General features: G+C 46.9%; 1 long non-coding RNA gene across 1 annotated transcript; it reads right to left on the bottom strand.

Annotated features, from left to right (window-relative positions):
- Positions 1–7,454: 7,454 nt before the first annotated feature.
- LOC134970085 (uncharacterized) lies at positions 7,455–15,791 on the bottom strand. Its single transcript, XR_010189649.1, has 4 exons — positions 15,640–15,791; positions 15,475–15,564; positions 14,116–14,237; positions 7,455–8,196 (listed from the first exon to the last, which is right to left on the bottom strand). It is a non-coding gene; the product is annotated as an uncharacterized LOC134970085 (long non-coding RNA).
- Positions 15,792–72,089: the final 56,298 nt, after the last annotated feature.

A 72,089-nucleotide genomic window follows, 5' to 3' on the forward strand; every position in this document is an offset into this window, starting at 1 on the left:
CGGCAATTGCTCCGCCTCCAGACCAACATCGTCCTCATACATGTCGACACACACGTACCGACACACAGCAGACACACAGGGAATGCTCTTATCGAAGACAGGACCCCACTAGCCCTTTGGGGAGACAGAGGGAGAATTTGCCAGCACACACCCAAGCGCTATAAATATATAGGAACAACCCTATAGAAGTGTTGTCTCCCTTATAGCAGCTTAATATATATCAAAAAACGCCAAAAAAAGTGCCCCCCCCCTCTCTTTTTTACCCTGTTTCTGTAGTGCAGTGCAGGGGAGAGTCCTGGGAGCCTTCCTCGCAGCGGAGCTGAGCAGGAAAATGGCGCTGTGTGCTGAGGAGATAGGCCCCGCCCCCTATTTCGGCGGGCTCTTCTCCGGAGTTTGTGAGACCTGGCAGGGGTTAAATACATCCATATAGCCCCAAGGGCTATATGTGATGTATTTTTTAGCCAGAACAAGGTATTCTCATTGCTGCCCAGGGCGCCCCCTGCAGCGCCCTGCACCCTCCGTGACCGCTGGTGTGAAGTGTGTGACAACAATGGCGCACAACTGCAGTGCTGTGCGCTACCTCATGAAGACTGAAAAGACTTCTGCCGCCGGTTTCTGGACCTCTTCGCTTTTCGGCATCTGTAAGGGGGTCGGCGGCGCGGCTCCGGACTCCATGGCTGGGCCTGTGTTCGATCCCTCTGGAGCTAATGGTGTCCAGTAGCCTAAGAAGCCAATCCATCCTGCACGCAGGTGAGTTCACTTCTTCTCCCCTAAGTCCCTCGTTGCAGTGAGCCTGTTGCCAGCAGGACTCACTGAAAATAAAAAACCTAAAAACTTTTTCTAAGCAGCTCTTTAGGAGAGCCACCTAGATTGCACCCTGCTCGGACGGGCACAAAAACCTAACTGAGGCTTGGAGGAGGGTCATAGGGGGAGGAGCCAGTGCACACCACCTGATCCTAAAGCTTTATTTTTGTGCCCTGTCTCCTGCGGAGCCGCTAATCCCCATGGTCCTGACGGAGTCCCCAGCATCCACTAGGACGTTAGAGAAATATATTTTGAGGGCCCTGACTACGTCCAGTAACTTGGAGTCCTCCAAGTCCCTAGTAGCCGCAGGCACCACAATAGGCTGGTTCACGTGAAACGCTGAAACCACCTTTGGGAGAAATTGAGGACGAGTCCTCAATTCTGCCCTATCAGTGTGAAAAATCAGGTAAGGGCTTTTATAAGATAAAGCCGCCAATTCTGAGACACGCCTGGCTGAAGCCAGGGCTAACAGCATTACCACCTTCCATGTGAGATATTTTAATTCCACAGTGGTGAGTGGTTCAAACCAATGTGATTTTAGGAACCCCATGTCACAACTGAGGGCCTGAGCTGACGGGAGGCAGCCTCAGTTGTAGGGGCTGAGATGTACCGGAACCTGGGAGGTTGTATCAGACCCCTGGACATGTAAGTAACATGAAGAAGAACCGCCCGAAGGCGTGACCACGACAACTTGAATAAAAGTCAATGATGTTTATTTATGACAAACTCCATGCATCACAGTAGCAGTAAAAGAAACATAAAATCAGCAGAGAAATAATACAGTTCCTGGGTACTACAGGGTGGCAGGGGCCACAGAGCTCTGGTAGTATGAGACAGTTCTTATTATCTGCGAGTTGGAAAGTCCTTACCAGGCCTGACTGTAGCAATGAAGAAAGCCCAGGATCGTACCAGCTGGTGTTCCAGGGAAAGCTGGACTGCTGTAAATAAAATAGCTGCTGTGGGTTCTGGTTGGAACCAGACAGATGTTGGCACGGAGTGGATACTGGCTGGAACCAGTTAAATAATAAATGAAGCTTGAGAGCGATGCAATATGAATGAAATGTAGAACTTGAGAGCGGAGAAATAATAATACCGGCGGAGAGTGGTAAACTGTAGAAAGGACACCGGCCCTTTAAGAGAAGCTGTACTCTGCTGGAAGCTGGGCTGGAAGCAGGTAATGTTGTAGCTGGAAACAGATGAATCCACAATGGATCGGAGAGTCAGGCTACACCGCAGGTGGAATGCTGGTGCGGGTCTCTATGGTGGAAGTCTTGAGACAGGAGCTGGAACCTGGAAGACAATCACAGGAGAGAGACAAACAGGAACTAGGTTTGACAACCAAAGCACTGACGCCTTCCTTGCTCAGGCACAGTGTATTTATACCTGCAGCAAGGAAGGGATTGGCTAGGCAATTATGCAGATTATCAATACTGAGAACAGATTGGTGGAAATGATCAGCTGACAGAATCCAAGATGGCTGCGCCCATGCAGACACTTGGAGGGAAGTTTGGTTTGTAATCCATGTGGTAATGAAAACAGTAATGGCGGCGCCGGCCACCGGAGACAGGAGGCGCCAAGCTGACAGGTGCACATCCAACCACGCGGACACAGCGGAGGCCGCGGCTGACGTAATCGCCACTCAGACACTCTGCATGCAGAAGCTCAGGGACGGCGGCGGAGGCCGCGGGAGACGCCATGCCAGGTGTAATATGGCGTTTACTGTGACAGCGTCTCAGAGTGACAGGAGAGGATACAGGAATGTAAACATCAGGATAACAGATGGGATCCGGTCCTGGAGCGCTGAGCCAGCCTTAGGAGGCATCTGATGGGTAAGAAATGGCGTCCAGATACCCGGATCGTGACACCCCAAAACCACATTGAGATCCCAAGGTGCCACCGGGGGCACAAAAGGAGGCTGTATATGCAGTACCCCTTTGACAAACGTCTGGACTTCAGGCACTGAAGCCAGTTCTTTTTGGAAGAAAATCGACAGGGCCGAAATTTGAACTTTAATGGACCCTAATTTTAGGCCCATAGACAGTCCTGTTTGCAGGAAATGTAGGAAGCGACCCAGTTGAAATTCCTCTGTAGGGGCCTCTTTGGCCTCACACCACGCAACATATTTTCGCCAAATGCGGTGATAATGTTTTGCGGTTACATCCTTCCTGGCCTTTATCAGGGTAGGGATGACTTCTTCTGGAATGCCTTTTTCCTTCAGGATCCGGCGTTCAACCGCCATGCCGTCAAACGCAGCCGCGGTAAGTCTTGGAACAGACAAGGTCCCTGCTGGAGCAGGTCCTTTCTTAGAGGTAGAGGCCACGGGTCCTCCGTGAGCATCTCTTGAAGTTCCGGGTACAAAGTCCTTCTTGGCCAATCCGGAACCACGAGTATAGTTCTTACTCCTCTCTTTTTTATGATTCTCAGTACTTTTGGTATGAGAGGCAGAGGAGGGAACACATACACTGACTGGTACACCCATGGTGTTACCAGAGCGTCCACCGCTATTGCCTGTGGGTCCCTTGACCTGGCGCAATATCTGTCCAGTTTTTTGTTGAGACGGGACGCCATCATGTCCACCTTTGGTTTTTCCCAACGGTTTACCATCTCTTGGAAGACTTCTGGATGAAGTCCCCACTCCCCCGGGTGAAGGTTGTGTCTGCTGAGGAAGTCCGCTTCCCAGTTGTCCACTCCCGGAATGAACACTGCTGACAGTGCTATCACATGATTCTCCGCCCAGCGAAGAATCCTTGCAGCTTCTGCCATCGCCCTCCTGCTTCTCGTGCCGCCCTGTCTGTTTACGTGGGCGACTGACGTGATGTTGTCCGATTGGATCAATACCGCCTGACCCTGAAGCAGGGGTTTTGCTTGACTTAGGGCATTGTAAATGGCCCTTAGTTCCAGAATGTTTATATGAAGAGATGTTTCCATGCTTGACCACAAGCCCTGGAAATTTTGTCCCTGTGTGACTGCTCCCCAGCCTCTCAGGCTGGCATCTGTGGTCACCAGGATCCAATCCTGAATGCCGAATCTGCGGCCCTCTAGTAGATGAGCACTCTGCAGCCACCACAGAAGAGACACCCTTGTCCTTGGCGACAGGGTTATCCGCTGATGCATCTGAAGATGCGATCCGGACCATTTGTCCAGAAGATCCCACTGAAACGTTCTTGCATGGAATCTTCCAAATGGAATCGCTTCGTAAGAAGCCACCATTTTTCCCAGGACCCTCGTGCACTGATGCACTGACACCTGGCCTGGTTTTAGGAGATTCCTGACTAGCTCGGATAACTCCCTGGCCTTCTCCTCTGGGAGAAACACCTTTTTCTGGACTGTGTCCAGAATCATTCCTAGGAACAGGAGACGTGTCGTTGGAATCAGCTGCGATTTTGGAATATTTAGGATCCACCCGTGCTGACGTAACACTAACTGAGATAGTGCTACTCCGACTTCTAACTGTTCCCTGGACCTTGCCCTTATCAGGAGATCGTCCAAGTAAGGGATAATTAAAACGCCTTTTCTTCGAAGAAGAATCATCATTTCGGCCATTACCTTGGTAAAGACCCGAGGTGCCGTGGACAACCCAAACGGCAGCGTCTGAAACTGATAATGACAGTTTTGTACTACAAACCTGAGGTACCCTTGGTGAGAAGGGTAGATTGGGACGTGGAGATAAGCATCTTTGATGTCCAGAGACACCATATAGTCCCCTTCTTCCAGGTTTGCTATCACTGCTCTGAGTGACTCCATCTTGAATTTGAACCTCTTTATGTAAGTGTTCAAGGATTTTAGATTTAAAATTGGTCTCACCGAGCCGTCCGGCTTCGGTACCACAAACAGCGTGGAATAATACCCCTTTCCCTGTTGTAGGAGAGGTACCTTGATTATCACCTGCTGGGAATACAGCTTGTGAATGGCTTCCAAAACTGCCTCCCTGTCGGAGGGAGACTTTGGTAGAGCAGACTTCGGGAACCGGCGAGGGGGAGACGTCTCGAATTCCAGTTTGTACCCCTGTGATACTACCTGCAGAATCCAGGGGTCCACTTGCGAGTGAGCCCACTGCGCGTTGAAATTTTTGAGACGGGCCCCCACCGTGTCCGAGTCCGCTTGTAAAGCCCCAGCGTCATGCTGAAGACTTGGCAGAAGCAGAGGAGGGCTTCTGCTCCTGGGAAGCGGCTGCCTGGTGCAGTCTTTTTCCTCTTCCTCTGCCCCGGGGCAGAAATGAGTGGCCTTTTGCCCGCCTGTACTTATGGGAACGAAAGGACTGAGTTTGAAAAGACGGTGTCTTTTTCTGCTGAGAGGTGACCTGGGGTAAAAAGGTGGACTTTCCGGCCGTTGCCGTGGCCACCAGGTCCGATAGACCGGCCCCAAATAACTCCTCTCCTTTAAACGGCAATACTTCCATATGTCGTTTGGAATCCGCATCCCCTGACCACTGTCGCGTCCATAACGCTCTTCTGGCAGAAATGGACATAGCACTCACTCTTGATGCCAGGGTGCAAATATCCCTCTGTGCATCACGCATATATAGTAATGCATCCTTCAAATGCTCTATAGTTAGTAATATACTGTCCCTATCCAGGGTATCAATATTTTCAGTCAGGGAATCCGACCACGCCACTCCAGCACTGTACATCCAGGCTGATGCGATTGCTGGTCGCAGTATAACACCAGTATGTGTGTATATACCCTTCAGGTTATTTTCCAGCCTTCTATCCGCTGGTTCTTTGAGGGCGGCCGTATCAGGAGACGGTAACGCTACTTGTTTAGATAAACGTGTGAGCGCTTTATCTACTTTAGGGGGTGTTTCCCAACGCACCCTAACCTCTGGCGGGAAAGGGTACAGTGCCAATAATTTATTAGAGATTAGCACTTTTTTATCGGGGGAAACCCACGCTTTATCACACACCTCATTTAATTCATCTGACTCAGGAAAAGCTACTGGTAGTTTTTTCACTCCCCACATAATACCCTTCTTTGTGGTACTTGTAGTGTCAGAAATGTTCAATGCCTCCTTCATTGCCGTGATCATGTAACGTGTGGCCCTACTGGACATTACGTTTGTCTCCTCACCGTCGACACTGGACTCAGTATCCGTGTCTGGGTCTGTGTCGACCCACTGAGGTAACGGGCGTTTTATCGCCCCTGACGGTGTCTGAGACGCCTGGACAGGCACTAATTGATTTGTCGGCTGTCTCATGTCGTCAACAGTTTTTTTGTAAAGTGCTGACATTGTCACGTAGTTCTTTAAATACAACCATCCAGTCAGGTGTCGACTCCCTAGGGGGTGACATCACTAATACAGGCAATTGCTCTGCTTCCACATCATTTTCCTCCTCATACATGTCGACACAATCATACCGACACCCAGCACACACACAGGGAATGCTCTGAGAGAGGACAGGACCCCACTAGCCCTTTGGGGAGACAGAGGGAGAGTTTGCCAGCACACACCAGAGCGCTATATATATATATATAGGGATAACCTTATATAAGTGTTACTCCCTTTTATAGCTGCTGTTTATAATTTAGCTGCCAATAGTGCCCCCCCTCTCTCGTTTTTACCCTGATTCTGTAGGGACTGCAGGGGAGAGTCAGGGAGCCGTCCTTCCAGCGGAACTGTGAGGGAAAATGGCGCTTGTGTGCTGAGGAGATAGGCTCCGCCCCTTCACGACGGCCTTATCTCCCGCTTTTTTCTGGAAAACTGGCAGGGGTTAAATACATCCATATAGCCCAGGAGCTATATGTGATGTATTTCTTTTGCCATCCTAAGGTATTTCTGTTTTTTATTGCGTCTCAGGGCGCTCCCCCCCAGCGCCCTGCACCCTCAGTGACCGGAGTGTGAAGTGTGCTGAGAGCAATGGCGCACAGCTGCAGTGCTGTGCGCTACCTTAGTTGAAGACAGGAACGTCTTCTGCCGCCGATTTCACCGGACCTCTTCGTTCTTCTGGCTCTGTAAGGGGGCCGGCGGCGCGGCTCCGGGACCCATCCAGGCTGAACCTGTGATCGTCCCTCTGGAGCTAATGTCCAGTAGCCTAAGAAACCCAATCCACTCTGCACGCAGGTGAGTTCGTTTCTTCTCCCCTTAGTCCCACGATGCAGTGAGCCTGTTGCCAGCAGGACTCACTGAAAATAAAAAACCTAAAATAAACTTTTACTCTAAGCAGCTCAGGAGAGCCACCTAGCATGCACCCTTCTCGTTCGGGCACAAAATCTAACTGAGGCTTGGAGGAGGGTCATAGGGGGAGGAGCCAGTGCACACCAGCTAGTTCAAGCTTTTACTTTTGTGCCCAGTCTCCTGCGGAGCCGCTATTCCCCATGGTCCTTACGGAGTCCCAGCATCCACTTAGGACGTTAGAGAAAATAAAGTTAAAATAAACTAAAGAAAAGATCCTCTGGGAGCTCCAGAGTGTGCATCCTCTCCTGAGGGCACATTTTTCTAAACTGGCTGTAGGAGGGGGGGGGGGGGGGGGAGCCTGCACACCCAGTTGAAGAAATTTAAAGTGCACCGGCTCCCTTGGACCCCTTCTATACCCATCGTATTGAGTGAACCTCAGTATCCTTTATGGATGCTAGAGAAAAATTGTTGGGTGTAATCAGTGGCTTTTAAAAGGTCACAAGAAAATTACACCTAATTTCTTTTTACAGTAGGCCGCTCAAATTTTGCACAAGTTTTAATATGAACATTGTTCAAGTGGTCATACAGAGTTGTATTTAACCATGAGTTAAATGATTCACCAACACTTTCACGCGAGTCATATGACAAGTGACATCAGTACTCACACACAGGAAGACTATACATATTCATATCAATTGTATGTGTGCGTATACTGTATTTGTATACGGTGGGAAATAAAACATTAGCATAATTTGGTGTGAGTAATGTGTCCATCTCAGAGTTAGAATCTTCGTGGTATCAACTGCACAAGGCATCACTGTTCATGTATTTTGCAAAATGCAGCTTTATGGATTATTAAGTAATTTAAAACAATTTTTAAAAGATCTGTCTTTTAGAACATTTTTATTACAGGTTTTAGCGATAGCCTGCAAATTAAATTCAATAAGGAAATTGGAGTATGTCTGGATTCCAGCACACTCCATTCTTATAGAAATCCTAATTTAAAAAAACAATTCCGATCCGTTTTCTCTGCGGTGACGAATGCAGTCAGGCAACATTGCAGAGCCAAGCATCTTCCCGAACAATCTCAGTAAGATGTAGGCATTAATGACTTCACACAACCCATCCAATGAGATTCCAGCGATTGGCTTTTTGCACATAAAAATTAATGGAATTGTTGTGCACAAAAGATAAATATATTCATCTGGTCCTGCAAAGTCTTTATTCTTCAGTGGAATTTGGATATAGATTTTCTTTCCACTTATTTGATAAGTGTGTTCCTAGAAGAAAGAGAGAGAGAGAAGGGGGGATTGGATGGATACCAATTAAGCCAAGTGTCTGTCTCTGTGTCGAAGTAAATAAATTATACTATTCTGAAATGTTGCACTCACACTACAATTGTATTCATAATTTACTTCCTCCAATGTAATTAAAGATTTAAAGGCATCCTCATAACTCTAAAGGGTTCAGAGACTCTACAAAAGCCATTAGAATTGCTATTGCAATACAAGAATTGGAGGCCAAAAAATAAGAATTTACTTACCGATAATTCTATTTCTCGTAGTCCGTCAGGACCAGGGGGATTAGCGGCTCCGCAGGAGACAGGGCACAAAATTAAAAGTTTGACCACTAGGTGGTGTGCACTGGCTCCTCCCCCTATGACCCTCCTCCAAGCCTCAGTTAGGATACTGTGCCCGGACGAGCGTACACAATAAGGAAGGATTTTGAATCCCGGGTAAGACTCATACCAGCCACACCAATCACACTGTACAACTTGAGATCTGAACCCAGTTAACAGCATGATAACAGAGGAGCCTCTGAAAAGATGGCTTCCAACAATAATAACCCGATTTTTGTAACAATAACTATGTACAAGTATTGCAGACAATCCGCACTTGGGATGGGCGCCCAGCATCCACTACGGACTACGAGAAATAGAATTATCGGTAAGTAAATTCTTATTTTCTCTGACGTCCTAAGTGGATGCTGGGGACTCCGTCAGGACCATGGGGATTATACCAAAGCTCCCAAACGGGCGGGAGAGTGCGGATGACTCTGCAGCACCGAATGAGAGAACTCCAGGTCCTCCTTAGCCAGGGTATCAAATTTGTAGAATTTTACAAACGTGTTCTCCCCTGACCACGTAGCTGCTCGGCAGCGTTGTAATGCCGAGACCCCTCGGGCAGCCGCCCAAGGTGAGCCCACCTTCCTTGTGGAGTGGGCATTTACAGATTTTGGCTGTGGCAGGCCTGCCACAGAATGCGCAAGTTGAATTGTGCTACAAATCCAACGAGCAATCGTCTGCTTAGACGCAGGAACACCCAGCTTGTTGGGTGCATACAGTACAAACAGCGAGTCAGACTTTCTGACTCCAGCCGTCCTTGAAATATATATATATATTTTTAAGGCTCTGACAACGTCGAACAACTTGGAGTCCTCCAAGACGCTAGAAGCCGCAGGCACCACAATAGGTTGGTTCAGGTGAAACGCTGATACCACCTTAGGGAGAAACTGAGGACGCGTCCGCAGTTCTGCCCTGTCCCAATGGAAAATCAGATATGGCTTTTGTACGAAAAAGCCGCCAATTCTGACACTCTCCTGGCCGAAGCCAGGGCCAGTAGCATGGTCACTTTCCATGTAAGATATTTCAAATCCACCGATTTGAGTGGCTCAAACCAATGGGATTTGAGGAATCCCAAAACTACATTGAGATCCCACAGTGCCACTGGAGGCACAACCGGGGCTGTATATGTAGTACTCCTTTGACAAAAGCTTGGACTTCAGGAACTGAAGCCAATTCTTTCTGGAAGAAAATCGACAGGGCCGAAATTTGAACCTTAATGGACCCCAATTTGAGGCCCATAGACAATCCTGTTTGCAGGAAATGTAGGAATCGACCCAGTTGAAATTCCTCCGTCGGAGCCCTCTCTTTCAGGATCCGGCGTTCAACCGCCATGCCGTCAAACGCAGCCGCGGTAAGTCTAGAGGTAGAGTGCACGGATCCTCCGTGCGCATCTCTTGAAGTTCCGGGTACCAAGTCTTTCTTGGCAAATCCGGAGCCACGAGTATCGTTCTTACTCCCCTTCGCCTTATAATTCTCAGTACCTTGGGTATGAGAGGCAGAGGGGGGAACACATACATTGACTGGTACACCCATGGTGTTACCAACACGTCCACAGCTATTGTCTGAGGGTCTCTTGACCTGGCGCAATACCTGTCCATTTTTTTGTTGAGGCGGGACGCCATCATGTCCACCTTTGGTTTTTCCCAACGGTTCACAATCATGTGGAAGACTTCTGGATGAAGTCCCCACTCTCCCGGGTGGTGATCGTGTCTGCTGAGGAAGTCTGCTTCCCAGTTGTCCACTCCCGGAATGAACACTGCTGACAGTGCTATCACATGATTTTCTGCCCAGTGAAAAATCCTTGCAGCTTCTGCCATTGCCCTCCTGCTTCTTGTGTCGCCCTGTCTGTTTACGTGGGCGACTGCCGTGGTGTTGCCCTACTGGATCAACACCGGCTGACCCTGAAGCAGAGGTCTTGCCAGGCTTAGAGCATTGTAAATTGCCCTTAGCTCCAGTATATTTATGTGAAGTGAAGTCTCCAGGCTTGACCACACTCCCTGGAAATTTCTTCCCTGTGTGACTGCTCCCCAGCCTCTCAGGCTGGCATTCGTGGTCACCAGGACCCAGTCCTGAATGCCGAATCTGCGGCCCTCCAAAAAGGTGAGCACTCTGCAACCACCACAGAAGAGACCCCCTTGTCCTTGGAGACGGGGCTATCCGCTGATGCGTCTGAAGATGCGATCCGGACCATTTGTCCAGCAGATCCCACTGAAAGGTTCTTGCGTGGAATCTGCCGAATGGAATCGCTTCGTAAGAAGCCACCATTTACCCAGGACTCTTGTGCATTGATGCACTGACACTTTTCCTGGTTTTAGGAGGTTCCTGACTAGCTCGGATAACTCCCTGGCTTTCTCCTCCGGGAGAAAAACCTTTTTCTGAACTGTGTCCAGAATCATCCCTAGGAACAGCAGACGTGTCGTCGGGCTCAGCTGGGATTTTGGAAAATTTAGAATCCACCCGTGCTGTTGCAGCACTACTTGGGTTAGTGCTACACCGGCCTCTAACTGTTCTCTGGATCTTGCCCTTAATCAGGAGATCGTCCAAGTAAGGGATAATTAATATGCCTTTTCTTCGAAGGAGAATCATCATTTCGGCCATTACCTTGGTAAAGACCCGGGGTGCCGTGGACAATCCAAACGGCAACGTCTGAAACTGATAGTGACAGTTTTGTACAACAAACCTGAGGTACCCTTGGTTTGAAGGGCAAATTGGGACATGGAGGTAAGCATCCTTGATGTCCAAGGACACCATAAAGTCCCCTTCTTCCAGATTCGCTATCACTGCTCTGAGTGATTTCATCTTGAACTTGAACCTTTGTATGTAAGTGTTCAAAAGATTTCAGACTTCCGTCCGGCTTCGGTACCACAAACAGCGTGGAATAATACCCCTTTCCTTGTTGTAGTAGGGGTACCTTGACTATTACTTGCTGGGAATACAGCTTGTGAATAGCTTCCAACACCGTCTCCCTGTCGGAGGGAGATGTTGGTAAAGCAGACTTCAGGAATCTGCGAGGAAGAGACGTCTCGAATTCCAATCTGTACCCCTGTGATACTACCTGCAGGATCCAGGGGTCGACTTGCGAGTGAGCCCACTGCGCGCTGAAATTCTTGAGACGACCCCCCCACCGGACCTGAGTCCGCTTGTAAGGCCCCAGCGACATGCTGAGGACTTTTCAGAAGCGGGGGAGTGCTTCTGCTCCTGGGAAGGAGCTGCTTGCTGCAGTCTCTTACCCTTTCCTTTGCCTCAGGCAGATATGAATGGCCTTTTGCCCGCTTGTTCTTATGAGAACGAAAGGACTGAGGCTGAAAAGACGGTGTCTTTTTCTGTTGGGAGGTGACCTGAGGTAAAAAAGGTGGATTTTCCGGCTGTTGCCGTGGCCACCAAGTCCGATAGACCGACCCCAAATAATTCCTCCCCTTTATACGGCAAACTTCCATATGCCGCTTGGAATCCGCATCACCTGACCACTGTCGCGTCCATAAACTTCTTCTGGCAGAAATGGACAGCGCACTTACCCTTGATGCCAGAGTGCAAATATCCCTCTGTGCATCTCGCATATAAAGAAAATGCATCCTTTAAATGCTCTATAGTCAATAAAATATTGTCGCTATTCAGGGTATCAATATTTCCAGTCAGAGATTCCGACCAAACCCCCCCAGCACTGCACATCCATGCTGGGGCGATTGCTGGTCGCAGTATAACATCAGTATGTGTGTATATACTTTTTAGAGTATTTTCCAGCCTCCTATCAGCTGGATCTTTGAGGGCGGCCGTATCAGGAGACGGTAACGCCACTTGTTTTGATAAGCGTGTGAGCGCCTTATCTACCCTAGAGGGTGTTTCCCAGCGCGCCCTAACCTCTGGCGGGAAAGGGTATAATGCCAATAACTTCTCTGAAATTAGCAACTTCCTATCGGGGGTAACCCACGCTTCATCACACACTTCAATCAATTCATCTGATTCAGGAAAAACTACAGGTAGTTTTTTCACACCCCACATAATACCCATTTTTGTGGTACTTGTAGTATCAGAAATATGTAACGCCTCCTTCATTGCCGTGATTATGTAACGTGTGGCCCTACTGGAAAATACGTTTGTTTCTTCACCGTCGACACTGGAGTCAGTGTCCGTGTCTGTCGACCGACTGAGGTAATGGGCGTTTTAAAGCCCCTGACGGTGTTTGAGACGCCTGGACAGGTACTAATTGGTTTGCCGGCCGTCTCATATCGTCAACCGACCTTGTAGCGTGTTGACACTATCACGTAATTCCATAAATAAAGCCATCCATTCCGGTGTCGACTCCCTAGGGGGTGACATCCCATTACAGGCAATTGCTCCACCTCCACACCAACATCGTCCTCATACCTGTCGACACACACGTACCGACACACAGCACACACACAGGGAATGCTCTGATAGAGGACAGGACCCCACTAGCCCTTTGGGGAGACAGAGGGAGAGTTTGCCAGCACACACGAAAGCGCTATAATTATACAGGGACAACCTTATAGTAAGTGTTTTCCCTTATAGCAGCTTAATATATAATAATATCGCCAAAAAATGCCCCCCCTCTCTGTTTTAACCCTGTTTCTGTAGTGCAGTGCAGGGGAGAGCCTGGGAGCCTTCCCACCAGCGGATCTGTGTGGGAAAAATGGCGCTGTGTGCTGAGGAGATAGGCCCCGCCCCCTTCACGGCAGGCTCTTCTCCCGTTTTTTTCTGTAATCCTGGCAGGGGTTAAATACATCCATATAGCCCAGGGGCTATATGTGATGTATTTTTAGCCAGTAAAGGTAATTACATTGCTGCCCAGGGCGCCCCCCCCCCAGCGCCCTGCACCCTCAGTGACCGCGGTGTGAAGTGTGCTGAGAGCAATGGCGCACAGCTGCAGTGCTGTGCGCTACCTTAAGAAGACTGGGAAGTCTTCAGCCGCCGATTTCTGGACCTCTTCTCTCTTCAGCATCTGTAAGGGGGCCGGCGGCGCGGCTACGGTGACCCATCCAGGCTGTACCTGTGATCGTCCCTCTGGAGCTAGTGTCCAGTAGCCTAAGAAGCCAATCCATCCTGCACGCAGGCGAGTTCGCTTCTTCTCCCCTTAGTCCCGCGTTGCAGTGAGCCTGTTGCCAGCAGGACTCACTGAAAATAAAAAACCTAACAAACTTTTATTCTAAGCAGCTCTTTAGGAGAGCCACCTAGATTGCACCCTTCTCGGCCGGGCACAAAAATCTAACTGAGGCTTGGAGGAGGGTCATAGGGGGAGGAGCCAGTGCACACCACCTAGTGGTCAAACTTTTAATTTTGTGCCCTGTCTCCTGCGGAGCCGCTAATCCCCCTGGTCCTGACGGAGTCCCCAGCATCCACTTAGGACGTCAGAGAAATAAAGGATAATTAAAATACAAAACTATTAAATATACTCTTTATCTTAACTGCAAATTCCTGAACCCATCACCACCATAACCGGGGGATTCCTCTATAGATTTAGCTCCCTACAAATTACACTTCTGTTCAGAATTAGAGTGATACAAGCCCCACATGTACCCCAACACTGAAAAGTGGAATATTCATATTTGGTACTCACGCTGTCATGCTCTTCCCACTCCCACTGAGAACAATGTAAGGTGTCTTCTGGGCCTTCTGCTTCTCCTGAAGCAGTGCAACGGTACCAAGAGGGGTGTCACTAGAACTCATCTTTTTCAGCAGCTGATGAGAAAAATTAAATATTAGTTTTGACTGCACAAACACAACAAACACAGCCTGTCTAGATTGTAGTCCTGATAAAGAAAAATCTACTGAAAGGAGGAAAGTGTTTCTTCTGGATTCCCCAATACCAGTAGTAAGAGCCCCATTTAATAACAATTTATATTCCAGTTATCACTTCTTACTGATCATAAATGGTGCTCCAACCAATCAGCTCATGTCTGTCATTTTACAGGTGGAGTTTTTGAAAAATTACAGTGGTGAGCTGATTGGTTGAAGCAACATTTAAGATTAGTAACAAATGATAACAAGAATATCACTCATTATTAAATGGGGCCCTAAGTGTACATAAGGCATTTTCCAGCACTCCAGTCCTGGAAAGATAAACCCACCGACCAAGCAGCACATCCAAGGAATGAAGTGCTGCCGCCTCAATATTGCTAGGGTGAGGGTACAAGCAAGGTACTTGCTAGTCACTTTATTGTTGATGTTAAACATCAAATTGACTATATAGTACACATTAATATACATTTGCCACTTATGAAGGAATCTGACAGTAGTAAAATAGCTGTAGGATTGTCGTACTAACACCATGGCCCTGGTTTTCATCGCTGTGGCCTAATAAAGTGGTCTTGGATGGCATCATTGATCCAGTAAGCACTTCTTTTTTTCTGCCATGTAGTTTGGAAATCACACTTGGTATTGTGTAAGAAACAGAGTTTCCCACATTGAGGATTTTTTTTTATTTTATTTCTTTTATTAATTTATGAAGACTAGAAAAAAACCTGGATCTGAGCTGCTTGAAGCTGCAGGTTTCTTCCATTTGTGCTGCTTCCGGAAAGGTTATGCACTAGCTCTGTGGGTCTTGCAGCTGATCTATTTGTAGCCAGGGATTAAGAAGAATGCGAGTGTTGCCATGCTGAGGGAGTACTTTTGTTGTGTAACACTGACTTTTGTGGGCTTTTAAGAAATGCTAGTTTAATCTGATAAGTTATATAAATTCTTTTGCAGCCCAAAAAATTGTGAATCCTTTCAAATGCTACTCGTGGTGGGGCGTCTTAGCTATGCTAAATGAAGCAAAAGGTGTTCGTTTCCCTTTCTGCCTAACAAGGAAGGTGAAAGCGAATAGTAATAATCAGTCTAAAATACTAGCAGCCCTTTCATACATCGCAACGTCTGCTTTACCAATAATGTAATTTTTAATCCAAAAACAGTTATTTAACACTACACCATTACTTACAGCTTCCTCGTCCAGTTTCTTCATACGCTTTTCTGTTTTCATTTTACCAGAGCCCTTGCCATGGAACCGGTGAGACAGTTGTCTAAAAGCCTATGGCAAAATAAATCAACAAAAAGTTAGAATCTGGCAGTCAGCAGATGAAAGGGGAGACGCGTTACAGATTACCTCCTTTGGACAAAGCTTCCGTCCAGTTTCATCGACGTACTCAATCTTGACATCTGGTCTGTAGCCTTCTTTTTCCTTGAAGTCCTGTGTAAATCCTCTGTACTCTTCTCTTCTGCTATACTTGTCATCTATTGCCCTGTATATTCAAAATAAGTCTCAATTTAAAAAAGGTTGTAAGAACTGCAGAGACTTTCTCCAACATCTATAAGGGACACTGGGGTTCACTTAGTATGATGAGTATAGAGCCGGTCCACTTTAAATTTCTTCAACTGGGTTTGCTGGCTCCTTCCCTCTATGCCCCCTCCTACAGCCAATTTAGAAAACTGTGCCCTCAAGAAAGACAGCACAATCTATCTGGAGCTCCAGAGGATTTTTTCTTTAGTTTAGTTTTTTAAACTTTATTATTTTTGGGAAACTGTTTGGGCAACCGTATACCGGCACCGTGGGAGTTAGGAGGGGAACGGTTACCGGTCTCTTTAGCATCCCACTTGCCTGCTGCAGGACCACCGTCCTGAGAGATTGTTGGTACCGCAGGGCATTGCGCCTTGGCGAACACAATCGCAGCACGCCGCACACCCCTAACATAAGCCTGAAGGTGAGAAGAGTGGCAAGTACAAACCGGGGGCCCCACTAGGGGGGTCCTCCGGTTTTTGGTGCGGTGCAACCGCAGGGGTGGCATACGGGACATGCTATAGCGTCCCTGTGTACACTAGCAGCGGTGGTGAAAACTAGCATTCATGTGATGTTTTACACTTATTAGGAGGCTCTGCCAGTATAAATATCTACATAGCTCCGGCGCGATTACAGGGGGCGGAGCTTCCTCAGAGTGGGACTAGCGGCATTTTGGCGCCTTCCTCTGCTTACACACAGCTCCTCCAGGCACTCCAGGATACGCAGGAAACTGGTACAGGGGTGTAAACAGGGTGAGAGCCGCTATCGTACACAAATCTAGTGTACTGAAAAGGACAAGTAATCCAGTTTCTACTGTGATATAAATATTTACAGCCTGCAGATTTACAGAGTCTGAAAGGCTTGAGTGTGCTGTCCCTCTCTCACTCTAAGGGGGAGATGTACTAAGCAGTGATAAAAGTGAAGTGAGCCAGTGGAGAAGTTGCCCATGGCAACCAATCAGCAGTGACGTAACATTTATAATTTGCATACTATAAAAGCATACAGAGCAGCTGATTGGTTGCCATGGACAACTTCTCCACTGGCTCTCTTCTCCACTGTTATCACTGCTTAGTACATGTCCCCCTAAGTGTCCTTCTCACATACAGTAAGGGCAGGCTTGCTAGTGTGTGTGTGTGTGTGTGTGTGTGTGTGTGTGTGTGTGTGTGTGTGTGTGTGTGTGTGTGTGTGTTTACTGTAAACATGGTCATACACCAATTGTGCAGTGTATGTCACACCAGATTCTCTCCCTATACAACTGGTTCCCTATCATGTGACAATGCAGTCTTCACAAGTTAGTGAGAGGACCGGGGGGGAGGGTCAGGAGCCATCTTGGCTCGGTGCCATAAAAACTATGATGGCAGATATGTCATCACAACTCACTGCAAATACTCAGAGGCAGCAGGCTGTTGCAGACATGCCTGCTAAGGCAGATGACAAACAACCCTCCTCCCTAGTTCAGGGCCACTTAAACGTGGGCTGCCTGATTTACTCTCAGAATCTGAGGAAGAAGTACAGGGGGAAGGGGAGGAATTAGAACCCAATACAGAGGATTCCACTTCTGCCCAGGGTATTGAGCCCCTCATTCTTGCTATCAGGGATGTATTAAAAATCCCTTTGGAAGACACTGCAGTACCGCACTCATTTTTACTAGAACAGAAAAAAACTCAATGTCATTTTTCCTGATTCTCCGGAAGTAGAGGACATATTTAAGCAAGCCTGGAAAAAAAGGATTTTGGTACCTACCGGTAAATCCTTTTCTCCTAGTCCGTAGAGGATGCTGGGGACTCCAAAAGGACCATGGGGTATAGACAGGATCTGCAGGAGCTTGGGCACACTGAAAAGACTTAAACTGGGTGTGAACTGGCTCCTCCCTCTATGCCCCTCCTCCAGGACCCAATTTTAGGAACTGTGCCCAGGAGAGACGGACATTCCGAGGAAAGGATTTTTGTTTAAACTAAGGGCTACAACCATACCAGCCCACACCAGAAACATACCGTACAACCGGAGTAACAGTAAACCAGATAACAGTATGAAGTAACAACAGCAACAAGCTGAAAACAAGAAATACACAACCCGTGTATAAACTAATTTTACCAGCAAGAATACACTGCAAGTAACAGTCCGCACTGGGATGGGCGCCCAGCATCCTCTACGGACTAGGAGAAAAGGATTTACCGGTAGGTACCAAAATCCTATTTTCTCTTTGGTCCTAGAGGATGCTGGGGACTCCAAAAGGACCATGGGGTTTATACCAAAGCTCCAGAACGGGCGGGAGAGTGCGGACGACTCTGCAGCACCGACTGAGCAAACGCAAGGTCCTCATCAGCCAGGGTATCAAACTTATAGAACTTAGCAAAAGTGTTTGAACCCGACCAAGTAGCTGCTCGGCAAAGCTGTAGCGCCGAGACGCCTCGGGCAGCCGCCTAAGATGAGCCCACTTTCCTGGTATAATGGGCTTTTACTGACTTCGGCACTGGTAGCCCGGCCGAAGAATGAGCCTGCTGAATCGTACTACAAATCCAGCGTGCAATAGTCTGTTTCGAAGCAGGATGACCAATCTTGTTGGAAGCATACAGGACAAACAGCGCCTCAGTTTTTCTGGCAACAGCTGTCCTAGTGACGTAGATCTTCAAAGCTCTCACATCATCCAGAGATTTTGGAATCGCCACAGCCTCCGTAGCCACCGGGACCATAATAAGTTGGTTAAAGTGAAATGAAGAAACCACCTTCGGCAGAAATTGTTGACGAGTCCTCAATTCCGCCCTATCCGAATGAAAAATCAAGTACGGGCTCTTATGAGATAAGGCCGCCAACTCTGACACTCGCCTGGCAGACGCCAGCGCCAACAGCATAACTACCTTCCAAGTGAGAAATTTCAACTCAACCTTACGCAAAGGTTCAAACCAGGAAGACATGAGAAACCGTAAGACCACATCAAGATCCCATGGAGCTACAGGAGGCACAAACGGAGGATTGATATGCATTACTCCTTTCACAAAAGTCTGAACCTCTGGGAGGACAGCTAATTCTTTTTGAAAGAAAATAGACAAAGCCAAAATCTGCACTTTGAAGGAGCCTAATTTCAGGCCTGCATCTACTCCCGCCTGCAAAAAGTGGAGAAAGCGACCCAAGTGAAAATCTTCCGCAGGAGCCATTTTAGACTCACACCAGGAAACATACTTTCTCCAAATACGGTGATAATGTTTCGCCGTAACCTCCTTCCTAGCCTTAATGAGAGTGGGAATGACCTCCCCGGGAATACCCTTACGAGCTAAGATCTGGCGCTCAACCTCCATGACGTCAAACGCAGCCGCGTTAAGTCTGGAAACACGCATGGACCCTGTGACAACAGGTCCTCTCTTAGAGGAAGCGCCCAACGATCTTCCACCAGTAACTCCTGAAGATCCGGGTAAAAGGCCCTTCTTGGCCAATCTGGAACAATGAGAATCACCTGAACCCTTGCTCGTCGAATGATCCCCAGTACCTTTGGAATGAGAGGAAGTGGAGGGAACACATACACCGACTGGAACACCCACGGAGACACCAGGGCGTCCACTGCACTTGCTTGGGGGTCCTTTGACCTGGAACAATATCTTGGGAGCTTCTTATTGAGACGAGACGCCATCATGTCGATCAACGGTATTCCCCAACGTTTTGTCACCTCTGCAAATACCTCTTGGTGAAGAGCCCACTCTCCCGGATGGAGATCGTGTCTGCTGAGGAAATCTGCTTCCCAGTTGTCCACTCCCGGTAGGAAGACTGCTGAGAGGGCGCTCACGTGTTGTTCCGCCCAGCGAAGGATTCTTGTGGCCTCCGCCATTGCCGCTCTGCTCCTTGTTCTGCCTTGATGGTTTATATGTGCCACCGCTGTGATGTTGCCTGACTGTACCAGGACAGGTCGACCCTGAAGAAGGCTTCTTGCTTGTAGCAGGCCGTGGTAAATGGCTCTTAACTCGAGAACATTTATGTGGAGACAAGCTTCCTGGAGCGACCATTTCCCCTGGAAGTTTCTTCCTTGGGTGACTGCGCCCCGGAGACTTGCATCTGTTGTCAGAAGTACCCAATCCTGGATACTGAATCGGCGTCCCCCTAGGAGGTGAGAACTTTGTAGCCACCACAGGAGAGAAATTCTGGCTCAGGGAGATAGACTTATCTTCCGGTGCATCTGCAGGTGAGACCCGGACCATTTGCTCAGCAAGTCCCACTAAAACACCCGGGCATGAAACCTGCCAAATGGAATGGCTTCGTACGCCGCAACCATTTTCCCCAGAACCAGAGTACAGTGATGGATTGACACACTCGTCGGCCTCAGAAGTTCCCTGACCATCGTCTGCAGTTCCAGGGCTTTTTCTTCTGGAAGAAATACTCTCTGTAAATCCGTGTCCAGAATCATGCCCAGAAAAGGCAGCCGAGTGGTCGGAATCAACTGAGATTTTGGCAAATTGAGTACCTAACCGTGCTGTCGCAGAACAGACAGTGACAAATTTACACTTCTCAGCAACCGTTCCTTGGACCTCGCCTTTATCAGGAGATCGTCCAAGTACGGGATAATTGTAACCCCTTGTTTGCGAAGGAGAACCATCATTTCCGCCATGACTTTGGTGAAAATCCTCGGAGCCGTGGAAAGCCCAAACGGCAACGTCCGAAATTGGTAATGAGAATCCTGTATCGCAAACCTGAGGAAGGCCTGATGCGAAGGATATATCGGGACGTGTAAGTAGGCATCCTTTATGTCGACTGACACCATAAAACCCCCCCCCTTCCAGGCTGGCAATTACCGCTCGAAGAGATTCCATCTTGAACTTGAAAACATTCAAGTATGAATTGAGGGATTTTAGATTCAGAATTGGTCTGACCGAACCGTCCGGTTTCGGCACAAGAAAGAGGCTCGAGTAGAACCCCTCCCCCCATTGGGACAAGAGAACGGGAACAATGACCCTTTGTAGACACAATTTTTGGATCGCTGCCAGCACCACCTCCCGTCCGGAAGAGCCACTGGTAAGGCCGAAATGAAGAACCGGTGAGGGGGCAACTCCCGAAACTCCAGCTTGTATCCATGAGACACAATCTCTAGGACCCAAGGATCCAGGTCTGATTGAATCCAGACCTGACTGATTATTTGCAGAAGGTCCCCCACCGGTCTGGACTCCCCCAGGGAAGCCCCAGCGTCATGCGGTGGACTTGGTAGAGGCAGGGGAGGACTTTTGGTCCTGGGCGCCTGACACTGCAGGCGGCTTTCTTCCTCTTCCTCTACCTTTTGAAGCGAGGAAGGACGAACCTTTTCCGCGCCTGTATTTATTGTGAAGAAAGGACTGCATCTGCTGATGTGGTGCCTTTTTCTGTTGTGTGGGAACATAAGGAAGAAAAGAGGACTTACCCGCAGTCGCGGTAGAGACCAGGTCAGCCAAGCCGTCCCCAAACAAGACAGTACCTTTGAAGGGTAAAGCTTCCATAGCTCTCTTGGAGTCGGCATCAGCATTCCATTGATGGATCCACAACGCCCTCCTGGCCGATATCGACATGGAATTGGCTCTTGATCCCAAGAGACAAACATCCCTCGCCGCATCATTCAGGTAATCTGCAGCGTCCTTGATATAACCAAGAGTCAAAAGAACATTATCTTTATCAAGGGTATCCATATCATTAGCTAAATTCTCAGCCCATTTAGCAATAGCACTACTCACCCATACCGACGCCACAGCAGGTCTGAGCAATGCACCCGAATTAGCGAAAATGGACTTCAGAGACGTCTCCAGCTTGCGATCCGCCGGATCTTTGAGAGCTGCCGTGTCAGGAGTCGGAAGCACCACTTTCTTAGATAAACGAGATAGAGCCTTGTCAACATTTGGAGACGCCTCCCATTTTTCCCTGTCATCAGAGGGGAAAGGATACGCCATGTAAATCCTCTTGGGAATCTGCCACCTCTTGTCCGGCGACTCCCAAGCCTTTTCACAAAGAGTATTCATTTCATGAGAGGGGGGAAACTTCACCTCTGGTTTTTTTCCCTTGAACAAGCAAATCCTTGTTTCCTGTACCGCAGGTTCATCAGAAATGTGTAAAACATCTTTTATAGCCACAATCATGTACTGAATACTCTTAACTAAACGTGGATGTAAAGCAGCCTCAGTGAAATCGACCTCGGAATCGGAGTCCGTGTCGGTATCAGTATCTACCACTTGAGTAAATGGCCGCTTTTGCGACCCGGATGGGGTCTGCACCTGAGACAAAGCCTCTTCCATGGACTTTTTCCACACCTGTGTCTGTGACTCAAACTTATCTAACCTCTTTAATAAAGAAGCTACATTCGTATTTATCGTACTTAACAATGCGAGTAAATCAAGTGTCGGCTCTTCGCATGACCGGAAGTGAGCTTCCCGGCGGCATCCTCATGGTAAAAAAGGAGAGGGAATATATTTGAATTATTCCCAAATTAAAAAAGCAGTTAAAATTCATATGAACCATTGCACTTATGGGGAAAAAAGGGGGGGGGGGGGGGGGGAAAGGGTGATAAAATTAAAAATAATTAAAAATAAAATTAATTATAATTAATATTATTATATTTTTTTATCATTATATTTTTTTATCATTTTTAATTTTATCACCCTTTCCCCCCCACTTCCGGTCATGTGCACTTCCTGTTTTTCTAATAAAGTTACCATATAAAAAGGACTAAAAACAACTGGAAAGACTTCACCATCTCCTTGAGAAAGAATCCTATTTGGATTCGAAACGCGTTGGAGAAGACTAGAAGCAACTACAAGGACACTTACTCCGTCACCGCCAGCGTCCGTAATACCGGAAGTAAGGACCCGAACTTCCGGTCGCGGCGGAAAAGACGGAGCAGCGGCAAAAGCGCGGCCAGCAGGAGGAGGAAGAAGAAAGGCAGTTACAGCTCACCAGGAGTGAGGCCAGCCCGCCCACCAACCTGATCTCTGCCACTTCATACAGGAACCTCCAGCAACGCTCACATGCACTATTAGGGTAAGTCAGGGACAGTTACACCCTAAAAGACTTTGCCCTTTGATAAGTGTCTCCAAGCTCCCAACCAATCACTCTGAAAGGAGCTGTAAACATTGCACCTTACCCCTCCTCCCTCCCCCTCCCTCGTTTTAATTTTTAATTTTATTTTTAATTTTTATTTTATTTTTACATTATTTTTCCTTATTACATTATTTAAGTTTTCTTCACACAGCACCAGTTAGCAATACACACAAGCGCTCGATTTAACCAAAAATCCTTTAAGATCTATATCAAGAGGACGGCTAGGATCAGAGAGACTGATTCTCTTTTTGTGCTATATGATGCACAGAAAAAGGGTTGCCCTGCTTCTGAGCAGTCCATTGCTCATTGGATTAGGTTGACTATCCAACAGGCCTACGTGTCGGCAGCCTTACCTGTTACAGTGTCTCTGAAGGCCCACTCTGAGATCGGTGGGGTCTTCTCGGGCGGCTGCCCGTGGAGTCTCGGCCCTGCAACTATGCCGAACTGCTACCTAGTCGGGGAAGAACACCTTTGTGAAATTCTACAGATTTGATACCCTGGCCCATGATGATACCCAGTTTGGGCAGGCGGTGCTGCAAACGTCTACGCACATTATCGCCTGTTCTGGAAGCTTGGGGACGTCCCCATCCTATTAAGTGAACCCCAGTATCCTTCATGGATGTTAGAGAAAACGGGATTTTAATACCTACCGGGAAATCCCTTTCTCGTAGTCCATAAGGGATACTGGGTGCCCGCCTCAGTGCGTTGACTTGTCTGCAGGTTCTTGTTAAGGTTTCCTGTTCAGCTTTACTGCTTTGTTACCAGCCGTTGCTGGTCGTTTTCTGTTATGGTGTGCTGGTAGTATGAATCTCACCATTCATGGTTATGTTCCTTCTCTCAAGTATGTCCTTTCTCCTTCCGGCACAGTTTTACTTATACTGGCTGTAGGAGGGGGCATAGAGGGTAGGAGCCAGCACACTCTGTTGAAGAATTTCAAAGTGCACTGGCTTTTTTGGACCCCTTCTATACCCATCGTGTTAAGTGAACCCCAGTATCGCTTATGGACTATGAGAAAGGGATTTACCGGTAGGTATTAAAATCCCGTTTTTGATAACTAGCATTATAACACTAACATCACACAACACCCCCTATTACTTAAACAATTACATAGGTTAGGACCACACAAGCACATTAGAAATAAAGTACTAAATTATCATTTTATTTAAAGTGACAAATTGCTTCATATATTTTACTATATTGAATACTTGGAGTTTCTCGCATCTGTTTGGCGAGCACTGCTGTACTTTGGGGTACAGGGGCCATTAGAGCCAAGCCACAATGCTAAGAGCAAACTTGTTGGACCTAAGCCCCTCCCCTCCTATGGGACACATCAGTTTTTTTCATTAGCATCCATGAAGTAGAGAATTAGTGTTCTGGCATTCCATTGAACACCAGCACTGAGTGTGAGGTCCACCACTTATTAACTCTGTTTCTGCTTATCCTAGTTTTAATACTTAAGGCTTCTGACTGCCTTGAGTCATGTAGCTCATAGCACAAATCAGACTGCGGACCTGTAGCAGAGAAGTGTTATCATACAGGTGGCCCCAATCGCCCCCTTAATATGTTGGGGAGGGCACCAGGACACACTCTGCAGCAGAACTATCAGGGAGGTTCCCCTGTTGATGGAATCACCGTTATGAGATTTGATTAAACAGTGGGTAAGCCCTATGTTTGTTAGAGCAAATGCTCATATACAGCATAGGGAAAAGGCATAGGTGTAACCGTAAAGACCATCTGCTATAACAAAGTGATACACTCTTTGGTGTGCATAGCAAAGAATCACTGCCTGGGTTATTGACTCAGGGTTTTCATTGATGATTGCCTGATGTGAAATTGTATATAGGAGTGGGCCTATGATAGCTATGTAATATACTTTTTACAATCAGGATATATTTACAGGTGTTGATTGGTGAAGGTTTTATGAAATAATTATCAATAAGGTTGAAAACAGATTCCTAACCTATAATCTTATATGGAAATGTTTTGTATACTGTAGCGGCCATAACGACATATCACTGCTAAAATAATAGACACATAACTATACCCTAAGTTAGCTACTTATAATACTTTGCTCTAAGCTGTTTAATTTGGGGATTAATTAAAAACAGTGTTGATGTAATTAACTGCTCCTCACTGCAGGAGGAAGTCTAACCGCCACTTCCAGCACGGTAACCTAGCCTTCACCTCTCTTCTTTCCCAGCACTCACATGTTCTCTGTTGTCGCATTTGGACCTTGCAATGCCATTGGTATCAAGGTCCATCTAACACCATATACAGTGGCAAAAATTCTTACTATCACCCGTTATCCTCTCCAATGATGATGACGGGAAGCAGATGAGGACGACTGCTATACATGCTGTACTACCTCCTATATCAGATTAACAATCCTCAAACATATCTCCTACAGTATTGAAATTATGCGCAATTCATTTAAATGCATGTGTACCAGACATTTTCTTATGGCAATGGGAGGTGAGTAACAGGAGGTGAGCAACGGAAACCGTTGCAGTGAAAATAAGTTGCACATTTTCCACTGCACTCTCTGTCGTCACTCCTGGATAAGGGTACTCTAACACAATATCAAGTAATGAAACCTGGGTACAGTTGATACCAATAAGATTCTTTTAGATCAGGCAAATTTTATTTAATTGTCAACACCACAATGTATATCTGGTAAAATCTGCTTTGTGTTTGCATTTGTTGATTGCATTTAAGATCAAGGTGCAGTGTGATGTGCTGAATATGGAGGGCATGCTCTTTCTCCTCTTATGTAGCCGGAATGCATAAATGTATCCATGACTGTGGTATCCAGCTGCATTTACTGATTGAATTAAAAAGGTGCAGCATAATTAGGTGGTTATACTTTTTCTCTATCTGTGTAACGGGAATGCACAAACTGTATCCGTTATTATGAGGTATCCAGTGAAAGCTATAATGTATTATGTCAATACTGATTTAGAATCCTAAAGACCATCTGCTATAAGAAAGTGATACACTCCTTGTTGCTCATAGTAAGGCACCACTGCCTGGGTTGTTGACTCAGGGATTTTATTGATGATTCTATATTGTGAAATTGTATATAGGAGTGTGTCTATGACAGCTATGTAATATTCTTTTTACATTCAGGATATGTTTACAGGTGTTGCCTGGAGAAGGTTTTATGAAATAATTATCAATAAGGTTGAAAACCGATTCCTAACCTATAATCTTATATGGAAATGTTTTGTATACTGTAGCAGCCATAACAACATATCACTGCTAAAATAATTATGCCCTAAACTAACTACTTATGATACTTTGATCTAAGCTGGATTTAAGTCAAATTTCATTCATACAAAAAATTCACCACAGAGACAAATATTGTCTTTTAATATATATATATTAAGAATAAGTAGGGGGTAACACACATAATTATTTACAAAGTCTCACAAATCACAATTATTTACCCCTATTATCTTAAGCAAGGGGGAAAAAAAGGCATTTTGTTTCCCCCAGCACACTGAATAAGTCACCAGATGTAAATCCCACACAATATCAGAATTCAGAGATCTCGGTTACATATATTTGCGCAAATGTATGAATAAGCCCCAAAGCCCCTAGCGCTATATCTAGGTGCAGGGTGTGTCACCCCAAAACACCAGCATAAGCCAGAAAGCCCAGGGAAGCATACCAGTGAAAAAACTATAGTGTTAATAAATTAGTGTTAGGAAGCCAAAGCTATAAAGAGGGTGATACAAAAATGAGATGTAATTAAAATGGAGAAAGAGTGTTAAAGAAATGAGTGTGTGTAAAGTGTTAATAGAATGTAAAGGTATGCCACACTTAAGGTGGCCATCCACTACTCAGACTTGTCTGAACTGCAGATAGCATCAGATTTCTCTTGAACTCTCCCGGGAGCGTCCCGGGAATTGGATCAGACCCTGGCTTTAATTTTAATTACATTCACTTCAGATATATCTGATGCACACATGCTACATGCGATTGATCTGATGCTGCTGCTGCCGCTATTCCCCCTCTTGGTGGGTGGGAGTGGTCAGGGAGATGCCAGTCAAGTGACGCTTCAGATGAATCTGATCAGATACATCTGAAGTAAAAAAAACAATCCGATGTGCACCTGTTTTCTTCAGATTCAGATAAATAGTTGGGGCAGCCTCAGAGATCTGTAGTTCAGATATATCTGACACGGGAATGCGCATCGTATCGGAAGAGCCATCCGATGTGACACTTTTCTTCAGATATGACGGTCAGAAATGCCGAAATCTGAAGAAAACTGCTCAAATCGTACTAGTGGATGGGGGCCTTTAAGCCATCCAGCTCAGCCAGTCCAGAGGCACCACACCTCACACCTCCATTACCCCAATCTGGGTGTATGATTAACCAGCAAGGAGCCACATGATAATGGCTCCTTACTTAATATTTATACACTAAGCTAATTGAGCATCTTCCACACTATAATATATATATATATATATCTCCCTATTATCTTAAGTAAGAATATTAAATTAAAAGTTACGTTTTAAAATTAACAATCATATCAATTTAACAGTCACATATACAAAATATAAAAGAGTGCTCCGAAAAAGCAATCTTTCTTGTTTTGGCCAATAAGTAGATATTAACATGTTAAGGTTTTGATTGTTTGGCGCATCTCCAGCACCATAAACTATAAACCTATTATAGAGGATTCAATTTTAGTGGCTGGTTCTTTACGAATTGAAAGTATCAATAATTATATTATTGAAGTCTGGTGCAGGTTACTAAAATACCACTGTATGTAACCATGCCGCCTCCTTAGGGCGGGCTTTTACCTCAGTCACTGCCTGTCAAAAAAAAACTCTGTATAGTCGATGGCTGCCTGTGTTTTATCTCAAGCTACAGTGCTGATACCTATGGGTGTCCAGGATGGGATCCAGTGAAAATGCTGACGCTAGGATCCCGATACTGCTCAGAATGCCAGCACCCTGAATAGGGTTACAAAGCTGGTGCCGGGATCCCGAACAATCGTGTGCCGGTTACCAGGAGAGATAAGCTGCGTGGGAGGTTAGGTTTAGGCTTTGGAAATGGTTATGCTGTGGAGGAGAGGGTTAGGTTTAGGCTGTGGGAAGGGGGTGTTAGGTTCAGGTGCCACCTGGGAGAGTTAGGTTTAGGCTGTGGGGTGGGAGGGTTAGGGATGCCGTGGTCGGTATTCTGACTGCCGGCATATTCTACTAAACCCGTCCAGGACATATTTGCACATTACTCAACTAGATTCCTTTATGTGTAGTATGTGTGACTTAGCTGCAATTCTGACATTTTATTATGAGTAATAAATTGATCTACTATTTCTTCACCTTGTTCTTTTCTGGCTTACAATGTCACATTATGCACAAATATTTTAAACCTATTCTATCTAGTAAGGGACTTGTTCCAAAGCTGTTGAGTATGTTGAAAGAGGCTTAATTAGAACACCCAACGTTGCTTGTGTGATAACGTAAACTTTCAGTCTTTCAAACAGTCTTAATATCTGGAAATATAGTCCTATTTCTCAACCATGGCGTTGAAACAACAATAATTGTACTCACATATTTCAAGGACCGTGCCCATAAACGTTTCTTTAAAGTCACTCTCTAGATGTGAAGTGGATACAATATAAACGTGTCAAAGAAACATCGGTAAATTCACTTCCATGTGCATAATTGAGGGAGATGTACTAAGCCTGAAAAGTGATACATTTCACAGTGATAAAGTGCCAGCCAGTCAGCTTCTAACTACCATGTCACTGGCTATGTTTGAAAAATGACAGGAGCCGATTGGCTGGCACTTTATCACCGTGATATTTATCACTTTTCAAGGCTTAGTACATCTGGCCCTTAGACTGTTCTCATAGGTTTCATTTAAACCGGTCTTTGGGTGTAGTATACATAAAATGCCACAAGATTTTTAAACATCAGGAACCCTGGAGAGCCTGATCCTACTCAGATGAAATGCTTGCGTGGTGTTTTTTCATTCCCAAATTTCTGGAACACTGAACCATGGGATTGTAGGTAAGCTAGAGTAGCTTGCACTTCCAATTTAAACTGTAGGTTTAAACCTTAGCACCTTTCCCCTGCAACCCCACAATGCCAGTGTTCTTGATGTGCCTGTGGAGTGAGGCACATTTTCTGGGGGCTGTTTTGCAGCCTTTTGTAGCTTATTTTATTTTTGTTTTGTAAGTATCCACTAGGGGACACTTGAACTCTTCAGACAGCTGGGGTGTGAAGTATGCAGCCCGGAGGTGGCACAATCTAACTAAATAAACTATGCACAGCTGGCTCCTCCCTCTTCACAGTTTGAAATCCCTCATCCCAATCCCTCAGTTTGAAAAATTGTGCTGGAGGTGCAGCACAGAAAGAGGAGCTCCTGCTCCATTAGAAATTAATTTTTATATAATATTTCTGAAGCCAAGCCAACCTCTCTGAAACGGGGGCGAAAGCTCACAAATGTAGGAGAGACGAAGACAACCTGTTTGAAGGGGTCGGCATCTCTCTCAGATCACACAGCAAAGGAGCAGAGTGAGTAATTACTGAGGAAAAGTGCTGCGCAGAAAGTGATCGTCCCTCCCCGCAGTGGTCGCGCAGACATAGTTAGCCACGTTTGTACAGACAGAGCCCTTACCCGACTGTAGCGCTGTTAGGTGTCGCTGTTGGGGCAGGGGGAAGGTCCAGCCGCGGGGCGACCAGAGGCTCAGGAGCGGGTGCTATTGCTTAAGGGTTGGTTCTATATCGGAGGGGCTGAAGGGACCTTGTGACGTATCGAGGGGAGGAGCTACGTCACCAGGGGGAGGAGCTACGGGCGAACAGGGTACCCGAAAAGTACCCTCGCGGGCTCGCTTCGCTCGCCACGCTTCGGGCACGGTGGCTCGCTCCGCTTCGCTCACCACCTAATTACTAAAGGTAATATTTGGTTGCGTGGATAGTAGAGGAACTATCCCGCTGGCCTAGCTCCTCCCCCTTGTGTCGTAACTCCTCCCCCTTACGGAAAAGGTCCCTTAGCCCACTTGATTCTAGCATCTACCATTGCTTAAGGCCCGTACACACTGGTCGATGTATCGGCCGTTCTCTTGAACGGCCGATACATCGCGGGACCGTCGGCCAGTGTGTACGGGCGATACGTCTGTGAACTCCGTCGTTCACAGACGTATCGCGTCGGCCGCGCAGCACAGCCGACAGCCAATATATCTAACGATATATTGGCCCGTCGCTGTGTGTGTACGGGGCGGTCGTCCGACCGCCCGTACCCATGCTGCGGCGGCCGGCGGTGATTGACAGGTGAACTGGGCGGGCGCGAGCGCCCGCCCAGTTCATGACGTCAGTCCCCCGACGGATCGGGCTGTGTGTATGCACAGCACACTGCCCGATCCGTACATAGATATATCTGCAGATCAATTGATCTGCAGATATATCTAATAGTGTGTACCCACCTTTAGAGCCGCCGGGGGAGTGGAGACCAAGCGATGCAGGAAGGCTGGCTGTGTCAAGGTAAAGCACAGTGGGAAGCAGAGGATCAGGTTCCCGGGTGCAGGAGGCTATACACAGAGCCGGAAGTCTCAGTACTAACATAGAGCGGCAGGAAGAATCTTAGATGTGATAAGAAAATTTAATTTGCGCCCATTATGTTTTTCTGTGTAGGCGCGCAGCATGAGCGGCCTTTCCACTCTAAGGGGATGTTAGAGGAGATATACAAAGGCTGTATTGGAAAGCAAAAGAGTATATGATTTCTAGCAGTAGAGGAGGCTGAGGCTTCTTACTGGTATTCTGGCGTTATTGGCATAGGAGATATGCTGCTGTGATCTCTCTGAGTAAAATATATATAATACTATGTTTTTATCTTCCAAGGGACTCTGCTGGCAGGTACTGCGGAGGTGGAGCAACAGAATTACCAACCCAGTCGACTCAAGCTATATATCAGTCGGTGGTGTGAGGGTTGCAAACGTCAGGCTGGTTAAAAAAAAAATGTTTTCTTTTACGTCCTAGAGGATGATGGGGCTCCATTTAGTACCATGGGGTATAGACTGGTTCTTTGGGAGCCACTGGCACTTTAAGCGTTTAACAGTGGGCTAGCTCCTCCCTCTATGCCCCTCCTATCAGACTCAGTTTAGAAAATGTGCCCGGAGGAGCCGGTCACAGCTAAGGGAGCTCCTAGGAGTTTTCTTAGTTTCTTTATCATCCACTAGGGGTCACTGGAGTACTCTTGGGATATGGACGGCTTCCACCGGAAGAAGGCACTGAATAAATTAATTTTTGAGACTACTCCTCCCCTCCATATCCTCGAGCACTTCAGTGTTTTTTCTGTGCTCGACACAGTTAGAAGGCATAGTGGAGCTCGTCCACGAAGTATTGGAATTTTTTTTTTAGTTCCTAAGTTTTTCTTCTTTTCAAGGATTTCCACGTCCTTTCCCCCCTTCTAACAGGCGTGGGTCAGGGACAGTGGAAGCGGCTGAGAACAGCCGTGAGTGTCGGACCTCTCTGTAAAGAGCTCCCTCACTCCACCTGCAGGCTGCCTGCAAAAAGCTGGACGGAGCTTGGATGAGAAGCCCCGTCATAGACTTTGGTCACGGTCCAGGTATGTTAGGGGCGGTCAGCTCTTGCTGCCGCTCCACTGTTGGGGATTGTATTGGGTACTCACCGCTGCCCGGAGCGCGTGTGCATGGGCCGCATCACGGCTCCATGCGGCGCGCTCTCACTCTCCGCTCCCAGCATCTTAAATACCAGACCGCTGCTCCCCGGCGCCGCAGCAGCGCTGCCTGGCTACACAGACACTCCGCAAAATGTGTGTGGCGGGCGGGAGCGCGTGTGCATAGGCCGCTCCAGGGCTCTATGCAGCACGCTCGCTGCTTCCGCTATCCGCCCGCAGCAGCCGAGGAGTTCCCGCTGCCTGGGCCTACAGGTACAGGCCGCTCACACGGCCCTATGCAGACTTCCACAGGCCCCGACCCGGTGCTGTACACGGAGGTCGTGGGAGTGGGGGGGGGGAGACATTGGCAGTATTTGGCATGCTTAATATGTTAATGTTCTCCTGTCTGTTCCAGGTTTCCTTTATTACATCTCGGCTAAGAGTGGTACTAGGGGAATTTTGGGGTCAGTTTTCTTATTGCTGGCAGGCACTGCACTTGCCTGAATATACCAGGAACTTTGGTGTTATTACTGAGTCGTGCAGTCTGTCTGTGTGTAGTTTGTATTGTCTGTCTTTTATAATGAGTAAGACACCAGCAAAATCTAAGAAACATTTTTCATGTCATGTCTGTAAGAGTGTGTTGCCTGATGGATCCACCACATGTACAGCATGTGTTGTTAATACAGCCATAAATACGATTTCAGAAGTAAAACCACCATCTCTGGACCCTCCATGGGCTTTACTTGCAGATGTATTAGTTGGTTTACAATCAGAGCTGGCCGCCTCTCGTGAAGAAAGAGAGGCGGCAAGATCTGAGTTTAAAATGAGACCATTTGAGTTACCAGAGTCTCAATCTGGTCAGAGGCCCACCTTGAGTGGAAAAGATAAATTTCCTTTTCCTAATAATTCTCCAGTCTCTGGGATACTAGACCTCACTGAACAGGAGTATGAGGAGGGCGAAATAGGGCAACAGTCAGATAGTGACGATTTTGACAGCCCAGGTATTGACAATCTCATCAGAGCAGTACGTCAGTCGCTGGAGTTTACGGAAACTGAGGAGCCCCTGACGAATGATGAGGTAGTTTTTACTAAACGACAGAGATCTCCGATGTGTTTCCCTATTTCGGAATCTCTTAATAAAATGTTACTGGAATCACGGAAAAATCCGGATAAACGGTTTTCTATTCCTCGTAGATTTAAATCGAGTTACCCGTTTCCAGAGTCCATGACAGCTACTTGGGAGAACCCACCATTGGTGGATTCATCCGTATCCAAACTTACAAGGAAGTTAACCATACCAGTACCAACTGCTACTACGCTTAAAGACCCTGCAGATCGTAAAATAGAGGCTATGCTAAGGTCCATGTATACAGCAGCTGGAGTGCTGCTGAGACCTGGGTTGGTTGGCATTTGGGTTACTAAAGCTTTAATGGTATGGATAAAAGAGCTCAAGTCGGCTCTGCAAGATGACCATCTTATACTTCTCGCGGATCAAATCTGGGAAGCTGCTGAATATCTATGTACAGCTTCTACTGACGTCTGTCAGCTTACTTCTCGCCTGTCCTCATCGCTAGTCATAGTACGACGAGCACTTTGGCTGCGTTCTTGGCAGGCGGAGACGGAGGTTAAAAAAGGTATAGAGGCATTGCCTTATGATGGCGAGAAGCTTTTCGGTCCTGAATTGGACAAATGGATTTCTGAGGCTACTGGAGGAAAGTCTGTGTTTCTTCCATCGCCTACAACTATACCTAAACGGAAATATTCTGGTCCGGCGTTCAAATCCTTTAGAACTCAGCCCTTTCGTGGGCAGGGCACAGGAGCAGTCACGCCTGGTAGAAGAGGTCGGGGACGTAGTGCTCGACAATCCAATGCACGTCGTCAAGACACTAAGACCACTAACAAACCAGTGGCATGACGGGCTCCCAGCCCATCTCGGATCTCCAATTGTGGGAGCACGCCTTCAGAGCTTTCAGGGGGCGTGGCTGCAGACGTCCACAGATGGGTGGATCCGCAAGTTAGTATTAGAGGGTTACAAAATAGAGTTCGATTATCTTCCGACAGGAAGATTTTTCACGACAGGACTGCCTGTGTCGGACGACAAGAAAGCAGTTCTGCAGGTTGCCATTCAGTCTCTGCTGAATGCTGCAGTTGTAATTCCGGTCCCCGTGCAGGAACAGGGGCAGGGTTATTATTCCAGTCTGTTTCTGGTACCAAAACCAGATGGCTCAGTCAGGCCAATATTGAACCTAAAAGGTCTCAATCATTACGTCACTTACCACAGATTCAAGATGGAATCTCTCAGGTCAGTAATTGCAGGGTTAGAGCCGCAGGAATTCATGATTGCACTGGATCTCAAGGATGCGTACTTACACATTCCGATTTGGCCACCTCACCAGAGTTTCTTAAGGTTTGCGATAAGGCGAGACCATTACCAGTTTCAGGCTCTCCCGTTTGGCCTCTCATCAGCGCCTCGGGTATTCACCAAGGTAATGTCCGTGATGATAGCTCATCTCAGGTCCCTAGGGGTAATAATTGTTCCGTATTTGGACGATCTACTCATAAAGGCTCCATCTCAACAATTGCTTCTCCAGCATGCTTTGCTAACGTACAATGTACTAGTTCAGCACGGTTGGATAGTCAGTTTAAAGAAATCACATCTAATTCCGTGTCAGCGACTTCAATTCCTAGGGATGATTCTCGATACAGTAAAACAAAAGGTTTACCTGCCACAACAGAAAGTACAGGTCATTCGTCATCTGGTGCAATTAGTGCTCAAGCCACGCACAGTCTCAGTACATTTGTGCATTCGCCTTTTAGGCACAATGGTGGCGGCTTTCGAAGCACTTCAGTTCGGAAGGTTTCACTCACGTCCGTTTCAACTGGAGGTGTTAGCGCAATGGTCGGGATCACATCTGCAGTTGCACCACAGGGTGAGATTGTCGCCACAAGTCAGGGTGTCTCTTCTCTGGTGGTTAAAAATACACAATCTATCTGCAGGGAGACGATTCGGCGTCGTGAATTGGATAATTCTGACAACAGACGCAAGTCTCAGAGGTTGGGGAGCTGTAGTTCAGAGTCATCGGCTCCAGGGCCTCTGGGCAAATCACGAAAGATCGCTATCCATAAATGTTCTGGAACTCAGGGCGATTTACAATGCTCTAAGACAAGCAGTGTACATGTTTCGTTTTCAGACTGTTCAGGTGCAGTCAGACAATGCGACGGCAGTCGCATACATAAACAAACAAGGAGGAACGAGAAGCCGCATGGCAATGCGGGAAGTAGCTCGGATCCTCAGATGGGCCGAATATCACCAGGTGATATTGTCGGCAGTGTTCATTCCGGGAGTGGACAACTGGGAGGCAGATTTTCTCAGTCGTCGGGATTTTCATCCAGGAGAGTGGGCATTAAATCCAGAAGTATTTCAGATGTTGATCCAGAAGTGGGGGTACCCTCAGGTGGATCTGATGGCATCCCGCCACAATCATCAGGTGTCACGATATGTGTCCAGAACAAGAGATCCAGGGGCAGTGGCGGTGGATGCTCTCACAGCCACGTGGCCGTACAGCCTTGTGTATCTGTTTCCACCGTTTCCGCTGCTCCCGCTGTTGCTAAAACGGATCAAGAGAGGGTCCGTCACAGTCATACTAATAGCGCCTCATTGGCCTCGGAGGGCTTGGTTCTCGGATCTCCTCGGGTTACTCGCAGACGATCCGTGGCCACTCCCACTACGTCCGGACCTGTTACAACAGGGTCCGTTCCTTTACCCCGATTTAGCGCGGCTGCGTTTGACGGGGTGGCTGTTGAAAAGGCCATCTTAAGAAGAGAGGGCATTCCTGAGTCTGTTATACCAACCATGGTACGAGCTAGGAAGCCGGTTACGGCAGCTCATTATTACAGAATCTGGCGTACTTATATAAGTTGGTGTGAAGCTCGGAAATTTCCGACATCATCTTTTAATTTATCCCGTCTTTTGTTATTTTTACAGATGGGGTTAGATGGAGGACTACGTCTTTCCACACTAAAGGTGCAGGTATCTGCGTTGTCAATTTTCTTTCAAAGGAAATTGGCCTCGTTGCCGTCAATACATACGTTTTTACAGGGTGTAAAGAGGATACAGCCTCCTTTCATTCCACCTACAGCACCATGGGACTTGAATCTGGTTTTAGATTTCTTACAGTCCGATTACTTTGAACCTTTACGACAAGTGGATATTAAATTTCTCACTTGGAAAACGATTTTTCTTTTAGCCTTAGCTTCGGCTAGGCGTGTTTCAGATCTGGGTGCCTTGTCGTGCAAGTCACCGTATTTAGTTTTTCATGATGACAGAGCGGAACTTCGGACGAATCCCGCTTTTCTACCAAAGGTAGTGTCGTCTTTTCACATCAATCAACCAATAGTAGTTCCTGTGTTAACAGGAGATTCTGGAACGTTGGATGTGGTTCGCGCATTGCGCATCTATGTATCCCGAACGTCTACTGTGCGTAAAACGGATACGTTGTTTGTTCTCTATGATGCGGCTAAGAGGGGTTGGCCAGCCTCTAAGCAAACCTTATCCAAATGGATCAAACTGACCATACGTCAGGCTTACCTTTATGCTAGGTTACAGCCACCTACTTCAGTAACAGCTCATTCCACACGTTCTGTGGGAACGTCATGGGCAGCGAGTCGTGGGGCTTCTACGACACAGCTTTGCCGTGCGGCTACTTGGTCTTCAGTGCACACGTTTGTGCGCTTTTACAAGTTTGATACTTTCGCGGCATCAGCATCTAGCTTTGGCCGTTTAGTGTTACAAGTGCCAAACAGCTCTCCCACCACGGAGGAAACTTTGGTACATCCCAAGAGTACTCCAGTGACCCCTAGTGGATGATAAAGAAAATAGGATTTTGGTACTTACCAGGTAAATCCTTTTCTTTGAATCCATAGGGGGCACTGGACGCCCACCCAGAGCAGTTTACCTGTTTTAGGAAGTTCAGTGGTTCTTATGGTAACACACTTTCACGACTGGTTTAAATTTAACAAGGGTTAATCAGTTATGGTGTCAACTGTTTAGTTGTCTGTTACGTTTTGTGTCAACTTTATTGTTGTCCGTGAGATTATATGTAATTCTCCTTTGGTCAATCTCTCTATCGATCCTGTTCGGCTCAGTAAAAAACACTGAAGTGCTCGAGGATATGGAGGGGAGGAGTAGTCTCAAAAATTAATTTATTCAGTGCCTTCTTCCGGTGGAAGCCGTCCATATCCCAAGAGTACTCCAGTGCCCCCTATGGATTCAAAGAAAAGGATTTACCTGGTAAGTACCAAAATCCTATTTTTATTGTTTTCTAGCGTTTGGTATTTTACAGGCAGGCTGTTGGCAACAGCCTCCCTTCTTCGTGGGACTTAGTGGGGGTGGGGAGTAGTGTCCAACCCTGAGAGGTTAATAGCCACTATCTCCGCTGCCAGGACACTGAGCTCCTGAGGGTAATGATCGTTATCTGCCCGAGGCGACCGCTCACTCCCGCAGCATGCCGCCACCCCCTAACAGAGCCAGAAGAAAGAAGAGTGGTGAATTTGATGCCGGAGTCCCGGTAAGCGGGTCCCCGGCGGGAATGGCGGCACAAGGGTGGGAGCGCAGCTCTGACAGGCTGCGCTCCGGAAGGCTCAGTGGCACACTGTGTATGGTGCTGTGAGGGGCGTCCTGGGCCAGTGATACCCTACACTGGTCAAACATAGCTTTCAAGGTTTAACCCACTGTTTGCTGCAAAAATTACCTCAGGCCAGTATAATCTCTAAGTGCGAGAAGACTCGCCATTACAGGGAGCGGAGCTTCTCCTCAGAGCGGATTCAGCACTAACCAGCGCCATTTACTCCCTGCAGACACACGCTGACAGGGAACACTGTCCTCCACATAACTACACTGAGGTTAAAGGTGTTATAAAAGGGGGGAGTGACATTATGTACTAGCTACCCTGTTAAGGTTATGCTAGTCAGCAGGGTTTTTATCTTTATAAAAACCTATAAGGGCGCGCTGTGGCTGGCTTCTTGTGCTCTGACTCTCTGAAGATATTCTGGGAGGGGAGGGGGGAACTGTGTTGACATTTTCCTGGGTATGTATAATCCACTTTACCATGTTTAAGGGACTTTGTCCTGTACTGCAGAATGTATATCTTCTCCTGGGGAGTCCATACCATGCTCAAAACTGTACACATCTCAGGCTTCGGTGACAGATCCCCCTGGGTTGGCCTCCATAAGGTGTACTTTAAGAATATATCGCTTCCAATATATCCCATACTGGGTAGAAGCCACAGTTTTGAGAAAAGTGGGGTTTCAAATCCCAATGCTGTGCCGCTCACCCCATCTCCGTACCCTAGAAAGCGTACACTTGCCCATATAATGCATATATATGAGGGGTCAAACATTTGTTTGAGGCTATTAGGGATGAGGAATATTATTATATGTATATAATGAATGCCTTCCCACTGTGTAGGGCGTTGAACTCCTTATTTGGGAAAACCTGGGTACACCCAGAGTTATTATCCACATCCCTATAGAGTGTCTAAATTGTCAAATATGGTTGTCTTACCTGTCCCTGGTACAACCTCCATAAAGGCTGATCACCTATTGAGACTAATCTCTAATACTGTACACTGCTGCAGGTGTGACTTGGAGACCCACTTTTGCATACATCTCTGGGGCTATTATAACGTAGTCAGGCTCCTTACTTGATGATTTAGATTCTATGTGTAACTTGTACGGGTTGAGTCTCCCTTATCCAAAATGCTTGGGACCGGAGGTATTTTGGATATCGGATTTTTCCGTATTTTGGAATAATTGCATACCATAATGACATATCATGGCGAAGGGACCTAAATATAAGCACAGAATGCATTTATGTTTCATATACACCTTATACACATAGCCTGAAGGTCATTTTAGCCAATATTTTTAATAACTTTGTGCATTAAACAAAGTGTGTCTACATTCACACAATTCATTTATGTTTCATATACACCTTATACACACAGCCTAAAGGTCATTTAATACAATATTTTTAATAACTTTGTGTATTAAACAAAGTTTGTGTACATTGAGCCATCAGAAAACAAAGGTTTCACTATCTCAGTCTCACTCAAAAAAGTCCGTATTTCGGAATATTCCGTATTTCGGAATATTTGGATATGGGATACTCAACCTGTACTTGTTTCTATGTCACATACAGGATTCTACAGGCTGCACGGTGAGACGCCATGAAGGAGATTGACCTGCATAATGCATGGACCACTGCTCTGGCAGTTTCGACACGCAGGGGACGTTGGCTACACCAATGGACTGCAGATACAGAATCCGAGTAAGGTATGACAGGTCCGCCCTTCACAAGTAAGACCCTGTTGGGACGCACGGGATACGTGATTATCCATGTCAACTCCGGGTAAGTCGGTATTCTTCCTTCCGCAGCTGCACAGACCAGGTAAATATATCCTACACCTACATTGCAATTCCTTCGAACATGATTCCACATATTCTTTCACTTCCTTTAGAGAACGTTGGGGAAATCCAGAAAACCTGCACAGCCAGGTTCCCAGGGACGGATTTCAAATTCGGCCTTTTTCAAACCCTTCGGTTTGTCGGTGGACCTCACTGCCTGGGGATCAGGCAGGTGGGAGTGAGACTAAAGAGATTCAGTAATACATCTGGGCGATGTCCTGCCTAGACCCCTGGAAACAGTTGGTTTACCCAGAGGTGGAGACTAGATTTTCTAGTATTCCCACCTCACAGATTATTCAAATTAGGTTTACTAGCTTTTCAGGCAGAAAGTGCACTACTGCTGGAAGCTATCATATCATTTGTCAGACTAATGTCATTATTACAGTTCCACCTCATTTACGTAACAGGGGTTACTGTTCAAACCTGGGGTCATTGATTCCCTACTGGTGGGTGTTCAATTCAGGATGGAGTCCCGGGAGTGGTGACCTCTGCTCGAGATGTAGAGGAATTCCTGGTATCCCGGGATATCAGGGGTGCGTACTTCACATTCCAATCTGGCCGACTCTCTAGGAGTGGACATAATTCCATATCTGGACAACCTTAATATCCTTCAGGGAGATGTTGTTACGGAGTGTTGCTCTCTCAAAACAACTGTCCCAGGATCTCAGGTGGATCCTGAAGCTTCCAATTTCGCATTTGAAGCCAATAAGGAGGCGTTCGTTCCTGGGGATGATTCTCAACACGGAAGTGCGTGGGTGTTTCTACCGGTGAAGAAAGTGTTGGTGACCCAATCAATGGTCCGGGATGTCCTGATGCCAGCCCGGGTATCGGTTTATCAGTACATTCTCCTTCTGGGGAAGATAGTTGCCTACTGAGAGGCTCGACAGTACTGAAGATTCCTTGCACGGTCTTTCCCACTAGATCTCCTGGTCTTATGGTCCGGATCTCATCTTCACATGTACCAGCGGTTACACCTGTTGCCGAAATCCAGAATTTCACTCCTCTGGTGGCTGCAAACTTCTCACCTACTCAAGGGCCCCAGGTTCGGGATTCAGAATTGGATTCATCTAACCACAGATGCAAGTCTCAGGGGTTGGGAAGCAGTCGCTCAGGAAAAAAAAACTTCCAAGGAAAGCGGTCAGTTCAGGTATCTCTCTCTCCAATAAACATTCTGGATCTGAAGGCCGCATACAACGACCTTCTACAAGCGGCACATCTTCTACGAGATCAAGCCGTTCAGGTTCAGTCAGACAACGTCACAGCAGTGTCCTACGTAAACAAGCAGGGCGGAACGAAGAGCAGGGCTGCAATGTCAGAGGTGACAATAATCCTCCTCTGGGCAGAGAAGCATGCACGGGCGCTGTCAGCGGTCTTCATTCCGGGAGTGGACAACTGGGAAGCAGACTTCCTCAGCAGACACGATCTCCATCCAGGAGAATGGGGCCTCCACCCGGATGTATTCGCAGAGGTAACAAGTTGATGGGGTGTACCTCAGATAGCCATTATGGCCTCTCGCCTCAACGAGAAGCTTCAGAGATACTGTTCCAGGTCAAGAGACCCACAAGCAGTGGCGGTGGATGCCCTGATAACTCCGTAGGTGTCCCAGTCAGTGTATGCATTCCCTCCACTTCCACTCATCCCATTGATTCTCAAGCTAATAAAAAGAACAAGAGTTCAGGCGATCCTCATTGCTCCGGACTGGTCAAGAAGTGCTTGGTATGCGGATCTTCTGGAGTTACTGATGGAAGATCCGAGGCATCTTCCTCTTTGCGTGGACCTTCTGCAACAGGGCCGTTCGCTTATCAAGACTTACCACGGCTACGTTTGACGGCATGTAGGTTGAACGCCAGATCTTAGCTCAGAAGGGCATTCCGAACAAAGTCAGTCCTACCCTGATACAGCCTAGGAAGGGGGTAAGGTCTAAACATTACTATCACATTTGGAAAATGTACAGGTCTTGGTGTGAATCCAAGAAGTTTCCTACGATGGAGTTTCAACTAGGACGGTTTCTCTTCTTTCTGCAAGCAGATGTAGTTGTGGGCCTACGCCTGGGCTCCATAAAAGTCCAGATTTTGGCCTTGTCCATTTTCTTCCAGAAACAATTGGCTGCTCTCCCTCAGATTCAGACTTTCTTGATAGGGATTCTGCACATCCAGCCACCCTTTGTGCCTCCTACGGCACCTTGGGACCTTAATGTGGTGCTGCAGTTCCTGCAGTCGGATTGGTTCAAGGCGGTTTACAGGAGGTGGACGTCCAGTTTCTAACTTGGAAGGTGGTCACACTGTTGGCCTTGGCATCTGCTCGATGGGTGTCGAATTTTGGGGCATTGTCATGCAAGAGCCCCTACTTGTTTTTCCATGAAGATGGATCTGAGCTCAGAACGCGTCAGCAATTTCTTCCAAAGGTTGTGTCGTTTTTTCACATCACCAACCTATTGTGGTGCCAGTGGCGACTGATTCCTCAAGTACCTCACAGTCCTTGGATGTTGTGAGGGCTTTGAAAGTTTCTTTGATGAGGACTTCTCGTCACAGGTAGTTGGAAGCTCTGTTTTGTCCTTTATGGTCCAAACACGGTTGGGTGTCCTGCTTCTAAGCAGACATTTGCTCGCTGGATTGGGTTTACAATCCAGCATGGTTAGCATGGTTTCTTCAGGTTACATGCGGTTTGGCATGGTTGCTTCCTGTTTCATGCTAGATAACATGTTTTCTTTGTGTTGCACGATGGTTGGCATGATTTCCTCATTTTTCATCCTGGTTGGCATGATTTCTTCATGTTGCCTGCTGGTTAGCATGGTTTCTTCATGTTTCATGAGGTTTTGCATGATTTCTTCATGGTGCATGCTGGTTAGCATGGTTTCTCCATGTTGCATGCTGGTCAGCATGGTTTTTTTCGATTCGGTGTGAGTTGGTGTGAATCTCACCACTATCTGTATTTCCTTCTCTCGAAGTATGTCCATCTCCTCGGGCACAGTTTCTAGACTGAGTCTGGTAGGAGGGGCATAGAGGGAGGAGCCAGCCCACACTGTTAAACTCTTAAAGTGCCAGTGGCTCCCAAAGGACCCATCTATACCCCATGGTACTAAATGGAACCCCAGCATCCTCTATGAACTACGAGAAAAGGATTTACCGGTAGGTAATTAAAATCCTATTTTTAACAATCTAAATCCAGCTGTGTGAATCCAAGTTCTTTTTGCTCCCTATATCCCTATGGTCTTTCTCTTCCTATAATAGGGTGAAAACACTGAGGTGTGTGTGTGTGTGTGTGTGTGTGTGTATGTATGTTTTAACGTGTCAAAAGCACCAACCAAGACCACAGAAACTTGCTATGTATGCTCAAAATGTGGTAAAAAGAGCACTAATGTTGGCAGCTCCCGGTTGTGCGAAACATGTTTGGAAATGGACACTCAACATGGGAGCAGTGATCCGTCTGGGTCATGGGAAAATGCCTGGCAGATATTTCTAAGGAAATGGCAACATTTAAAATGGGCTGCGGGTTTTTTTCAAAACTATGCAGGAATTCCTAATTAGACTCACTCCGCCCACACAAGTGTAAAAGAATGTGCGTAAAGCGGTAAAGAGACCCCTCCCTCTCCTGCGGGAAGAGTTGGAGGAGGGAGAGTCAGTGGAGCAATATCATGGATGTCCGTCCTCAGGTAGAGGACGCTGAAGTCAAAGGATTAGGTAAAACAGGTTCTTAATTTCAAGGAAGAAGTAGTTAAGGAACCGAAGGACTTTGATTTATTTGAGTCTTAGAAACTGCAAACAGCGGCTTTTCCAATTCCTCAGACTCCAGGATCAAAGAGAGAAGCATGGAAGCAGCATGATAAATGCTTCCAAATCCCCCCTCCCCCCCCCCCCCCAAAAAAAAAAAAAAAAAAGTGCTCAGCCAATTACCCATAGCCCAAGAGTGTCAGGTCCAAAAAGGAGGTTCCACCGATAGTGGATGCCTCCATGGCTAGACTGTCAAAAAGACAATCGTGCAGATACCGAACATGACTACACTAAAGGATGTGTCAGATCGTAAGATAGATAAAGCACTGAAATATATCTTTGTGGCTGCTGGAGCATCACACAGACCTACAATTATTAGTGCTTGGGTGAACAAGGCTATTGTAGCATGAGCTGGTCAAATTGTTCAGGCTGTAGCAGAAAATAATAGCCAAGAGGAAATATTTAGACTAGCGGAACATATCCATGAGTTGTCTACATACATTTGCCAGGCCACAAGGGATGCTAGCAGAATAGCATCCTCTTTGCTTCGGCTATATCGGGCAGAAGGATTCTGTGGCTCAGAGAATGGCAAGTGGATTCTGATTCCAAGAAGGCAGTGGAGGCAATCTCCATTGTAGGGGAGACTTTATTTAGTTCAGAATTAGACAAGTGGGTTTCACAAGCAACAGCGGTGAAATATAAGATGGTAAGAACTTACCGTTGATAACGGTATTTCTCCTAAGTCCACAGGATAACAATGGGATATGATGGAGCGACAGCTGATTGGCACCAAACGATCAAAAGCTGTCAGGCCTCCCAGGATGCAACGGGCCCGTCCATATAATCCCCACCCACTGGCTCAGGCAAATCCGTTGTACTCCAAAGTACTAGGCAGGAGCATCATGTAGAACCCTAATCAGGCGAGAAGAACACACATGCATCCGTACAAGAAGGAAGAGGTTAGTGAGTAGAAGGATCCTCAAATCAGGTGCGTCAGGGTGGGATCCCTGTGGACTAAGGAGAAATACCATTATCAACGGTAAGTTCTTACCATAATGTATATTTCTCCGGCAGGATCCACAGGTTATCCACAGGATAACAATGGGATTTCCCAAAGCAATTTAGTGGTGGGGACGCTCCTGATTCGACAAGAGAACCTTACGCCCGAATTCAGCATCATGAGAGGCAAAAGTATCCAAGGCATAATGTCTAATGAATGTGTTAATGGAAGACCGTGTGGCTGCCTTACATATCTGTTCTGCTGAAGCACCATGTTGTACTGCCCATGAAGGCACGGCTGTTTCTAGCCAATTTGGCTCCCAGTGCGAGATTTAAAAATGCGCCCCCCCCATGACATAAAAAAATGTGCCCCCCCCCCACACACCTAGATAAAAAACTTGCGCGTGCACCCGGAAAGGGGGCGTGGCCTCATCTAAATGGGTGTGGCCGCGTCTGAAAAGTACAGTTTTTGACCCTGCTCCAACAGATCACGACCACCACAGGGAAAAAAAATTCTACCATATTAAGCCCCACACAGTAATGCCCCCTGCACCATATTATGCCACACACCGCAAAGCCCTTGATACATTAAATTCCCACACTACGGCAGGCAAGAGTCCCCATTTCACACATTACGCCAGGTGTCCCCATTTTACACATTGAGAGAGAGAGAGAGAGAGAGAGAGAATACTTACAGAGGCGATTACTGCTCTTCGGCCCGCCTCACCAGTCGCTCCTCGCGCCGCCCTTTCCCTCTTCCTAACTTGGATCCCCCTCTGTACTTCGCTCGGGGGGGGGGGGAGTTTTGTGGAGTGACGGGGTTGCGTCGTGACGTAACGACGCAACCGTGTCATTCCGTGAAACTCCGACCCCCGAGCGGGTTACTAGGGGAGAAATAGGGGGGGGGGGGGAAGCAGGGAGCCACAGTTAGTGCCGCGGCTGGCGCCCAGTGCGGTTGCACTGCTCGCCTGCCCCAAGAAACGGCCCTGCATGAAGGACCTACCTTACCAGTAGAGCGAGCAGAGACATTAACCAGAACAGGGAGATCAGCTTGAGAGTATGCTTCTGAAATAGTCATTCGAAGCCATCTTGCCAGCGACTGTTTAGTAGCAGGCCATCCTCTCTTGTGAATAAAGAGAGAATCTGTCTTTCTGATGGCACTGGTACGATCCACGTAGCTCCTTAATGCCCGGACCACGTCCAGCAACGCATCTCCCGCAGAAAGTCCCGATACCTGAAAAGCCGGGACTACAATTTCTTCATTAAGGTGGAATTTAGACACCAGATCTCATTCTGCTTTATCTGGATAAAAAATCAGAAAAGGGAAACGACATGACAGCGCTCCTAAATCTGACACTCTTCTAGCTGATGCCATAGTCAGTAGAAAGAGAACTTTAGCTGTCAACCATTTAAGATCTACTTTATTAAGTGGTTCAAACGGAGCAACTTGAAGAGCTTTCAGGACTAGACTTAAGTCCCAAGATGCTGTAGGAGGAACAAAAGGAGGTTGAATGTGCAGCATTCTCTGGAAAAAAGTACACACATCCTGTAATTTGGCAATTTTCTTTTGGAACCATACAGTCAATGCTGATACTTGAACTCTCAAGGAAGCCACCTTCAAACCTTTTTCCATTCCTAACAAAGAGAAAGGGGGGGGGGGGGAGGCTGCGCTCCAGAGGAAAGAACAATTAATTTCAATAGTATGTAAATTTTGAAAAAGAAAAAAACTATTTATTAAAAACAGTATCCTATGTAGTAATTAATATGCCACATGAATTCATGTAATTAAAAAAAAAAAAAAAAAAAAAAAAAAAGAATGGTTTACCCGATATATTGGATCAGGACATATAGCGTAATGCAGTGTAAAGAGTCCGTTCCAAATAGTGCCCTTAAATAAAGTCCAGTGTAGGTCCAATTTGAGCAGTCTTTCATAAAATTAGTCCATAGGTTCTTCCATACACCGCTAGAGGATTATAGAGCGTGTCCCATATATAGATGAGTACCTCATGCAATGCGGTGGTTAGGTGGTGCCTCTCTGTGACTCCTCTGGATAGCTGGTAGATGGCAAGGGCTGGTTCGGATCCAAATAGAAATTGTCCTGTTCCAATTGGTAACACCTGACGCGTTTCGCTGCATAAAGCTTGCAGCTTTTTCAAACCTTTGAGGAGTCACAGAGAGGCACCACCTAACCACCGCATTGCATGAGGTACTCATCTATATATGGGACACGCTCTACAATCCTCTAGCGATGTATGGAAGAACTCAAATTGGACCTACACTGGACTTTATTTAAGGGCACTATTTGGAACGGACTCTTTACACTGCATTACGCTATATGTCCTGACCCAATATATTGGGTAAACCATTCTTTTTTTTTTTTTAAATTACATGAATTCATGTGGCATATTAATTACTACATAGGATACTGTTTTTAATAAATTGTTTTTTCTTTTTAAAAATTGACATACTATTGTAATTAATTGTTCTTTCCTCTGGAGCGCAGCCACCCCCCCCCCCCTTTCTCTTTGTTGTATTGCTGTTATATTGGGAGTGACTTCCCTTTACATATTGGCTGCTGCTTAGCAGGGCACCTCATTTCATAGCGCCTGAATATTTTTGGATACAACCATTTTTTGCACTTTTTCTATTCCTGCCTGAAGGAAAGCTAAGACCCTGGAACTCTGAAAGATTTAGGGTCCATACTTCTCTCACTGCACCAATGAATATAGGCCTGCCATATTCGGTGATAAATACGAGCTGAGGAGGGTTTCCTTGCTCTGAGCATGGTTTGAATTACCTGTTGTGAGAATCCTCTTGACTTCAGGATAGAGGTTTCAAAAGCCACGCCGTCAAAGACAGTCGATCCAGATGTCCATGATAACAAGGACCCTGCATTAGTAGATCTGGGCATTGAGGGAGCAGAAGTGGAGCATCCATCGACATTCTCTGCAGATCTGTGTACCAATGCCGTCTGGACCAAGCCGGAGCTATTAGAATCATGGCACCCTTTGCTTGCTTTATTTTCCTCACCACCCTGGGTAACAGGATGATCGGAGGAAACAGATACACCAGATGAAAGTCCCATTTCACTGAAAAGGCGTCCACAAAGATTGCTTTGGGATCCTTTGTTCTTGACCCATATGCAGGCACTTTGTTGTTCAGATGGGATACCATGAGATCTATCTCTGGCTATCCCCACTTGTCTACTAGAGTCTGAAAGACCTCCGGGTGTAAAGCCCATTCACTTGACTGAATGGCGTGTCGACTGAGAAAGTCCGCCTCCCAGTTTAGGACTCCCGGAACGAATACTGCCGGCAAGGCTGGGAGATGGAGTTCTGCCCAATTTAGAGTGCGACTTACCTCCTTCATTGCTATTTGGCTGCAGGTTCCTCCCTGATGGTTGAGGTACACTACTGCCATTGCATTTTCCGAGCGGATCTGGACTGCTTTTCCTTGAAGAGTGTCCTTTGCCTGAATCAGTGCCATGTATATAGCTCGAAGTTGTAACAGGTTTATTGGCAGGCAACTTTCTTCTGTGGTCCATTGTCCCTGGAACCATAATTTTCCGGACACTTTTCCCCATCCCTGAAGACTGGCATCTGTTGTCAGGATCTCCCAATCTGATATCCAAAAGAGTATCCCCTTGTCTAGATGGGATGTCTGTAGCCACCAGGCTAATGACTTTCTTACCTTTTTTGAAAGTACCATAGTCTATTTCTTTATTGTCTGATGTACTCCATTCCATCTAGCCAGAATCAGATGCTGCAGAGGTCTTGAATGGAATTGCGCATACTCCACCATGTTAAATGTTGACACCATCAAACCCATCACTCGCATTGCTGCATGAATTGATACTGTTTGACTGTGTAACAACTCCTGAGTTCTTGACTGTACCTTGGATATCTTGTTTTGAGGTAAAAATACTTTCTGCAGACTTGAATACAGTATAGCCACCAAGTGAGTCATACGTTGTGACGGAACCAGAGACGACTTTGCCCAATTTATGAGCCACCCATGCTTCTGCAGACATTTTATTATTTGTTCGAGATGGCACAGGAGCATTTCCTGTGATTGTGCCAGTATTAAAAGGTCGTAGAGGTATGGAAAAATTCTTATCCCCTGCTTGCGGAGATAAGCTGCCATAACCACCATGATCTTGGTGAATACTCTGGGGGCTGTGGCTAACCCAAAGGGTAAGGCCTGGAACTGAAAATGCTGCTGAAGGATAGCGAACCTGAGATAACACTGATGGGACAGTGCTATAGGAACATGTAGGTATGCATCCAGAATATCCAGGGATACCATATAATCCCCTGGTTCCAAGGCCAAAACTATGGAGCGTAATGTCTCCATGTGAAACCGTGGCACCCAAATGTATTTGTTTAACATTTTGAGATTGAGAATGGGTCGAAAAGACCCATTTGGCTTCTGAACCAAAAACAGGTTGGAGTAAAAACCTGTCCCCGTTGTGCAGGGGGTACTGGAATGATTACTCCTGACTGAAGCAATTTCTGAACTGCTTCTTGCAAGGCCCTTGCCTTCGCCTCCACCCGAGACGGGCTGGTGCAGAAGAACCTTCGAGGAGGATGCTTCTTGAAGGTGAAAACATAACCTAGAGATACCGCTTCTTGCACCCAGGCATCTGTTGTAGACTGCTGCCAGATCTGTGCCGGGAGGAGGAGGCCCACACCATCAGGCTGATGGCTTATCTTCTGGTTGGAAGCTGGGCCTCTGGTAGCCCAATGCTTCTTTGACTTAACCAACTTATTGTATTGGGACTGCTTACGATTACTTTTTCCCTTCGCTTGTCCTTGCGACCGAAAAGGGCAGAAAACTGGACCCTTAGGTTTGGGATTATATGTGGAAGGAAACTTGACCTTCTTGGAGTCTGCTTCTGACTCCAGAATATCTGTCAATTCTTTACCAAAAAGAATATTTCCAGCAAAAGGCAAATATTCCAAAACTTTCTTAGATTCTGAATCAGCTTTCCACGTACATAACCAAAGTGCTTTGCGAGCAGCTATTGTTGAGGCTGATGCCCTAGAAGCAATAGTACCCATATCTAATGACAAGAATATTGCAGCCTGTTTAATATGTACTATATTGGATTTTTGTTCTCTAGAAGCTGAGAAAACATCCTCTTCCAGTGCATCAGCCCGGGCAACCTCTTCCTTTGCCATCCAAGCTGAAGCCATGGCTGGCCTTATGACTGCCCCAGACAGAGAAAATATGGTTTTCAGAAAACCATCCACTCTCCTATCCGTGACATCATTTAATGATGTTGACTGTAAAGGCAATATAGATTTTCGCACTAATCGAATTACATGCGTATCTACTTTAGGAGCCACCTCCCTTTTTAAACAATCCCCTGCTGGAAAAGGATAATTGGAATCCCCTTTTTGGGGAATTCTATATTTTTTATTGGGTGTAGTCCAAGCCTCTTCCATGATTTCCGTTAGCTGGTCTGACCCTGGAAAATCAGTCTGTTTTGGAAATTTAAATACAGGTGCCTTGGTATTTAACACAGGCTCTGCTGAATCCTCTAAGGATAGAATGGCCTTCATAGCTCTAATTAATTCAGCTATATCCACTGAGCGGAGACTTTCTTCCTACTCTTCGTATGCCGAGGTAGAGTAAATTTTCATCTTCCGATGAATCATCTTGTGTAGCCTGTGAAGGTGAAGGTTTACTTACCATCGTTTTATTAGCTTGTTTCATATGAAAAGCTGCTGGGGGAAATTATATACCGTAAGTAGGGAGCTGCATGTATGGGTTAATAGTGTACCCCATTCCTGGTAAAGAAGCTGTAGACATTACCCGTTCAGCTATACTGGACAAAGTCTGTGCAAACATAGCCCAAGGTGGATCCATCTGTACCTGATGTTGAACAGGGATCTGCCTTGTATTTTGCTGAAAAGCAAAACAATTTGCACATAAACCATCCTGACCCAGATCCTGAGAGGATAATACAGTTTTGCAAGACAAACATGATATGAGTGTTGCTGTAAGTGTACCTTTGTCACTTTTGCCTCTCTTAGACATAAATAATCAGCACTCTTACAGTCAATTTGTGACTGTAATCACTTTAACCTTCTAAAGTGATATCAATCTGACCCTACCCATGCACCAGCATTGAGGATCAGAAGAAACAACTGACAAACATATATTAAAGTCAGCAATCACACTAGTAGTCAGTCACATGTTATATATTAGTCATATGAGCACATTATCAACTACAAATACATTTTAAAGTATGTAGGAGTACATATTACTGAATTCTGTTTTACACAGATCTAACGTATTCAGACGCAATGCGAAGAAAACCCACAGTAAAAGTACACAGACTCATATGCAATAGGCACTTAACTTAACTATTCATACTGAACAAAGTAGATAAAAATGTAGTGCTGTATAGCCCGTACTCAGTAGAGTGGGATACAGGGAGACTCACCTCGCTTCCAGGATCGATCAATACATTAGGAAGGAATTGCTATCTAGTTCTGAGAGTTCAGCTCTGTCCTCATGGAAAATGAAGTAGGGGCTCTTGTGAGGCAACGCCCATAGTTCTGACACATGTCTCACTGAAGCCAAGGCCATCAGTGTGACTGTCTTCCATGTAAGATATTTAACATCTACCTCCTGTAACGGTTCAAACCAGTCCAATTGGAGGAATTGCAGCACCAAATTGAAATCCCAAGGTGCCTTAGGAGGCACAAATAGAGGCTGGATGTGCAGAACACCTTTCAAGAACATCTGGACCTCAAGAAGAGAAGCCAATTGTTTCTGAAAGAAAATGGACAAGGCCGAAATTTGGACTTTTATTGAGCCCAGACGTAGGCCCACATCCATACCCGACTGCAGAAAAAGCAGGAAACGTTCCAGATGAAATTTATTATTTCTCTTACATCCTAGAGGATTCTGGGGTTCGATTTAGTACCATGGGGTATAGACGGGTCCCTTGGGAGCCATGGGCACTTTAAGAGTTTAATAGCATGGGCTAGCTCCTCCCTCTATGCCCCTCCTACGAGACTCAGTTTAGAAAATGTGCCCGGAGGAGCCGTTCACAGCTAGGGGATCTCTTAGGAGTTTTTGTAGTTTTATTACTTTCTAAGTTTAGTTAGGTACAGGCAGGCTGCTGGCAACAGCCTACCTGCTTTGTGGGACTTAGGGGGGGGGGAGTAGAAACCAACTCTAGAAGTTTATTATTTATTTTATTTATTAACAGTTTCTTATATAGCGCAGCATATTCCGTTGCGCTTAATGGTTAATGGTTAATGGTTCTCTATCGCCGCTGACAGGACTCTGAGCTCCTGAGGGTGCTGATCGCAAGCTCACGAGGCGACCCCTCACTCCCGCCACCCCCTAACAGAGCCAGAAGAAAGAAGAGTTATGAGTACAGCGCCAGTGGCCCGGAGAGCGGTTAGCCGGCGGGAATGGTGGCACAAGGGTGGGAGCGCAGCTCTGACAGGCTGCGCTCCGGAAGGCTCAGCGGCACACTGTCTGCAGCGCTGTGAGGGGCGTCCTGGGTCAGCGCAATCACCTTACACTGGTCAGCACTGCTAACAGGGGCTAATCCCGCTGTTAGCTAAAAAAATACCTCAGGTCAGTATAATACAATAAGTGCGGGAAGACACGCCATTACAGGGGGCGGGACTTCTCAGAGCAGGTCCAGCACTCACCAGCACCATTTTTTCCCTGCAGTTCATCAACAGAGACTGACAGGGAGCGCTGCCATCCACATAAGTAACACTGTGTTATAGATATGGGGGGAGTGTAATTCAATACTAGCTACCCTGTTAAGGTTCAGCTAGTCAGAGCATTTTTTTTTATCATAATAGCCTATAAGGGCACGGTGTGGCTGGCTTCTTGTACTCTGTGACTCTCTTAAGGTATTCTGGGGGGGAAATTGTATTGACATTTTCCTGTGTGTGTGTGTAACCCACTGTACCATATTTGCGGAAATTTGTCCTGTAATGCAGAATGTATATCTTCTCCTTTGGAGTCTATACCATGCTCAAATCTCAGGCTTCGGTGGCAGATCCCCCTGGGGTGGCCTCCATAAGGTGTACTTTCACATATATTTCTTCAAATATGTCCCGTGCTGGGAAGAAGTCACAGTTTTGAGATGTCTAGGGAATCAAATCCCACAGCTGTGCCTCTCACCCCAACTACATACCCTGAAAAGGCACACTTGCCATATAATGAAACTGACATATGAGAGGTGCAACATATAGTTTGAGGCTATTAGGGATGAGTAATATATATATATATATATATATATATATATATATACACACAGGTTGAGTATCCCATATCCAAATATTCCGAAATACGGACTTTTTTGAGTGAGAGTGAGATAGTGAAACCTTAGTTTTTTGATGGCTCAATGTACACAAACTTTGTTTAATACACAAAGTTGTTAAAAATATTGTATTAAATGACCTCCCAGCTGTGTGTATAAGGTGTATATGAAAAATAAATGAATTGTGTGAATGTAGACACACTTTGTTTAATGCACAAAGTTATAAAAAATATTGGCTAAAATGACCATCAGGCTATGTGTATAAGGTGTATATGTAATATAAATGCATTCTGTGCTTAGGTTTAGGTCCCATCGCCATGATATCTCATTATGGTATGCAATTATTCCAAAATACGGAAAAATCCCATATCCAAAATACCTCTGGTCCCAAGCATTTTGGATAAGGGAGACTCAACCTGTATATATATATATATATATGCCTTCCCACTATTTAGGGTGTAAACTCCTTATTTGGGAAAACCTGAGTACACCCTGAGATATAATCCACATCCCTAAAGAGTGTCTAAATTGTCAAAGAAGGTTGTGTTACCTGTCCCTGGTACAACCTCCATAAAGGATTAGACTGGTCGCAGATTGAGACTACTCTCTAATACTGTGCACTGCTACAGGTGTGACTCAGAAACCCTCACTTGCGTAGCTCTCTGGGGCTATAGTTACGTGGTCAGGCTCCTTGATAATATACATTAAAAACGGCTGCGCTGTATATCAGAAATAAATATAAAAGAGAGAGCCAACATATAAAATTAGAATGTTTAATAACAATGATATTAAGATTATTCCAATATGGTAATACCAGTAAGCAACAACGTGAATAAAAAACCACACAACACTTGTCACAGAGTGTCAGAGAGAGCTTGAAACCTTCCAATAGGTAATGACTGAGATGCCTTTATGCCAGTAGCAGCCGCTACGGATCACAGCGCTTCAGCCAGCTAAACAGTACACGGCGCGGCATCTCCTCTCCGCTGCACAGCTTACGTGGGCAACGCAGGACATCTGACCGGGGACGCCCGGTTTACTAACCAGCCCATCGGAGAGGTATTAACTACTGCACTGTACGGGTGTTGCACAGACATTCAGTTCTGGAACTCCATTTGTTTTACTGATCTCCCAGTGTCTGATCAGCAGCTAGCATCGGCAGCTGTAGATAGAGACTGCAGTCTTCATCTCAGTGGTTTTTTATTCACATTGTTGCTTACTGGTATTACCATATTGGAATAATCTTAATATCATTGTTATTAAACATTCTAATTTTATATGCTGGCTCTCTCTTTTATATTTTATTTCTGATATACAGCGCAGCCGTTTTTTATGTATTTTTTTCTCTTTGTTTCTCAGCTACACATAGTTGGTCGGCAAGCGCAGTAACTCAGAAATTAATAATTATATACATATATTTCATGTGGTATTTTACTTATAGAGGCGCTCCTTTAGCAGACAATCTATTTATATTCCTTGATAATTTAGATTCTATGTATAGGAGTGACATTTGCTTGTTTCTGTGTCACTTACAGGATTCTACAGGCTTCACGGCTGGAGGCCATGAAGGAAATTGGCCTGCAGGGGCCACTGCACTGGCAGTTTAGTCAAGCAGGGGACGGTGGCTACACCAATAAACTGCAGATACAGAATCCAAGAAAGGTATGGCGGGTCCGCCCTTGACAGGTGAGGCCCTGTTGGGACACACTGGATACGTGAATGTCCATGACAACTGCGGATAAGTCGACATATCTTCCTTCCGCAGCTGCACAGACCAGGAAATTATATCCTACACCTACACTGCAATCCCTTCGAACCGCAAGGTTTAAACATGAGTCCAAGGGTTCCTCCACTTCCTTCAGAGGACGTTGGGGGAAATCCAGAAAACCTGCACCGCCAAGTTCCATGGGACAGATTTCGGATTCTGCCTTCTCAAACCCTTCGGTTTGTCGGTGGACCTCACTGCCTGGGGATCAGGCAGGTGGGAGCGAGACTAAAGAGATTTCAGTTAAACATCTGGGAAATATCCTGCCTAGACCCCTGGAAATGGTTAGGTTGCCCTGGGGTGCAGACTGGAGTTTCTAGTACTCCCGCCTCACAGATTATTACTAGATTCTCGGACAGAAAGTACACTACTGCTGGAAGCTATTCAAATATTTTCCAAACAAATGTCATTGTTCCAGTTCCATCTTACCTACAACATAAGGGTTATTACTCAAACCTGTTTGTGGTACCGAAACCAGACTGTTCGGTAAGGCCTATATTAGACCTAAAAACATTGAACCCTACTTGAGGTAATACAAATTCAAGATGGAGTCTCTGAGAGAGGTGAGCTCAGGTCTGGTGGAGAGGGAATTCCTAGTATCCCTGGATATCAAGGATGCTTACCTTCACATTCCGATCTGGCCACCTCACCAGGCTTATCTAAGATTTGAGCTGCTGGACTGTCACTATCCGTTCCAGGCACTGCCATTTGGCCTCTCCACAGCACCGAGGGTGTTCACCAAGGTCATGGCAGAGATGATGCTACTCCTCCACAGACTGGGAGTGAACATAATTCCATATCTGGATGATCTGCTGCTAAAAGCATCTTCCAGGGAGAGGCTGTTACAGAGTATTGCTCTCTCAGCTCGCCTACTCCAGGATCTTGGGTGGATCCTGAACCTTCCAAAGTCACATTTGGAGCCGACAGAAAGCGTCAGTGATCCAATCAATGGTCTGGGATGTCCTGAAGCCGGCTCGGTTATCAGTTCGTCAGTGCATTCGCCTTCTGGGGAAGATGGTTGCCTCATATGAGGCTTTACAGTACGGAAAATTCCACGCACGGTTCTTCTAACTGGCTCTCCTGGACAAATGGTCGGGATCACATCTTCACATGCACCAGCAGATACACCTATCACCAAAAGCCAGAAATTCACTCCTCTGCTGGCTGCAAACTTCTCACCTACTCGAGGGCCGCAGGTTCGGGATTCAGAGTTTGATTCTTCTAACCACAGATGCAAGTCTCAGAGGTTGGGGAGCAGTCACCCAAGGGGAGGACTTCCAAGGAAAGTGGTCAAGTCAGGAAGCTTTCCTTCCGGTAAACATTCTCGAACTAAGGGCCATATACAACGGCCTTCTACAAGCGGCTCATCTTCTGAAAGATCAAGCCATTCAAGTTCAGTCGGGCAACGTCAGGGCGGTGCCCTACATAAACAGGCAAGGCGGAACGAAGAGCAGAGCTGCAATGTCAGAGGTAACGAGAATCCTCCTTGGGCAGAAAGACACGTGCTGGCGCTGTCAGCAATCTTCATTCCGGGTGTGGACATCTGGGAAGCAGACTTCCTCAGCAGACACAATCTCCATCCAGGAGATTGGGGCCTCTATCCGGAGGTATTCGCAGAGGTATCAAGCCGATGGGGGGTACCTCAGATAGACATGATGGCCTCTTGCCTCAACAAGAAGCTTCGGAGGTACTGTTCCAGGTCAAGAGACCCACATTCAGTGGTGGTGGACGCCCTGGTAACTCCGTGGGTGTCCCAGTCATTGTATGTGTTCCCTCCACTTCCACTCATCCCAAGGATTCTCAAACTAATAAAAAGAACAAGAGTTTAGGCGAACTTCTTTGCTCCGGACGGGCCAAGAAGGGCTTGGTACGCGGATCTTCTGGGAGGATCCGAGGCCTCTTCCTCTTCGCAAGGACCTTCTTCAACAGGGGCCATTCGCTTATGAAGACACACCGCAGCTACGTTTGACGGCATGGAGGTTGAACGCCAGATCTTAACTCGGAAAGGCATTCTGAAAAAGGTCATTCCCACAGGCTAGGAAGGGAGTAACGTCTAAACATTACCATTGATTGGTAAAAAGTGTGTGTCTTGGTGTGAATCCAAGAAGTTTCCTAAGGTGGAGTTTCATCTAGGATGTTTTCTCCTCTTTCTGCGAACAGGTGTGGATGTGGATCTATGCTTGGGCTCCATAAAAGTCCAGATTTCGGCCTTGTCCATTTTCTTCCAGAAACAATTGGCTGCCCTCCCTGAGGTTCAGACATTTTTGAAAGGAGTTCTGCACATCCAACCACCCTTTGGCCCTCCTACGGCACCTTGTGATCTTAATGTAGTGTTGTAGTCCCTGAAATCTGATTGGAACGAACTTTTGCAGGAGGTAGACGTAAAGTTTCTTACTTGGAAGGCAGTTACAGGGGGCATTGTCGCACAAGAGCCCTTACTTGATTTTCCATGAGGATAGAGCTGTGCTCAGAACGCTTCAGCGATTTCTTCTAAATGTTGTGTCGGCTTTTCATATCAACCGACTTATTATGGTGCCAGTAGCTACTGACACCTCGATTACTAAAAGTCCTTGGATGTTGTGAGGGCTTTGAAAATATATGTGAGAACTTCTCGTCACAGAAAGTTGGACGCTCTGTTTGTCCTTTATGATTCCAACAAGGTTGGGTATCCTGCTTATAAGCAGACAATTTCTCTCTGATCAGGTTTTCTATCTAGCATGCTTATTCTACGGCAGGCTTGCCGTGTCCAAAATCTGTTAAGACCCACTCTACTCGTAAAGTGTGTTCTTCCTGGGCGGCTGCTCGAGGTGTCTCGGCTTTACAGCTTTGCCGAGCAGCTACTTGGTCAGGGTCGAACACGTTTGCTAAGTTCTACAAGTTCGATACTTTGGCCTCTGAGGACCTAAAGTTTGGTTAATCTGTTCTGCAGGTGCCTTAGCACTCTCCCTCCCGTACTGGGAGCTTTGGTACATCCCCATGGTACTAAATGGAACCCCAGCATCCTCTAGGACAGGGCTGGCCAAACCGGTCCTCGAGATCTACCAACAGTTCATGTTTTCCAGGCCTCCTGGAGATCTGTAGAATTGTCAGCTAGGAATGAATGCAGCACATCTTAATTAGTAATGACTACACCTGTGCACCAGCTAGGTGGTCTGGAAAATGTGAACTGTTGGTAGATCTCGAGGACCGGTTTGGCCAGCCCTGCTCTAGGATGTAAGAGAAAATAGGATTTTAATTACCTACCGGTAAATCATTTTCTCGTAGTCCGTAGAGGATGCTGGGCGCCCGCCCAGTGCTTCATTTTCCTGCATTCTTGCATGGTTAAGTATTGGTTCAGCTGTTGCTGTTCCTATTTCATGCTGGTTAGCAGGGTTTCTTCATGTTTCCTGCTGGTTAACATGGTTTCTTCATGTAGCATGCTGGTTGGCATGGTTTCTTCATGTTTCATGCGGGTTAGCAAGATTTCTTGTTGCATGCTGGTTGGCATGGTTTCTCCATGTTGCATGCTGGTCAGCATGGTTTTTCAGTTCGGTGTGTGCTGGTGTGATTTTCACCACTGTGTATTTCCTTCTCTCGAAGTATGCCCGTCTCCTCGGGCACAGTTTCTAGACTGAGTCTGGTAGGAGGGGCATAGAGGGAGGAGCCAGACCACACTATTAAACTCTTTAAAGTGCCCATGGCTCCCAAAGGACCCATCTATACCCCATGGTAATAAATGGAACCCCAGCATCCTCTACGGACTACGAGAAAAGGATTTACCAGTAGGTAATTTAAAATCCTATTTTATTTATTAACAGTTTCTTATATAGCGCAGCAAATTACGTTGCGCTTTACAATTGGAACTAATGATATAACAAAACTGGGTAATTACAAACAGTCATAGAGGTAGGAAGGCCCTGCTCGCAAGCTTACAATCTATAGGGAATTAGCACCTATCCTTGTGTATCCATGCCTATCATATAGTTGTCTGCCAGATTGCAAAGGTGGGCTGTATGATATGGTCATACAGCAATGATGAACCGGGGTCGAGAGGAAGGATGAGAAGATATGTGAGGATATGTGTGGACTCTGCAGAGTAGATGCAATTTGATAGGAAGGTTTATGAAAGTTATGCGGGCGGTTCTGGAATTTGATACGCTTGCCTGAAGAGGTGAGTTTTCAGAGAACGCTTGAAGGTTTGGAGACTAGAGGAGAGTCTTATTGTCCGTGGTAGGGCATTCCACAGAGTGGGTGTAGCCCGATGAAAGTCCTGCAATCGTGAGTGGGAGGGAGTAATGAGTGTGGATGAGAGACGCAGATCTTGTGAAGAGCGAAGAGGTCGAGTTGGGAGATATTTTGAGATAAGCTAAGTGATGTACATTGGTGTAGTTTGGTTAATGACCTTGTTTGTGAGTAAAAGTGTTTTATATTGAATACGGTAGAATACAGGTAACCAATGGAGGGACTGACAGAGTGGATCTGCGGACGATGCAGAATATTCCAAATTCCAATGCAGAAAATTTTCTGCTCTCGCATCAAGAAATGTATTTCTTCCAAATACGGTGGTAATGTTTAGACGTTACCTCCTTCCTGGCTTGGATCAAAGTCATGCTGACTTTGTCAGGGATGCCTCTCCTGGCAAGAATCAGCCGTTCAACCTCCATGCCGTCAAACGTAGCCATGGTAAGTCTTGATAGACGAATGGGCCCTGTTGCAGAGGATCCTCGCGAAGAGGTAGAGGCCATGGATCTTTGAGGAGCATCTCCAGGAGGTATGCGTACCAGGCCCTTCTTGGCCAGTCCAGAGCATGAGAATTGCTTGAACCTTTTCCTTTCTTATTCTTTTCAGAATTCTTGGGATCAGAATTGCCACTGCCTGTGGGTCTCTCGACCTGGAACAATACCGCTTGAGCTTCTTGTTGAGACGAGAGGCCATCATGTGGATCTGTGGATATCCCCATCAACTTGTCAAGCACCTGAACACCTCTGGTTGAAGGCCCCACTCCCTCGGGTGCAGGTCGTGCCTGCTGAGGAAGTCTGCTTCCCAGTTGTCTACTCCTGGAATGAAGACCGCCGGCACCTGCACTCCCTGGGTGACTGCTCCCCAACCTTTGAGGCTTGCGTCCGTGGTTAGCAGAATCCAATTTTTAATCTCGAACCTTCGGCCCTCGATCAGGTGAGAAGGCTGTAGCCACCACAGAAGGGAGATCCTGGCCTTTGGCGACAGACGGATACTTTGGTGCATGTGAAGATGTGATCAGGACCATTTGTCCAACAGATCGAGCTGGAAGGGTCGTGCATGAAACCTTCCATACTGAAGAGCCTCGTAAGAGGCCACCATTTTTCCCAGAAGGTGAATGCACAGGTGCACCGATATCCGGGTTGGCTTCTGGACATCCCGAACCATCGACTGGATTACCAATGCTTTTTCAACGGAAGAAAAACTTTTTGCAACTGTTTGTCCAGTATAATTCCCAGAAATGGGAGCCTCCGAGTTGGCTCTAAGTGACATTTCGGAAGATTCAGAATCCAGCTAAGATCCAGGAGTAGTTGGGTTGTGAGGCCAATGCTGTTCAACAACCTCTCCCTGGACGGCACCTTTATCAGAAGGAGGGGGACGGTACGGAATTTTGTTCACTCCCTGCTTGCGAAGGAGAAACATCATCTCTGCCATCCCCTTGGTAAATACCCTCAGTGCCATGGAGAGACCAAAAGGTAGGGCCTGGAACTGGTAGTGACAGTCCTGCAGTGAAAACCGTAGCTAACCCTGGTGAGGCGGCCAGATTGGAATGTGAAGGTATGCATCCTTGATATCCAGAGACACTAGGAATTCCCCCTCCTCCAGACCTGAGATCTCCGCTCTCAGAGACTCCATCTTGAACTTGAACACTCGTAAGTACGGGTTCAATGATTTTAGATTCAGAATCGGCCTTACCGAACCGCCTGGTTTCAGTACTACAAACAAGTTGGAATAATACCCCTTGTTTTGGAGATGAGGTGGAACTGGAACAATGACCTGCATTTGTACCAGTTTTTGAATGGCATCCTGTAAGGTTACATATGCCTCCTGTGAAACTGGTAAGCCTGGTCTGAAGAATCTGTGAGGTGGGAGTTCCTGAAAATCCAGTCTGTAACCCTGGGAAATAAGATCTATGACCCAGGGATCCTGGCATAATGTTGTTCAGATATGACTGACATTTTTTAGTCGGGCTCCCACCTGCCAGTCTTCCAGGCATCTCGGCCCACCATCATGCTGAAGGCTTTGCAGAAGCATGACGGTATTGTAAATGTGACCTCTCACACACGAAAGGTTAAAAGAACAATTAACCCACAAAGAGCCTTTCCAGGGAGACACAGAGATATTTTGGGGGCCAGCACACAGAGCCCTTACTGTTAATGCCAAGCTTAGCCGGGTCGCAGACTATGTACCCAGATTGGGGACTTAATACACTAAAAATCGCTCCCCCCTACTATGACCCCCTGATACCGCTGAGGTAATCTGGAGTCACACCGGAGGAGCTGTGCATCCCTGTCAGTCAGCGTGTGTCCACTGCAGAAGTAAACTGGCGCTGGTGAGCTGCTGGATCCTCTCATAATGAAGCCCCGCCCCTTCAATGGTGCATGGTCTTCCCGCTTTTTATATACTGGCTGATGTAATTTTGTGCTTAAAATGGAGCCAGGTCCGTTTTAAGGCTTTGTTTGCCAGTGTGGGTACTGTGTACAGTGTACTGAGACACAGTTGTGTACTGAGTCTGGAGATGCAATCTGCCCCGGTGAGAAGCCTTGCGTCTCCGTATCCTCATGCTGCCATAATGGCCTGCGACTCGCAATCCGGGACGCCGGCTTAGTACTCACCACTCTTCTTTCTTCTGGCTCTGTTAGGGGTGGCGGTGTGCTGCGGGAATGTACGCTCGCCGTGGTGGGGCTTGCGAATAGTTCCCTCAGGAGCTAGTGTCCTGACAGCGGTGAACGGGACCATTAACCCTTCAAAAAGTTGGACCGTTCCCCCTCCCCTAAGACCCACGAAGCAGGCAGGCTGATGTCATCCAGACTTTCCTAAAAATAAACATAAAAATACATGCAGAAAACTCTTCAGGAGCTTCCATAAGCATGACCGGCTCCTCCGGGCACATTTTCTAAACTGAGTCTGGCAGGAGGGGCATAGAGGGAAGAGCCAGACCACACTATCAAATTCTTAAAGTGCCCATGACTCATAGTGGACCCATCTATACCCCATGGTACTAAATGGAACCCTAGTATCCTCTAGGACATAAGAGAAAATAGATTTTCTAAACTACCCTCACAGTCAAAAGATACGTCAGACTGATGTAATTGTGCCTGTCCCGACTTCTCAAAGAGGAACGGGATTTTATTCAAATCTTTTTGTACTGCCAAAACTGGATGGGTCTTTCAGGCCAATCCTCAATTTAAAAGTCATCAGCCCCGAGAATCTTCACAAAGATCATGGCAATCATGGTGGCGAGATTGAGATCATTATGGGTAACGATAATCCCATATCTGGATGACCTTCTGATCAAGGCACCCTATCAAGACCAGTTGATTCGAGATGCTCAGACCACTCATAGGTTTCTGATTCGACAACCAACGCAGAGGATTCAATTTCTGGGTCTCATTGTAGATACAATGCACCTGAAAGTGTTTCTCCCAGATTACAAGAGTCGAGAAATCAGGGAAATGATAGGTCAGATCCTACAGAACCAGTCTCTGTGTAAAGCTTCTTGGAAAGATGGTGGCATCTTACGAAGCGATCCAATATGGCAGGCTTCATCCCAGACCTTTTCAGATGAATCTGATTGCTCGTGGGGCAGGCATGCATTGGCTTCTCCACCGAAGGATTCACTGGTCGCCTCAGGCCAGGACCTCGTTAACTTGGTGGTCAGTCCACAAAAATCTAGCAGCGGGAAAGAGGTTTAAAATCTGGGATTGGAAGATTCTGACATCAGATGCCAGTCTCAGAGGATAGGGAGCAGTACTGGAAAACCATCAATTTCAAGGAAGATGGTCACAGCAGGAGAGCAGCTTTCCAATAAATATTCTGGAACCAAGAGCTATTTACAATGCACTTCTTCTGGCGGAAAACCTAGTGAGGGCACAACATGTGAATGTACAGTCGGACAATGTGATGGCAACGGACTACATAAACCATCAGGAAGGAACAAAGAGTCACATGGCTTTTAAGGAGGCCATAAGGATCCTGTCTTGGACAGAAAAGCGCAACATAATCCTGTCAGCAGTTTTCATTCCAGTAGTGGAAAATTGGGAAGCAGCTCTCAGTCGCAAAGATATCCAGGGGAGTGGTGTCTACAGTCACAGGTTTTCGAGGCAGTAGTACGATGGGGTCTACCGCAGATAGACCTTATGGCCTCTCAAAACAACCATCAGTTACCACGGTATGTAGCCAGGATGCGGGATCCAGCAGCAGAGGCGGTGGACGTGCTGGCGATTCCCTGCTCATAAATCTGGTGTACATCATGCCCCGCTTCCCCTTTTTACCGAGAGTGTTAAAGAAGGTGAAAAAGGGGGGCGTGGCCTGGAGGCTGAATGAGCAGGCTGCTTTTCATATGAGCTCCCAGGGATCTGGGAGTTTCTTTATAATAATCTAGCCTCCCCACGACTATTATTCACCCTAAGTGCCTTGATTAACATCTCACATTAGTGGAGCAGGCAGTGAGTAAAAGCTGCGGAATCGGGGAACCGGTTTCCTGGCTCCCGCGGATTGCGGCCGACTCGTTGCCCTGAAGCCGGGGCCTAAATTTCTACACTTCCCCCCAGTCGGGTGGTCGGCCTGCCCGGGACGTCGGAGGGGCCTGCCTTGACCCTGTCCCGTGCTGGGACATCACTACAACATACCCGGTGGTCCTTGCAGGCTGGCGGGGGAGATCCGGGACCGGATCGAGGCCGAGACGCGCGCTCCGGAGCACGAGCGGCGGCCATCTTGAGAGACGAACGACGAGAGGGGAAACGGCGGCGACCCGGAGGAGACGTCCAGCGGCCCTCGGGGGTAAGCGACCTGCAGCTTTGGCTCCATTGGGCTGACTGTGCCTCTCCCCCCCGTGTACTTTTGCCGGACACCCGTGGCGCGCTGCTGCGGAGGACTGCCGGCCCGGCCGAGGCTCCCCCCCCCCTGCTTGTCGGGAATTCAGCAGCTAGTTCAGCGGGTGCCCCCCATATACCTGGGGTCCGGGGTCAGCCGAGCCGCACCCAGGGGTGCAGACTACCCCTGAGCGGAGGACGAGGACCCCCCCTTCTTCTCCATCTACCCTACCGGCCTACCCGTAGACACCCGGGGGACCTGTGCGCCCCGGCCCCTCTGCGAGTCCGCCCGCAGCTGTGGGTAGCTCATTGGACGGGGCGGGAGGTCGACACAGATTCCTGCGACCTGTAGTTGCGCCACATTGGACCCGGGAGCCATGGGGAAGAAGCCCAGAATAACACAGCAGTAGGGGCAAATACGATAGACCTGGCCCCCAGCCCTGCCGACACATCCTTCATCTGTCTGGACTCCTCTATTGCGGCTGGGCAGCACTCCTGGATCTGCACTTGGAATTACCAAGAATTCTCTTTCCCCAAGTTATAATATCCCTCCGGGGTGCCCTGGGCCTGATCTTGATCTTCTATAACCTGCGGCCCGAACCTGAGTGTACCTGAGTGGCTTGGGGTGCGGGACTGGAGTTCCCCCCAATGCTTCATATGCACGCACAAGAGGATGGCTAGTCTCATAGCCCTGTCGGCCCTGCTCATGCCAATGTAAAACGAGAAGTATCTCCTACCCCTGCCAATATCTGCGTAACATCTTGGTGATCCCGGAGACAGTGGAGCCTCCAATTTTTCCCATTTTAAGTGTTTGGAACCGTTGAGCTATCTTTCTCTGGCCTTAGTATGCCTTCTAGACGCAGCAAGCCATCAAAGCCCACCCAGCAGCTTTCATTTTTCAAGTCCTCTCCGAAGATGTCGGGCTCTAAAACCACCGGAACCTCTACAAAAGTTACAGTTCCGCAAACTCCCCCCTCTCTGGAGGTGCCCCCTTCCACTTCTATAGCTGCTATGAGCCTGGACAAAGTCGGAGATGGAGATGCCCTCACCGTGGGCACTATGAAGCTCCTTTTGTCTCGCTTTAAGGAGGAAGTGGCAGCTGAGTTCCGTACCACATTAACGGCATGTCAACAATCTATAGATGACCTAGGTGGCCGCACTGACCATTTGGAGACTAAAATGGAGGAAGTCGTGGGGTCCCATAACAGCCTACTAGACTCTCATGACGCCTTAGAGGCGGAGGTTAAGCTTTTGCGGGACAAAGTCACGGATCTGGAGGACAGATCACGTCGCAGCAATCTTAAATTGCGTGGAGTCCCCGAATCAGTGTCACACAGCAGTTTGCACGATTATGTCGTGGCCCTATTTAAAGCTCTATTACCTCAGTCCCCATCGGCAGACTTCCTTATTGACCGAATACACCGGTTGCCAAAGGCTAGTGCAGCCCCAGGAGACGCTCCTAGAGATGTCCTAATGAAAATGCGCTACTTTCACGTTAAGGAGGCCTTACTGAAGGCATCAAGACCGACGTCAGACACATCTTCAGCCCTTCAAGGACTTCAACTCTTCGGAGACTTGTCTGCAGCCACCCTCTACAAACGGCGTTCCTTTCACCCTATCACGGCAGCCCTCAGAGGAAGGCGGACATCCCTTATCGCTGGGGTTTCCCTACCAAGCTGCTGATTCCCCGAGATGGCTCCACTGTCTCTATTTCTACCGCAGATGAAGGGGCAAAGTTGCTTAAATCATGGAACATTGCGGAACCCTCAGCGGACTCCTCCCCCCATCGACTTCAGCAGGACTGGTCCTCGGTGAAGTGAGGAAGCCTGCGCTGGGTCGGATAGCTTCCAGTGATGCTATGTTTCTACTGTTACGACTCCGGTGACTCTCCAGTTATGGTTGTTAGCTCTGCCAATATTACCTCTACCCTTGTTTGGGGGGGCGTGGTGTGTCGGGGGGGGGGGGGGTGTTGAGTGTAGCGGGCGATTAGTCCATGTTTCAGAAGTATTCTCGTGATTGCATACTTTGCTTTACTGGTTGCCTAGTTTGTTCTTTTTTTTTCTCTTATGGGCGGTGTGCCTGGCGCTTCCCCGGACATGGCAGGCCCCTATCAAAATTGACCTGTTGGGATAGCTCAAGAGCTTGATATGTAGGGAGAGTCGCTGGAGAGACCCTAATGATTCTAACGATTTCAGTGTTTGTTTCTACGCTGTATTTCCAGGTTGGATCGTTTCTGTTATGCATTATTTGCTCTTCATGTTCTGTTTACATGCATGTGTATTCATATGCCCTTATATTATCAAGATGTTCACGTGTTTTTATAGTTTACAGTATAAAGTATGGCAACGGGTAGGAGTTATGCCACTAACCCCTCCTATAGCCTACACAGCCGCCATATTATGGCGACTGGTTATGATCTCAAGAGAGATCAATTCAGTTTTGTTTTTTTAATTTTTTTTATGTCTGCCTTCCTGTTCCCGGATATGTTTCCCCCCCCCCATATCATGTGTATATCAGTTTAAGCGCAAAAATTGGTCAACGGAATCATCAGCTCTATTTGCAACGGATTATGGTTAACATAGTCTCTATTAATGCCAAAGGGCTCAATTCTCCCCAAAAACGAAGAGTAGCCTTGAATTATTTTTATAAGCTTAAGGCACATGTGGTAGCAGTGCAGGAGACACACTTTCAGAGTCAAAATCCCCCCCCCCCTTCACTAATTCACGCTACCCCCATTGTTATATGGCAAATGGACCCGCCAAGAAAGCTGGCGTGGCTCTTCTTATAGCACAACACTGCTCGTTTGTTCTGTCCGATAAATATGAAGACCCAGACGGGAGATATTTAATCTTAGTGGGCCAACTAGATAATGTAGAGACCACTCTGGTCTCTTGCTACGCACCCAATACCAAACAAATCTAATTTCTTAGAACCTTCTGTAGAACTCTCAAGTAACATACTAAAGAAGCCCTTTTGATCCTAGGAGACTTTAATATGGTGCTGGATCCCGTTATTGACCACTTCCATCCGACCCGAGTCCTTCGTAGCAGTCCGCCCCAGGATCCCTCGGGCAAATTTGGTCAACTGCTAGCTGAGTATGCGCTGTATGATGTCTGGAGGGCTAAACACCCGGCAGAACGGGATTACACTTTTTATTCCCACGTACATAGTTCGTACTCTCGAATAGACTTAGCATTAGCTGATAAATGGACATTAGAGGCTATTAGTAAGATGGACATATTGCCTATGTCCTGGTCAGATCACTCACCGCTTATTGTTGTTTGGGATATCAGTAAGAGGGTGGTCCCTCATGGCCCCTGGAGAATGGGCCAATACCTTTTGACCCACCCTGAGGCTCACCAGGCCATCCAGCAATCTCTGGATTTATATTTGACCACTAACTGCCCCGGGGATACATCTATTTTCACCCATTGGTGTTCTCTGAAAGCCGTGATTAGAGGCTCTGCAATTCAAATAGCGGCTAGACTCAAACGCGACTATAGGAAAAGACACGCCTCGGCTGAAAGAGAGGCTGCCCGGTTGGAATCTGCACATAAAATTAGCCCCGATAATAAATCCCTTTTTAAGCAACTCCTTATGGCCCCAGAGCCGTCTTAACAGCAGTGTAGGCCCCTGGGCACAGCAATGCACTGGGCCCCCTACCCATACTCCAGCGGTAGGGGTGGGGGGTGCTATCAGTGGCAGCATTGATGTTCCGTGGGCGGTAGAGGGTGTTCTATCTACCGCTCAGCATGTAGGATCTGGAGCAGTAATTTCTGCTAATTACTCCTTTACTGCACATATGGGGCTAAACTGAAGAAGGGAGCATTGGGCTGAATGAAGAAGCCCTGGTACATGACTTCCAGGGTGGTAGGTGGTGTTTAATACGTAGGGGAGTGGTGGCTAGTGGAGTGGGCTTAATAGTTATCATTTTCTGGTGGGAGGGCTGCTTGCTTGACTGCAGATAGCTCCAGTTCCTGAAAATATATTTCTTAGCTTTGGGATGGGATAAAAAACTAAAGAGTCCCACCTATCAGGAGATACTGGGGACTTGGGGATCAGAGTTCAGAAGCCAGAACAATTCACCAATGAAAATCTAAAACTGCATATTAGGCGGGTGGAGCTGGAGCAAGGATCAGCTGCTTGAAGGCTGATATCTCTGGTTCTGGGGATATTAGTAGAGACAAGCTGCTAGTTTCCACTAAAAGGGGAGAGTCCCAGCTTTTGAAGAATACCCTCAGAAATTCTCTAAGTCAGACAGAACCTGAGAGATCTGGCTGGGAAGAGCAATTAACAGGCTTGGATGGGGACCACTGCTTTCAAGTCGGATATCTCCGGTTCCCCAGGGCCGATTTAAAAAAATCTGGTACCCCTTGAAAGAGGGGACCCTCAGCTATCAGCATAGGGCCCTTATTCTCTTGGGGCCCTTGGGCAAGAGCCCATTGAGCCCAGACGAAAAGACGGCCCTGTATGGCCCGTGACAAAGTGAATACATTTGCCTTAACCGAAGTTCACCGCAACCTGCAGCGGCTAAATCAAAAATACTATAGGCTTGGTAATAGAGCGGGATGGTTATTGGCGCGTAAATTGAGAGGGCGTAGAGCCAAGGAACGCATACATGCTATCCATACATCTTCTGGAGTTAAAATAACCGATCCGGTTGAGATAGCAAATGCGTTTGCTGAATATTATTCGCAGCTATATAACCTCAGAGATGACCCTGGTACACCTCAGCCCACTATGGCAGATATTGCCGGATTTTTGGACGGGTTGTCGCTCCCTACTATAGACTCCCGGACCCGTGAATCCCTTAGCACCCCCTGGTTACTCGAAGAAGTCGAAGCAGCCATAGATTCATGTCCAGTAAATAAAGCCCCCGGCCCAGATGAGTACCCCTCCAGCTTCTACAAAACATTCAAATCAACCCTTGCCCCACTCTTAACGTCAGTCTACAATGAAGCCTCTGACTCCACATGTTTCCGAAAGAGATGTTAGAGGCCCGAATAGTTACCATCCCTAAGCCAGGAAAATCCCCTACAGTGGTTCAGAATTACCGCCCAATAGCATTGCTGAACACTGACCTTGAATTGTTCGCTAAGATGGTTGCGAATAGGATTTCCCCTCTCCTGCCTAGTTTGATTAACCCTGACCAGGTGGGTTTTGTTCTGGGACGGCAAGCGTCAGATAACACACGTAGGGTTATTAATTTGATTGACCGCTGCCAGGCCCGGAGCGAACCTCTCTTGCTTCTTTCCCTGGATGCAGAAAAAGCATTCAATAGGCTCCACTGGGACTATTTAAGGGTTACCCTGGGCCATTTTGGATTTGCGGGTAGGATTCTTGACTCCATTTTCGCTTTGTACTCCTCGCCCTCGGCTTCGGTTTTCACCAATGGGTGCAACTCCTCTTCATTTAATATTACTAATGGGACTCGGCAGGGATGCCCATTATCACCCCTTATCTTTGTACTAGCTGTGGAACCTCTGGCGGAGCGAATTAGGGTGTCGGACTCAATTGTCGGTCCAGTGGTGGGAGGGATGCCCCATAAAATCTGTCTTTTTGCTGACGATATCTTAGTGTGTCTTAGTGAGCCTGAATCGTCCTTACCTCATTTACACTCTCTTTTGGACTCTTATGCAGCGGTCTCCTACTACAAACTGAACACGACTAAGACTGAGGCCCTCCCTTTGAATATTTCTGACAGCGCTCTTAGTCGTCTAAAGAATGATTATAAGTATGCGTGGCAACTCAGATCGCTTAAATATCTGGGTGTACATATATCTAGGGGGCGGGACTTAATGGGGTGTAACTACGACCCACTTTTTCGTGCATTTGAATTATTTATTAAAGATTGGATGATGCAGGAGGTCTCCTGGGTCGGACAGGTGGCAGCTGCGAAGATGGTTCTTTTACCAAAATTGATGTATCTCTTCCGTACCATCCCAAGGACTTCCCCCAAAGATGTTTGTAACAGATTCAATCGTCTATTAACTAAATATATATGGGGGGGCTCAAAGCCGAGAATAGCGAAATCCACATTAACTGCTCCAAAGTGTGCCGGTGGAGTTGCATATCCAGATTTAGAGAGATACCATATTGCTTGTTTACTCACCCAGGCTAGAGATTGGTTCACCCAGGGCAATTTTAAACCATGGGTATCCCTGGAACAGGAGGCAATATCCCCCTTCACACTATCAGACTTGTTTTGGTTGCCCATCAAATCATTCCCAGCTGGAGTTGCTGCGTGCTCTGCAGTCCACGCAATGCTGTTGGCATGGAGAGACGTAATTAAGTCTCTCCCTGCTGGTGCTCTGCCCTCCCCCCAGTTGTCTCTCCACGCTATAGCCCTATTGATCCCAGATTTGCAATTACACCACTGGCGGGCCATGGGTCTCACCACTCTAAAGGATGTCCTCCGAGATGGTGCTTTAGTCCCCTTCTCCCTACTCCAGGAACAATTTCAGGTACCCAAACAAGATTTTTACAAATATCTACAATTGCGGCATTGGCTTCAAAGCTGCTCTCCCAGTCGAGTCCCACATACTGATCTCCCTAAAATGCTGATGTCACTCCTAGTGCCTAGCGGCAATAGGGGAGGCATATCCAGATGGTACCAGCATCTTGTGACCGAGTTCCACCATGGGGTATTCCCTGCACAGACTAAATGGGAAAAAGACCTCCCTGCAGTCTTCACCGAAGATGTCTGGAACGATATCTTTAAATCCTGTTTTAGAATTTCCAACTGTGTAAATCATTGTGAAATGTATTATAAACTGGTTCATAGGGTATATTTAACGCCGGCCCGTTTGCACAAGATTTGGCCTGATGTCTTCGCTAGTTGCTGGAGAAATTGTGGGATGGTGGGAGATATTCTTCATATTTTTTGGTTATGTCCGACAATCCGGGCGCTCTGGAGGGAGGTGTTCCTATTCATTTCCCACATACTAGGAGTGGTCCTTCTGCCTGACCCCCTCTTGGCACTCTTTCACTATTACGAGAAGGAGATGTCTAGCGGTGATAGATACCTTTTAGGCCATATCCTCATAGCCTCTAAAGCCGCCATTGCCTCCAAATGGAAGTCGGCGGTCATCCCCAATATTTCGATGCTAGAAAATAGAGTCCATCAACACTATGTTTTTGAAACAGCAGAGGGCAATTATTCTCCAGGAAATACCTCTATTAATAAGAAATGGTTTAAATGGTCCCTTTACAGGGAGGGCTCGGGCCAGATGGGTGCATTCGGCGCTCCGGCTGACATTCCAGACCTCTCTGTGCTTCGCTCCCCGGTCCATACCGGGCCTTAACTTGCTAAGTGATGCAGACCTCTTGTATTTCATTATACTATGATTTCATTGTTGTATTTACGATATCCCTGATACGTACTCTCCCTCCCCCATGTCTTTATTAGTTCTGTTATGTATGTGTCTCCCCCCCCCCTCCTGATTTTACTTACCAATCTAAATGTACATGTAATCTGTATGAAAACTCAATAAAAATTTAATATAAAAAAAAAAAAAGAAGGTGAAAAAGGAAAGAGCGTGGGTGATTCTGCACCAGACTGGCCTCGCAGAAGTTGGTACTCAGACCTGAGGGGACTTATGGCAGAGGATTCTTGAAGGCTGCCTCAGAGGAAGGACCTCTTGTCGCAAGGCCCATTCCTTTACCCAGACCTGAACTGTCTACGTTTGATGGCGTGGTTCTTGAGACCAGGATTCTAAGAGTAAGGGGTATTCCGAAATGGGCTATCACATCCATGTTAGCTGCAAGAAAGACAGTTACTGCAGCACATTACTATAGAATATGGAAGAAGTACATAGACTAGTGTCAGTCTGAGGGTTGGAATCCCAGAGAGTTCCACCCCAATAGACTTTTGAGTTCTCTCCAAGATGGTGTGGATGGAGGTTTGAGATTGGGATCCTTGAAGGTACAAGTCTCAGCCCTCTCTATTCTTTTTCAACAATGTCTGACATCCTTACAGGAGGTCCAGACATTTTTACAAGGTGGGCTGAAGATACAACCACCTTTTCGTCCTCCCACGGCCCCGTGGGATGTAAATTTAGTGTTCGAGTTTTTTAAATCGGCTGTGTGCGAATATTTGGAAAAGGCAGATCTTAAATACATATCCTGGAAAGTTACCCTGCTCTTAGCATCAGCAAGAAGGGTCTCAGAGTGGGGAGCTCTGTTGTGTAAATTTCCCTTCCTCATTTTTCATGAAGACAAGGCAGAGTTATGTACAAAAACGGAGTTCCTCCCAAAGATGTTTTTTCGGGTCTCCAAATTAACCAGCCATTTGTGGTCCCCTTCTTTCAGGGTTTTGCGGAAGGGGAATTGTCGTTGGATGTGGTCAGAGCCTTAAGGATTTATGTACAGGCTGCGACCTTTATTAGAAGGTATGACACTTTTTTTTGTTCTGTATAATGGGCCAAAGAAGGGGTGGCCGGCTTCGAAGCAGACTCTAGCCAGATGGATAAGATTTACCATCCAACAGGCTTATCTCTATAGTGGTAATAAGGTCCCATTTCGAGTAGGTGCTCATACCACAAGATCAGTGGGTGCTTCATGGGTGGTGGCTAGAGGAGCCTCCACTACCCAGCTTTGCAGAGCTGCAACATGGTTATCAGCACACACGTTTACTCGATTCTACAAGTTTGATACATTTACAGCTAGGGAGACAAGATTTGAACGTTTGGTTCTGCAAGCTTCGGACAGTAGTCCCGCCCATGGGAGTAACTCTGGGGCGTCCCCAGGTGTCTGAAGAGTTCCAGTGTCCCCTAGTGGATGAAAGAGAAAAGAGGATTTTGGTACTTACCGTAAATCCATTTCTCTGAATCCACTCAGGGACACTGGACGCCCACCTCAGTGCTGTCAACCTGCAATGTTCTTGTTAAATTTTTGTTCAGTTTGAATTATTCGTTTGTGATTCTTGGTTACTGTTTGACTTGTCGCTACGGTTGGTTCCGCTCCATAGGCCCTTAGTTTTCATGTTCCCTCTTCTCTCTGTAAAATTTTTCAAACTAAGGGATTGGGGGGCGTGAAGAGAAAGGAGCCAGGTGTGCTTAATTAATTTAGTTATTTTTTGCCACCTCCGGCATGCATACTTCACACCCCAGCTGTTTGGAGAGTTCTAGTGTCCCCAAGTGGATTCAGAGAAATGGATTTATGGGTAAGTACCAAAATCCTCTTTTTACTTTATAGATAGGGCAGTGCGCTGCTTGTAGCAGCACACTGCATGAGTGCAGCTGTGGCGGCTGTTACCTAGCTGAGTGAAAACACTCCGAAAGAACGTAGACTGTTCTCAGGAAGTCGGCCATGGAAGCCTTGTGCAGGTACTCATC

This window comes from Pseudophryne corroboree, chromosome 11 (assembly GCF_028390025.1).
Source record: "Pseudophryne corroboree isolate aPseCor3 chromosome 11, aPseCor3.hap2, whole genome shotgun sequence".
NCBI classification, from domain to species: domain Eukaryota; kingdom Metazoa; phylum Chordata; class Amphibia; order Anura; family Myobatrachidae; genus Pseudophryne; species Pseudophryne corroboree.